Source organism: Mesocricetus auratus, unplaced genomic scaffold (assembly GCF_017639785.1).
Source record: "Mesocricetus auratus isolate SY011 unplaced genomic scaffold, BCM_Maur_2.0 Super-Scaffold_100043, whole genome shotgun sequence".
NCBI lineage: Eukaryota > Metazoa > Chordata > Mammalia > Rodentia > Cricetidae > Mesocricetus > Mesocricetus auratus.
The window spans coordinates 3517669-3589757 of record NW_024429220.1 but is presented as its reverse complement, the minus strand read 5'-3'; the positions used below and the strand labels follow the sequence as shown (position 1 = coordinate 3589757).

Sequence of the window (72089 nt, the reverse complement as noted above, 5' to 3'; positions counted from 1 at the left end):
CATGTTATGAATATCAAGTGCTCTTTTTCTTCTTTCCTTTGTTTATTCTTCTCATACAATACCTCCAAACCCTGGTTTCTCCTCCCAGTCACTCCCCCATTTCCCTTCTCCCCAATATCTACTCTTCCTGCTTTTTCCTTCAGAAAAGAATAGGCCTCCCAGGTATATCAGCTAAATGCTGCATAGCAAGATTCAAAAGAGTAGGAACAAACCCTCAAATCAAGTCTAGACTAAGTAACCCAATAGGAGGAAAAGGGTCCCAAGAGCAGATAAGAGATTATAAAAATCTCTATTGCCACGGCTAGGATTCTCCCCCAGAACAAGCTAAACAATCATAAAATATATTTAGTGGACATAGCACAAATGATGCAGGCCCCATAGCTGCCACTTCAGAATCTAAGCCCCTATGAGCACTGCATAGTTTATTCTGTGATCTGTGTTCTCCTAGTGTCTTTGACATCTATAGCTCCTCTAATCCTTCCTCCCCTCCTATTTTGGGTACTGTGAGCTCTGCCTAATGTTTGGCTGTGGGTATGTGTATCTGCTCTCATCAGCTACTGGAGAAAGCTTCTCTGATGTAGACTGGCCTAGGCACCAATCTATGAGTATAGCAGAGTATTATTAGGAGTCACTTATCCTTTTTTTTTCAGTTGTGTTTAGTTCTATCCTAAGTCTCTGTGATATCCATACTTTGCTTACTGGGCACTAATGGATATGGACTTGCTCTAATGGCATAGGCTTCTAGTTAGATCAGTCATTGGTTGGCCATTGCCCCAAGTTGTGTGCCACTATTGCTCCAGCATATCTTTCTTTTTTTTTAATTAAATAGTTTATTTTTAAAAAGGGTGGTTATTTTTGCAGTGCCATGGTTGTAGGATAAAGAGGCAGCACTATCTCCTTTCCTTAACCATGTTTGCTTTTTCTTCTGCACACAGGTAGCTAATGATACAAAATCAAGTCAGAAGACTCTCTCCAAATACTAGTAAATACTAAGTTTTATAGGCCACATATGGTCTCAGTCATGAATGTCTTTCTTTTAAAAATGTAAAAAAAACATTTTAGTTTGCCCCATACAAAAAAATACTGGGCCAAACTTGGCCTGTGAGTGGTAGTCTTCTAACCCCTGGTATAAAATATCTACTGTATTTTGTTAGAGAAATTGCTCTCTTGAGGCTTTTGATAGCTGTTGCCCAAAGTCAAGCAAAGAAGGACTTTATTTACAGCTGCATGTGGCTGTGACAGAAGTAGGAATGGAGTCTCTGCTCATCCTTGACTCTCCCAGTTTGTCTACTCTCTCATTTAAGTTTGTTAACCACCAACTGTTTATCTTGTGTTAGCAAAATTTCAGGTGTTTCTCTAAAAGTAATTCCTTTGGTTTCTCCAAACCAGGAATTATTAGGTCTTAATACTCAGGTTGCAGGTGTGTCCAACATGTGGCTGAGGATAGCTGTAAATTCAGCCTACACAAAATCATTAACTTACTTTTAAAACATGATTTTTTTGCAAGTTTTAAAAAAAGTTGTCACAATATCAAAAGGTTGGACATACCTGCAGAATAAATCACGATTAAAGAGGGGAATCAAGGGAACTCATGAGTTATTTAGCTAATAATGATGACCTTATACCCCAAATTGACGTATACTTCCTAATGAGTTATCTGTTTTAAAAGATACTTGATTCTCCCATAGGTTAAGTTTTTCTTCAGTACTGGGTATCAATCCCAGGGCCTCGTGTGCTAAGCAGGCACTCAACACAGCTACAGTTTGAGCCCAGATCTATCTCACCCCAAATATCATCTTCCACTTTCCTAATCTGATGTCACATCAAATCTGGATCTAGGTAGGGCTCTTCATTAGCTATTTCTGCCATAAAATACTGCTACTACAAGCCATAATGCTAAAGCTGAGGAACTGAGTTCAAGGCCAGCCTAGACTACAGAATGAGGCCCTGTTTCAAAACAAAACAAAAACCTCTACATTTTGAGGCAAATGTTGCCACAGGAGCAATTTGCACTTTTTCCTTTTTTTTTTTTTTTAATCTCAGAAGGAATGATCATGTTTTTCTGAATCTGGCTAGTTATGCAAAGTGAGGGAAGAGCTTTTTTAAAAAAGCCAGAAAAGCACAGGATTTCAGTACTAAAATAGAAAGGTTACCCTAATTCCAGGTCTTTGGTAAAGATACTAACTAGAATTGATTGCCCACACCACCAAACATGGCACATTTTGTAGTTACAAGTGACTGTGATTTTCCTTTTGCACATGTAAACGGAAGGGGAAAGCCTTAGGAAATTTTGAGAAATGCATTAGACACAGTTCTCTTAAATACAGACGCACAATCAATTCACGGGTGGAAGGAACAGAGTGACCGAGGTTATCGCTTGCGTTCCCCTCTCTGTGTCCTTTTCTTTTCCTTCTCCTTGCGCTCCTGCTTGGCTAGTTTGTCCTTCTCCCTCTGAAGTTTGTCCTGTTCCTTCTTCCTTTGGGACTCATCCCGAAGAGAGTCTCGCTCCAATTTCCGAGCATTTAGAACATCTTCTACGTTGGTGTTTTGGAACAGAGATTTATCAGAACCAATGTTTGTTGTGGAGGCACCCGGATCATCTTTCTCATCTGCTTCGTCTTCTTCGTCGGTCACGTCGGCATACTGGGCCAGCAGGGCTGCTTTCCTCTGCCTCTCCTTTTCAGACACCATCCTGGGCTTCACCACGATCTGTGCCTGCTTCTCAATCAAGGTGGCGATGGCCTGGACCTCATCTTCTTTTTCTACTTTGGTGGTGACATTTTGCGTTTCTGACCATCGTTCCACAATTTCCTTACAGTTATCAAGGAGGGAATCTTCTTCCAGGAAAGCAGAGAGGATACTCTGCAGGGCGTCCAGCTTCTCTTCCTCCTCCTCCTCCTGAAGGACACCCAGAATGTAAGTGCCGTACACGGCTCGGTCCACTCCCAGAGCCTCCAACCGTCCGTCCAGCCAGGATCCAAAACCCCTGCCATCGCCTTCACCGAGGACTGCCGCGGCCACTTCACTGGGCGCCGCCATGCGCCTACCGGACCCAGCATATCTTTCTTGCAGGACAGGTTGCATGTCAAAATTTTGGTGGCTAGGTAGATGCTCCATTCCTACTACTGGGATCTCTACCTGGTTACAGAAGATGCCCAGTTCAGGCTCTGTATCCTCCATTAGTAGGAGTCATCACTAGTGTCACCTTCATAGATTCCTGGAAGTTTCCACTTAACTAAGTTGATGCATCACCCCCCAAATCCATGCAATTCCAGTCACCTCTGTCCATACATTCTCGCTCCATCTTACATTCCACACTTAATTCCTTCTGTTCCCATACCCATTTACCCCCAATCAACCATCAAAATATATTCTATTTTTCCTTTCCATGGAGAACCATTCTCCCCCTTCTCCCACCAAGCGATACTTGTTACTTAGCCTGTCTGGGTCTGTGGATTATAGCATGATTATTCTTTACTTAACATCTAATATACACTTATGAGTGGCATACCTTGGCTTTCTTTCTAGATCTGTATTGCCTTACTCAGAATATATATACTTCCATCAATTTGCCTTCAAATTCCATGATGTAATTATATTTAACAGCTGAGTAATACTTCATTGTATAAACTGCCACATATTTCTTATTCTGCTCTTTGGGTGAAAGACATCTAATTTGTTTGTGGTTTCTGGATAATTGAAATAAAGCTGCTATGAATGCAGTTGAGCATGGGCTCTTGTGGTGTGATGGTATGTCTTTTGGATATATGCCCAAGAGTTGTACAGATGAGTCTTGAGATAGATTGATTTCCAATTTTTTAAGGAAATGCCATATTGATTTCCAGAGTGTCTGTACAAATTTCCCATCCCACAGCAAAGAAGGTGTGTTTCCCCTATTCTTCATCCTCTTGAGCATGAGCTGTCATTTGTGTCATTGATCTTATCCATTCTGACAGGTGTAAGGTGGAATCTGAATTGTACTGATTTGAATTTTCCAGACAGCAAAGTATGTTGAACAGTTCTTTAAATGTTTCTCCAGTCAGGTACTTAAGATTTCTCTACTGAGAATTCTGTTTTAATCTGTACCCAATTTTAACTTGGATTATTTGTGGTGGATTTTTTTCTGATGTCTAATTTCTTCAGTTCTTCACATATTTTTGATATTAGCCCACTACTAGATGTGGAATTTGTGGAAAATCTTTTCCCATTCTGTAGGATGCCATTTTCTCTTGTTGAGGGTGTCCTTTGCATTTCAGAAGCCTTACAGATTCTTAAGTTCCCACTAGTTAATTGTCAATATTAGTGCCTGTGCCATCAGTGTTCTGCTCAGGAAGTTGCCTCCTGTGCCAATGTGTTCAAGGATGTCCCCCACTTTCTCTTCTGTCAGATTCATTATATCTTGTTTTATGCTGAAGTGTCTGATCCACATGGACTTAAATTATGTGCAGCGTCGTAGATTTGGGTTTACTTGCATCCTTCTACATGCCAACATCCGATTATGCACCATTTATTGAAGATGCTTTCTTTCTTTCTTTTTTTTTGCCTTGTGTAATTTTGGCTTTTTGTGAAAAATCAGTAGTTCATAGGTGTGAGGAATTATGTCAGGGTCTTTGATCAATTCTATTGACCCACCTGCCTATTTTTATGTCAATACCATGTATTTTTTATTGCTACTGCTCTGGTGTATAGCATGAAATCAGGGATTGTGATGCCTCTGGAAGTTCTTTTTATTGTATAGGACTATTTTAACTATCCTGTACAATATGAAGTCGAGAATTGCCCTTTCAAGATCTGGGAAGAATATTGCTGAAATTTTAATGGGGATTGTATTGAATCTGTATATTTCATTTGGGATGGTGGCTATTTTTACCATGTTAATCCTCCCTTCCAGAAGCATGGGAGATCTTTACACTTTCTGATATCTTCTCCAGTTTCCTTCTTCAAAGAGCAAGTACATGTTATTGTCCATTTAAAATAATGACTCAAGAAATCTAAAGAATAAATGTGTATTTCACCAATGCTGATTTTCTGATTTTAATGTTATGCTAAAGTGATGATAGATGTCCACATCAAATAAAATATGTAATATGTTCTTGCAACTCCAAGTAAGACTGTAACTATTTTAAAATCAAAGATAGGAAGAACAATGTATGCCAAAAAATTTCAGTTTAAGTTTAAAAATGAAATGAATTAAGTTAAGAGCAGACTGGTTTAACCCACAGAAACAGCTGACCTGAACAAGGGGGCGCTCTTGGACTCCAGATTTATGGCTGTGTGGAAAGCATGGGACTGACCCAGGCACCCTGAATTTGGGTGTCAGTGAGGAGGCCTAGATAATCTATGGGGCCTTGGGTAGTATTTATCCCTGGAGTAAAAATAGACTTTGAGTGCTCATGCCACAATATGGGAGGCTCTCTCAGCCAGGACTCTTAGGGGAGGGCCTAGGCCCTGCCCTGGATGAAATGACAGTCACTGGAGGTCCACCATGGAGTGTCTCACCCTCCTTGGGGATCTGACTGGAGATTGGGTGGGGGCCTGGGGAACCTGGTGGGGAGTGAGGGGGAGGAGGGGAGGGAGAGGGAGCTAGGATTGACATGGGAAACAAGATTGTTTCTAACCTAAATAAAAAAAAATAGAAAATAAAAAATAAAATCTGGAAAACAAACAAACAAAAAATTGAAATGAATTGAACTATAAATAAGGGTAGAAAATTTTAATGAAAGAAAAAATATAAAATGAAAGGTGGAAATTTTCTACATAGCAGACCCCTATGCACAATGCCAGTTATACCTCACGGCATCCAATCCCAGTTCCCTCTTCTTCTTATCCTGCTGCCTCACAGCGTTCTTATAAGGAGAACTCCTTCAACTGCAGGCGGTATTAAGTATAACATTAAGTAAACATATATAGAGGTAAAAAAATTGAAAACTAAAAATGAGATAAAATATTTACAAAGCTATTGCATAGTCAGTCTTTCTGAAATATAACCTTTATAATGAATAAATTATGCTTATAATATTCTGGAAAACCTTTCAACCAAGTTTTTACCAAGACAAGTACTAATGCCACTCAGTTCTAGATCTCCTGATCTTACTTTCAGATTCTGTGACTTACTGCCCAGATGTTGTGATAAGGATATAGCTCTGGCTCAAGAAGCATCATACAGTGAAAGTTAGATTCCCACATAATGGACTACGAGAGTCTTCATCAGTAGAGTTACCCACTTATGGATTTGGAGGTGGTTCCAAATAGGAGGAAGTAGGACACTGTGGGTACACTTCCAGGTCTCTCCCCTCCCTCCCTCCCTCCCTCCCTCCCTCCCTCCCTCCCTCCCTCCCTCCCTCCCTCCCTCCTTTCTCTCCTCTAACTTTCTCCTCGTTTCTTTCTCTGTATCCTCTTAATATTGCCTTTCCCCTTTCCCTACCAGGATTCAGGGAGCAGTTTAACTCTCCTCTGTCCACCTACCATATTGTACTTACTGTCTCTCCATGAGCACAGAAATACAGTCAAGTGACAACAGGCCTGAAGCCATGAGCTCAAATGAGTATTGTTTCTTTGTGTTCCTTTGCTTAAATATTTCATCAGAGATGAAGATTGATTTATACATCATTGCAGTTGATCAATTTCTGAATGAAAATATGTGTAAAAGTCATTCAGGAAGACGGGCGGTGGTGGTGCACGCCTTTAATCCCAGCACTCAGGAGGCAGAGGCAGGCGGATCTCTGTGAGTTCGAGGCCGGGCTGGAACGACAGCTTCCAAAACAATACAGAGAAGCACTGTCTCGTAAAACCAAAAAAAAAAAAAAGTAATTCAGAAAATAATTTAATTACGTAATTTTTATTTTAGATTACAATATAATTACGTTTTCCCTACCCTTCCATACTTTCAGATGTTCCCATAACGCCCCCTCATTTATATCCTAAGTATATGAATACAGCCTGCTAAGTTTGTATACTGTTGCCTGTATGTAGGTCTTTTCTCTTTTACTTTGCTTTTGTGTGTGTGTGTTTTCAACACAGGGTTTCTTTCTGTAAGCCCTGGCTCTCCTGGAACTAGCTCAAGAGACAAGGCTGACCTCAAACTCAGATCTCCTTCTGCCTCTGCTTTGAGTACTAGGACTAAAAGGGTGCACTGCCACACACAGATTTATGTATATATTGGTAAAAGCAAAGTGTCAGGCAACAAATCTTTGTATTAAAATTTGTGAGTCCTAGATATCTGATTTTTGGTACATATATTTAAATGGTTTTTAGTTTCACAACAAAAAAAATCCTGTAGATACTTAGGGAAGTTGAAAGAGAGGCAGCCAAAAGAAATAAGTTAAAATAAATTAAACTACAGGCAGAGGCTCCTGGGCTTCTTATAGCAAAGAATGCATCAACAAAAACTCCACTCTGAGTAAGGAGGGGTGCAGGAAGCTGCAGTTTGTAAGAGAATGGTCGCCCTTCCTGTTTCCTAGTAAGCTGAGTGGAGACCCTGAAGGAAAAGTCAAAAGCACAATAGTTTAGTAGCAACCATTGGATACCTCCTGCTTGGTTGGCACTGCTACAACATGCTACGGACCTTGGTGAGTAAGGTACTTGCCAGATCAGGAGCTGTCAATCCCCATTGTTGGTAGGAATTGACTCATGTCACAAGATAAGAAATAAGAGGCATCAGTGAGACTGATGAATGGCATACTAAAATCTGCTACTTCAAATATTCTGGCAGGTAAACAGATTAGAGGCAAGTCTTTAAAGGCAACTGAGTTTAGGGTTTGCCAAATTAATCTTACAACCTCAAGACATGGGTAAAGTGGGGCTAGTGAGGCCTATCTTGAGAGACTGGGAGAATTGAAGAGGAACGGCTGGCATTACTTAGAATAGAGCCTGAACCCAAACATGTGCAAACAGTCTTTTCTCCCCTTGCTTCATTTATTTGACCTGAGCAAAGTTTGAATATCCAGATTTTTCTTCCTCTTAAACATTTGCTTACTGTCTGAGATTATAATCACCTCATTTCTCCTTTCCTTTCCTCCCTCCAACTCCTCCACATAGCTCTCCTTGCTCTCCTTTTTTTTAAAACTTGGTACATGGAACAGTTCTATTAAGTTTAAGATAGAATCTCATATTGCACAGATGGACCTTAAACTTGCTGTGTGGCTGAGGGTGACTTTTAACAGAACTGTCATTATCCTTGTCTTCCTGTCTCCACTTCCCAAATGCTTGAGTGATAGAGGTGCACCACCATACCTAGCTCATGGCTAGGTTGTCTGTTAAGGATACTGTTCTTATAAAATTAGTAGATTTTCTGCTTTTATACAGATGGAGCAGAGAACATTGTCACCTTTTGAAGAAAAATGCTGCTTTTTTTTCTTTTTCTTCCCCTCTTCTCTACTGAGGATTAGCCGAGAATACCAGGGCACTATTTAGAAATGAAGTTCTTAATTTGCTAAAATGGTGCCCAAAAGGTGGAAAAGCATATGCTTTCTTTGTAGCAATGATGTTCACATTAAACCTAAGGCTTCCTGCAGATGAAGCAGATGTTCTCCCACTCAGTCCTGAGAAAATCATTGAGGTAGGTATTTGGGTTACGTAAAAGTGTGGCCAGACCTTAGTCTAAACTGTTGAGCCAGATTTAGGCATATACAAATCTATTGGTTGCTTTCATACTCCACTGGGATTATTTCCACTTCTGGACTGTTCAGTTAAGATGAAGGTCAAGACAACTCTTTGTTTTGGGAGATGTCAGAGGTGTGGACTTGTGGTAGATAAACCTTAAGAATGTGGTGAAGACTCTACCTCCTGTGAGCAGGTGAAATGTGGAATCTGAGCACTTAAGTGTTTTTTAGTAGGATAGAAGATTTAAAAACACTACTGAGAGTAAGGCATCTTAGAACAGGTAACAACAATGAAGCCAGAACCAGTGTGGCTGGTTATATTTTTACTAGAAATGATGCATGACAAGAATACCAAAGGAGGATAGTGAAAGGAAACTCAGAACTGGAAGAGGAAAGCCAGTAAGGTCACATTTGAAAAGAAGTAGATGTGCAGGGAGAATGTTTCCTGTCCTTTTAAACTAAAGAAATCTAGAGGGATAGTTGTGTGATTCACTGGTAGAGCACTTGAAAAGAGTGGGTTGGACCATTGCTCAGAAGTAGAACACTTGTCTAGAATTACCCAGTGAGGGGCTGGATGTGTATCTCAGGAGTAGAGCACCTGCCTAGAATTCCCCAGTTATAGACTCATATTATGGCTCAGTAGTAGAACCCTTGCCTAGCATGTACAAGGCCTTAAATTGATCCCTAGCTCCCCAAACTATCCCCGAAAATCAATACTTTCATTGTATATGCCAGAGTCTACAGTTAGTCTTGCTGCTGCCTAAAGAAGTTGTGCCTGACTCCTTTCTGTCTGGGTGTGCTTCCTTATGGTTTCATTGCTCTCTCCTGCATCTGAGTGTTAGTATATTAAGCTGTACTTGTCCTCCCAGACCCTTTTTAATTGCCACTTCCTTCAAGAATTCCTCTCTGGTAACATAAACCAGAATTGGTGTTTTGGTGACTTGCTTCTTGAATTCTTTGTAAATTTTGGAGATCAGCCCTCTGTCAGATGTGGGTTGGTGAGAACAAGACAAGGCTGTCCACTCTCTCCATATCTTTTCAATATTGTACTTGAAGTTCTTGCTAGAGCATTAAGATAACAAAAGGAGATCAAGGGAATTCAAATTATAAAGGAAGAAGTCAAACTTTCACTATGTTTTGATGATATGACAGTTTACATAAGTGAGCCAAAAACTCTACCAGAGAACTCCTATAGCTGATAAATACCTTCAGAAAGTGGCAGGATATAAAATTAACTCAAAAAATCAGTAGCTCTATAATATATAAACAATAAATGTACTGAGAAAGAAATCAGAGAAGCATCACCCTTTACAATAGATACAAACAAATATTTTGGGGTAACTCTAACCAAAAAGATGAAAGACCTGTATGCCAAGAACTTTGAATCTTTAAAGAAAGAAACCAGAAAATGGAAAGATCTCTCATGCTCTTGGGTAGGTAGGATCAACATAGTAAAAATGGCAATCATACCAAAAGTAATCTACAGATTCAATGCAATACCTATCTAAATCCCAACACAATTCTTCACAGACCTTGGAAGGACAATTCTCAACTTTATATGGAAAAACAAAAGACCCAGAATAGCTAAAACAACCTTGTAAAATAAAGGAACTTGAGGAGCCATCACCATCCCTGACTTCAAGCTCTACTATAGATCTATATTCCTGAAATCAGCTTGGTATTGGCACAAAAGTGGACAGGCTAACCAATGGAATTGAACTGAAGACCCTGATATTAACTCTTTGCTTTCTTTCAAACATTTTTTCTTTAACTGTTCTATATACTCCTAAGTACATAAACATAATCAGCTCAGTCCATATAATGCTAATTTCAGGGCTGACCATTTGATATTGTATAAACAATTGGTGTGCTCTTCTCTGAGGGAGACTATTTCTATCACTGTAATCTAGTACTTTAGACACAAGGCCTAGAAGCCCCTGGACTGGCACTGAGAAGAATGCTACATCCCTGAGGTTGGTACCTGAAGGAAATGTGCAAGCTATTCCATAGGAGGAAAGAAACCAAAAGTTCTACCTAGCCTATGAGACACCACAACAAACAGCATGGCACAGTATCTGCATGTATGCATTGATGGTAAGCAACAACTCTGTAATTGGACATAAGACATGTTCCACAAAAAGTAAATCAAGCTTGACACCAGAAACCCACTACCGAGAGCTAATGAAGTCATTGATCTTGGAGAACCTATAACCACTGCTAAATAAGGATAATCACTAGCTACATTTTAAATGTTTGTCCTTACGCCCGCATGCAAGAGTAGTCCTCACATTTCAAGCATACATCTCTTTCCATCAGATGGAGACCACTACAGAATACTGCAACCAATAAAAATTCAGAGTGGCAGAACCTAGTCTCAGCATATGTCTACAAAACAATTCTCACACCTAAGTGTAAAGGACTCTTACAGAATATGGGGTGGGCAGAAAAGCTGTTGAAGTCAGAGGAATAAGGAATTTGCTGAAAGATTGTGTCTCTTGGTAATGTCAGAAACTGTGTCCATAAAGTCTTACCAACAGGACTGCCCAAACAGCTGAACAAGGAAAACACCAGCGGGCATGCCAGTGTGCCTGCAACAAAGCTCAGGAGGCTTCAGTCCTGCACAATGAGCTGCAAACAATTAAGAAATGCTGAGAGGGGGCAAAGCTCCTTTCTTAATTTTACCTAGTGTTTTATCTTTATTCAAAACAGAAATCACTATCATACAGTGTCAAGTAGTGACCAGAATATAAAAGAATCTGTAACTGTATCCTCTTAATAGAAGAAAGTAGTTCTGATGTTTATTTGCTTCCGTTTACAGTATTTATGTTCCCTATGGCCACCTACAATAAATATTGAATATTGAATTGGACAGAAAGGATTCACATAAGATACTAATATGCATGTATAATAACAAACTATATTGGGAGCATGGAACTACCTTCTTTCAAGTTTTGTTCTGTTTTTGACATAGCATCTGTCCACGTGCCTCAGACTCTGTGGATCAAGGGCTACTCTAACTGTAGTCCCAGAGTATCTGAGTTTATTTAACACCTGTTCCTGTATTTGCTGGTCGGTCCAGTCATAAGACAGTTCAGCAAAGTCCTCCAGTGTGGATGCCCTCCCTGCCCAAGCAGAGCTGAACCAACATTTACATACAAACTAGCCTCACCTGTGTGAATGAAGCCAGGAGAGGGAACATAGTGGCTGCTTTCAGTGTGACAAGAGGAATTAACAGTGCAGAAACAAAGAGGCCTGCTGTGTCCCTTCCTGTATCTCTAAAGGCCCATCATTAATGGGGCCATCTACCATTTCAGGTATGGGGTAGAGAATTAAGTCCAAGTCTTAGGAAAGTTCTCAAAGGAAGGACCTCTGCTTGCTTGAGAAACCCCTATGACCACAGTCATCAGACACTGATGCTTTCCACGGCCCCTCTAGAATCTGAAGCAGAGTGGGGACCTTTGCAATCCACTTGGGAACAGATGTGAATGTTAGCACAGGGCAGTTTCTTAGTGTCACAGAAATTGAAGTTCCCATGAGCAGGCAGACCTCAGAGTCTGAGCCTCTAGACTAGCCTTGAGATCAGGCAGGAACTTTGGAGCAGTGGAACTCTTGAATTTCAACTTTTGGCTTGAACAGTTCCACTTTGAAGTGAGCTCAGGAAACATTAAACCTTATCCTGTTACTGTTCAGTGTATATGAGAGTGACCTTGAGTAAAACCCACCCTAATGCCAGGCTTTGCGGCTAAGGATCACGAGTCCATTTCAGCAGTAAACATCCATAACCCTAAGGACCCTCAACAATAGAGCAAAGAATCATCACATAATAGCAGATCTTTTCCTCATCCATTAAAAGACATTTAGATACTTCAAAGTATCTTCAAAATTACCTCTTGCATTTAAGTATCCAAATAAAAATGCTTAGTAAAGGCAGCTGAAACATGTTTTGGAATGTCCCTTAATTTTTTCATAGAATAGTTCTTTATTGAATATTTGGGAGTTGCACATCATGCACCCCAAGCCTGCTTGCCTCCCACTCCCTCTATTTCTGCCTCTCACTCCTGTGGCTTCTATCCAAAAGAAACCCCCCAAAAGAAACCCCCCAAAAGAAACACATAATTCAAAACATGTCAAACAAAAATCCACCTCTGATAGGGGATGTAATTCTGTAAATCTGTCTCTTATTGGTTGTTGAATAAAGCACTGTTGGCCAATAGGGAAGCAAGATAAGTGGGACTAGGAGTCAAGGAGGACTCTGGGAAAGAGAGGCAGAAAGAGAAATGATGTAGATGCCATAGGAGCAAGAGGTCTGGACCCTTTTCTCTGGAAAGAGAAATACTTAGATTAACAATTATGGGTTAAATACTTAAGTCAGAGATAGCCAGTAAGAAACCAAGCAAACAACCAACAGCTTTATAATTAATATAGTGTTCTGTGTCTTCATTTGGGACTGATGTGGCTCTGGAATCAGGCTGGCAGGAAGACTACACTCTACGCACCTCTTTCCTCAGTCTGTCCAACACATTTTCATTCATCTTTGTAGCACTGGGAGCTGTGGTATGTCACTCAGTTATTCATCCAACCCCACCCATAAAATGTTCACTGCAATGAGTCATGGGTCTGGTTCAAGGCCCCTAGCACACCATCATCACTGGACAGTCTCTGAAAAGACTCTTGGATATACTGCTGTTGTTCCAACTTATGGAGATCCGGTGGCTATCATTCCATAGGACCAGTCCCTTGGTGGGCTCCATAAGACGATAAGTGGTATAGATGTTAGGGGGGCAACCCAAGGCCCAGGATGTGTGTCTAGGTGGTAGCTGAGATGGTTGGTCTGGACCACTGGAACTACCCCCCACCCCCACAGATGAAGAAGGGAGCCAGTCTCCTAGGCCATGCTCTCTCATGACCACGGTGAGGTGGTGGGACCACATCTCCCATAGTGGGGTCAGCTTTCCCATGAGCAACAAGGCAAACCGTCCAGCTGCAATGTCCAAAGAAGGGGATGGTCTGCTATCTCTGGGCCAACAATGGGCTGGCCCAGCTCATCAAGGCCCTTGATTTCAACACACATGGTTCTTATGTCCCTCTGTTGAAAGACAGGCCATGGACATCACCATGGACTTCAGGTACATCAGGAATGTAGATCTCTGTCGCACCCGCCTCGACCAGCAAGGAAGACGCAATGCCCAGACTCTTCTTTAAGCAGTTTATTCAGGAACCTTGAACAATCTTCTTCTCCCAGGGAGCACCGGGGAGTGCCAACCCACAGCTTAAAAGCCCTTGGTCAGCCAACCCCAGTATGCCATGTGGATCATGCAGATAGGCCCACTTACACAGAAGCAGGCCTGATATCCAGCCTTAACCAAATACAGGTGGTCCAGCCTTAACCAAATACAGGTGGGGCTCTTAAGGAGTTGTTTATCACAGAGAGCACTTGCTACCAGGCTAGCAGAAGGCAGAAGCCAGCACCATCTTAAGGGTGCGGCACTTCGCAGCTCTCTATAGACCCCAATATGGCCCTCAACAGTGCCTGACCTTAGACATCACCATGGCCCTGGTGGCAGCATAGGCCACTCAAAATAGCATGCCCCTGTGGCAGCAAGGCACTGCTTCACCAACATGATCTCAGGAAGTGGACCCCTGGCATCATCACAGCCCTCAGTGGTAAAAGGATCCACGGACATCAACCCAGACTTTGGCTGCTATAGGACCACAGACCCAAACATGGCTCTAGTCAACAGGCTGTGTATGGATGACAGCATGGCCCTGTGTGGCAGTGGAGGCCAACCAGATCAGCATAGCATCAGTGGTAACATGACCCTCAGACACCAAATGACCACATATATGATGGATTCAGGTGGCTTTTGGTGGTACCATGGGCCATGGACATTAACCCAGACACAGAATGTCATAGGACCACAGACCCTAATATAGGAAACTTTCTTGTCATAGTTTCTTGGACTGCCAGACCCCAAATAATGACACAGAGACTTGTTATTAATTAAGAAAGTTTGACCCAACTAGTCTTATAACTCAAATTAACTTGTTTGTGTTAATCTATGTTCTGACACGTGACTTTTATCTCTCTCCTATTCTGCATGTCTTACTTGTTCCCAATTGTGCTGGCATCTCCCTGTTCCTCTTTTTCCTAGTAACTCTCTCTTCCCTGGAAATACTGCCTATTCTCTCCTGTTTAAGTATTGGTCATTCCACTCTTTATTAAACCAGTCATAAGGTGCCTAAGACAGAGAGACATCTTTCTAGTGTACAAAGAGATTATCTCACAACACCTAGACATAGTCCTTGGAAGCAGCCCAGGCTTGGTTGCTATCATGGCTGCAGGTGGCAGGGCAGGCTACTCAGATCATCAAGGACCCATAGCAGTATGGCCCACAGACACCACCATGGCCCAGGTTATGGACCCTGGCATCCTCATAGCCTTCAATGGTAGTAGGAGTCATAGACATCAACTCAGACTGTGACTGCTGTAGGGCCACACTCCAGATAATCCCTGACCCAGTCAACATCATGGTCCTAGGTGAAAATGCAGGCCACACAGATCAGCATGACCCCAGTGGTGACACAGTCCTTAGACACCAACATGGCCCTGGCATCAATGTGGCCTTCAATGTTATCAGAAGCCATGCATACTGACACATACCCTGACTGTGGTAGGACCATGGTCCTCGGCAGCAGTCTGGGCTTATATGTCACCATGACCATAGGTGGTAGTGCAGGCTGCTCAGATCAGTGTGCCCCATGGCTGCACAATGACCCTTCCTCAGACTCATACCTCACCTCAAGTGTAGGCCAGACCCTGACTGAGTATTTGGACAGACTTTGATGGTAACAGGAGCACTGGATGTCAGCACCCACATTGGCTCAGTAGTTCCATGAAACCAAACATGGCCCTATGCTGCAATCCAGGCTCAAACATCATCATGGTGTAATGGCCTTCGATCTTATTATCATAATATACAGAATCATATAAGCACTGTGAGTGAACTAATGAAATTTCATTGCAGAGGGGAGAAATGCAAATTTAAATATTAAGAACTGCTCAAAATCCTTAGCCAACAGAGAAACACAAATCAAAACAAATCTGAGATACCATCTTACACCTGTCAGAATCAAAATCAAGTCACCAATGACAGTTTGTGCTCGGGAGGATACCTCTAGATACCTCTCAACAGAGGAATGGATAAAGAAGATGTGGTACATTTGAACAATGGAGTACTACTTAGCAGAAAAAAAACCAGTAAAATCTTGAAGTTCCCGGGCAAATGGAAAGAACTGGAAGAAACCATCCCATGTGAGGTAACCCAGACATAGGAAAAAAAACATGGATGTACTCACTTACAAATGGATATTAGACACAGAGGAAAGGATAACCAGCCTACCATCCACAACGCCAGAGAAACTAGGAAACAAGGAGTACCCTAAGACAGACAGACATGGACCCCTAAGAAGGGGAAATGGACAAGATGTCCTGAGCAAATTGGGAGCATGGGAGGAGGGAGGTAGAGTAAGAGGAGGGAAGAAGGAGGGGGAGGAGAACATGAGGGATCAGGAAGGTCAAGTTGGGGGGAGAACTGTGAAGCAGAACAAGAAAAGAGATATCTTAATAGAGGCAGCCATTATGGATTTAATAAGAAATCTGGCACCAGGTAAATCTCCAGGGATCCACATGGATAACTCCTACTAAGAATCCAATCAATGGTGGAGAGGCTACCTTAAAAGCCCTTCCCATATAATGAGATCAGTGACTACCTCATATGCCATCATAGAGCCTTTGTCTGGTAGCTGATGGAAACAGAAACAGAGCACTGAATAAAACTTCTGGAAACCAGTTGTAGAGAGGGGCGAGTGATGAGCAAAGGGGAAACCCACAGAAACAGCTGACCTGAGCAAATGGGAGCTCACAAGACGCCAGTGTGACAGCTGGGGAACCTGTGTAAGAGCAAACCAGGCCCCATGAACATGGGTGTCAGCTGGAAGACCTAGGCAGTCTGAGGTGCTCTGGAAACGAAACTGGTATTTATCCCTAATGCACGAATGAGTTTTGGGAACCCATTTCCCATGGAGGGATACTGTCTCAGCCTAGATACACGGAAGAGGCCTAGGTCCTGCTCCAAATGATGTGACAGACTTTGATGATCACCCATGGGAGGCCTCACCCTCCCTGGTGACTGGATTGTGGGTGGGATGGGGCATTGGTGGGGGGAAAGGGAGGATGGGAGGAAGAGGGAACTAGAATTGGTATGTAAAATAAGATTGTTTTTAATTTAAATAAAAATTAATTTAAAAAGTGTAAAGCCATAGAACATTCCTTTGTAAATCTCTAATTTTCACAACTACAAAATACAAATTTTGTATTATAGCTAGTATAGATAGTGAAAGATAAACTGTATTATCACATAAGAGTTTATTTTCCCAATAAAGCAGCAATAACATGACATAAGGAGAGAACTATAATGCTGGATATGCTTGGTGCTACAAAAACTGCCCGTGAATAGCGCAGACTCTTGGTGAGCAATAACAATTTTCAGTTCTCCTGAATCTGGGACCCATTGCTGCTCAGTGTCCCTCTATCATTTGTAGACAGTTTATTCACAACCCTTCTGCTTCCACATTTAGTTCTCTAAAGCTGGCTAATGTTTATGAAGAAGACAAAGAAATTGCAGAAAGATGAGCATTAACAGACCACTGACCATTGGCTTCCTTTCTTGCCATTCCCAGCACACAGCGGCCTGGCATGACCATTGACTGTGCATCTGAAACTGTGCCTGCTGCTATGAATTCCCAGGGTACTCCATGGCTCTGTTGTGACTATTGGCTCTCACTGCCACCCTGAGCAACTCTGCCATGTTGGCAGGGACGTCAGATACACCTGAGCTCTACTTGTGCCAATGTACCTGGTGTGTTTAGAGTCAGCTTCTGGCTGGGAATCTGCCTTTCAGATTACTGGCTTTTGTACTCATTGGGAAATTAAAAAATGTTTAGCAACACTGCTGCCTTTTTACAGGTAAAATATGAAAAAATAACTTAAAAAGTAAGTGTGGAATTTCAACAAACTCAAGTGGGTACAAGTTAGTGTCTCCTGAATTTCTACTTCAAAGAAAAACTAAATTTTTAATAAAGTAAGAATGTATTGCTGCATTTGTATTACCTATAAATCCTATCACCAAGTGTATTACACTAAGAGTGAAGATCAGTAATTTTAAACACATGAGAAACTACGCATTTTTTCTTTCAATTTCTGTTTTCATTTTCTACAGTGTCTGAACTCAGCTGGCACTATGTACAAAGTGTTCAGACTCTGTACATTCATGAGTTGTGCAGATAAGAAAATAAACAGGGGAACAAAAATGGCAGGCAAGTAGAATAGTGTCTTCTGAAGGTATCTCTCCATACTATTCAGCAGAAAAAAAAAACAATGGAATCTTGAAATTTGCAGGCAAATGGATGGCACTAGAAGAAACCATCCTAAGTGAGATAACCCGGTCACAAAAAGACAAACATGGTATGTACTCACTCAAATATGAATTTTAGACATGGATCAGGGGAGTGCCAGCATACAATCCCACTGCTAGGGAGTCTGGGAAACAGAACCTTCATCCAGTGACTGACGGAAGAAGAGGCAGACACCCACAGCTAAACACTGAACTGAACTCCTGGAATCCAGTGACAGGAAGGGAGGACTGATGAACAAAGGGGTCAAGACTGGGCTGGTTTAACCCACCAAAACAGCTGACATGAACAAGGGGGAACTCTTGGACCCCAGACTGATGGCTGAGAACCCAGCATGGGACTGATCCAGACTCCATGAACATGGGTGTCAGTGAGGAGACCTAGGCAATCTATTGGGTCTTGAGTAGTAGATCAGTATTTATCTCTGGCATACAAATGGACTTTGGGTGCCCATCCCACAATGAGAGATGCACTCTCACCCTGAGCTCTTGTGGGAGGGCCTAGGTCCTGACCTGGATGAAATGACAGACTCTGGAGATGTGCCCCCATGGAAGGCCCCACCCTCTGGGCTCCACTCTCCCTGGGAAATGAAATGGGGTTTGGGTGGGGGGCTGGAGGGCCTGGTGGGGTTGTGGGGGAGGAGGGGAGGAAGATGGCCCTGGGATTGACATGTGAAACAAGCTTGTTTCTAATTAAATTTAAAAAAATGACTCAGTTTAAAACAAAGTATCTCTCCATTAAACCTTTTCTTCTATACCAGAGTCCCCATTCCTACCACATCTCTTAATCTGGAAATTGTTCCTTTAACGCCACTGCGGTGACAGTGTGAAATTCAGTGCTGTAGGTCAAGCTTTCAAATGTTCAACTCCAGCTCATTTTCTTTTTTTTTCTTTTTTTTTTGGTTTTTCGAGACAGGGTTTCTCTGTATTGTTCTGGAGGCTGTCCTGGAACTCGCGCTTTAGACCAGTCTGGCCTCGAACTCACAGAAATCCGCCTGCCTCTGCCTCCCAAGTGCTGGGATTAAAGGCGTGTGCCACCAATGCTGGGCTTTCCAGATCATTTTCTAACCATGCTTACAGGGTTATAGGGTTATAATTGTCTATACTTTTGTCTAATTTTTCTAATTTATTCATAATAATGAATATACTGATGAAAATATGAACTACGGTAACTTCAAATATTCAAATCCAGTAGAGCAAAAGCCACACACAATTTAAAGGTGGTATAGCTGTGCTGGGGAGTGGCTTCAAAGTAACAGCTTCCCTGTGACTAGTCACATCGGTTCTTAGAAGAAATGAAAAAGCAATGAAATGGAGATATCCTAAAATAGTACTGTGATTGAGCTTTGATATACACAAGCTAATCAAATTGTAAATAACATAGAAATCCAGTTCTTATTCCCAATATAAAACCCATTTCTTCTTTTTTCTCTTTGTTCTGCATTTTGTCCCCTAAATCTGTTTGCATGGGACAAAGAGTGACTCTTATGAACATCTGTAATACCCAGCTGCACACTGGCATTTGGATAAGATTTGATGGATGGTGTACTTGAAAGTGATTTACAAATGTGGCCCAAGGCCAGTTTCCCCCTTATTTTAACAATGGACACTGAAAGTCTGAGTATTAAGTGTTTACTGGGGTGGAGAGTCAGTAAAAAATTTATAGCAAGATACAAAGAATGAGACAGGATGTCTTAAACAGGGTCACTTCCCCCTCATGTATCCCACCAGAGATATTCAACCAGCAAAATGGTAAATACTTAGTAGTGAACAAAATTTTGCTTAACATAGACTGCCCGTGCTATTACCTCACCTGTCATAATGTTCTCCATATCCTTTTTTCCATTAATCTCATGTGTTTTGCCTCTTGAAGGTTTTGTCTCTCCTTTTGGTAGCTTTGAAAGCACTTGTTAAGATGGGAGAGAGTGAAATTATTGATTAGAAGTTCTACAGCAATACTCCAAAGCCTTGCAGCTTAGAGCAGGCTGTAAAATAGAACACTCTGCACAGTGCTATGTAGGTGACTTTTGTCATTGCCCAAATCTGAATATTTGTCTAACATTTAATTAATTATTTTAAAAGTTATTTGAAATTAGCTATAGTGATACAAGCTCCTATCTTGATATTTTTCACAAAAATTGAAGGAATATCTAGAATATATCATTGGGTGCATGACAACCAGAATTGTCATTGAGACATGCAAAGGTTAACTTCTTAGAATGACTGAGTTTTGTGAATTTGCCTTCATTTTGTATATGGAAAGACTTTATTTTTAAGCGAAATTTCCATGGCATAATGTTGTAAAGAGCAACTTACTGTTAATTGTTGAACAAAAGAAAAAATTTTATTATTCTAAATAAAAATGAGCATTCCCTGTAGAAATATATTTAATTTGACTCTTCTACTTCTTTTAGATTTAATGTGTCCTGCTTAATTTTAAGGTAAGCAGAATACAAACTATAATAATACTATAATGGCTTATTTGCACAATTCTTTTTATCAAAATCCATTTCAACATTATTTAAAAATCACAATAAAGGCAATCATACTACATATATAGAGAATATGTTAGCAGATTGTGTTTAAGCAACCAAATTTATCTGCTTTATAGTGAGAAATAGCAGAGATATAAAAGGGACTCTGGAAACTTTTCCTTGATAAATTTTATTATTGCTATCTTCCAAGGCTTGGGTCACATTCTTTTTCCTCTCAGTTATAATGTGTCGTATAATGATACTATAATTTACGTCATTCAATCTGATTAGACAATGAAAACAGTGATGACATTACATTTGAATTATTGCTTAGTAGCCCAAATAAATGTGAACATCTATAGTATTGAACAAAATCTCATGGATTGTTTAGAAAGAATGAAAACAATCTCCAGTAACTCAAGTCTCTTAAATTCTAATGATGGTAGAGATAACTTTAGATGTCTCAGAGAAAGGAACAAAACTCAAGTAAATGCTTACATAAAAAAACAGCTGAAATGAAAAGGTCTCATGATGTCCTAGAAGACAAATAAAAAACGCATGCACTTACAGAAACAGGTGGGCATGCAACAAGATTTGATTTGAAACTATTTCCCAAACATAACAAAGCTCAGATAAATAACTAATATTTAATTTTTAATTTAATATTTTAATTTAATAGCATTAATAACCATTGTTTGTTCTTTGGATCCAATAAAGCATTAACCTTTAATGGTAACACCAGTCAGGGGGTGAATGTGTACATAAATTTCTTGTTATATAAGCATGATAAGTTGAATTCAGTGTCCAACAATCCACATAAAAGCACTGTGGAATCAGAGATGGGATTTCCAAACAAAATGGCTAGTGATACTAACACTGACCTGAGCTCCAGATTTAGCTAGAATCCCTGTCAAATGGACAAAGAAAAGAACAGTAACTTTAAGAACATGCATGCACACAAGCCCAAACACAAGGACACAGACTCACATATGTATCACACACATGCACACATAGACACGCATATACATACGCATAAACATATGAGATACCATTCAAATATATGTCAAAAAGTAGCAGTAGTCAAGTAGAGTTAATAGTCAGCTCTTTGTTGAATTTATTTATTTACTTGAGTGATCATACTGATTCTTGTAGAGAAAGAAAGAGAAAAATGTATCTTGAAAAACATAATTATGTTAGTCTTGAATACAGTAAAGAAATTTGTTTAGTAGTACAAACAAACGTAAGTAAAGTTTAAGGAAAAGATAAGATGCTCAGATAACATATTTTCTATGTACATGTTTGAGAAATGCCAGGGTTATTTTATTGCAATTACTGTATAGACCCATTGCTTCCACATTTCAGTTGTCATGATAATGTTAATTGTACAGCATCCATCACGAATTTAAAAGGGCAAACAGCATGGTCCATTTGAAACAGAGTTAGATAATTTACAAGAAATAACAAAAAAAAGTAAAATTTGTACTGGCTTGAGAATTCTTAACCTCTTGATGCATAAAACCATCTTGCTTATGAAATTTCAATTTATTTTATTGCCTAGATCTTCAAAAGTCCTGTGCTTAATTTTTAAGACATTACAAAGTGTTATAAATGAGTGAGATGTATACATACACAATTTTAACAGCTTGTTAGATTTAGATAACTTGTAGGTAGTTTCCTCCATCATAAACAAAATATTGTATCTTGGCCCAAAATATTTCTACAAAATGGTATTTGAATTATAAACTTCAGAGGGGTCAAGAAAATATGTAATTAATTATATAATTTTATAATAACATTTGTAGTAGTTTGAAGAAGAATGCTTGATCCTAAGTTAGGGGAACTGTTTGGGGAGGATTAAGAGGTGTGACCTTATTGGAGATAGTGTGGTGTGTCACTGGGGGTGGGCTTTGAGGTTTCAAAAGTCGAGGGCAGGTCCAGTCTCTCTCTCTCTCTCTCTCTCTCTCTCTCTCTCTCTCTCTCTCTCTCTCTCTCTCTCTCTCTCTCTCTCTCTCTCTCTCTCTCTCTCTGTCTCTCTGTGTGTGGGTGTGTGTGTACATGCATGCGTGGGTGAATATGTGTGTGTGTGTGTGTTTCTGGCTGCTGCTTTTGGATCAGCACATAAGACTGGCAGCTACTGTTCCAGTGTCATGCTTGTCTACTTCCTTCCCTGATATGTATGGGATAACCCCTAAAACTATAACTAAGCACCCAGTTAAATCCTTTCTCTAAGAGTTGCCTTGGTTATGGTATGTCTTCATAGGAATAGAACAGTAACTAAGACAGAGCTAGAAGTATATTATCTTCTTTTACTGCATTACTCAGTGAATTTACTAAGAGCCACTATTCATTAAAACAATAAGTGACTAATATATGAAGCTACATATTTTAAATAGATGCTCATTTTACTATTAATACTAATAACAATAATAATGCTGCTGCTGCTGCTGCTCCTCCTCCTCCTCCTCCCCCTACTAACATTGAATAGAAATAATAGGAAGCAAAGCAGAAGAAAGGAGGGGAAGAAGACATAGGAGAAAAGAGGAAATGAGGACCAAAATGATAATTAGAGCACACCTACTTTTGCTTCACTTTCAATCTTTGCTAATGCCCCAATAGCTGAGCAATTCAGAGGCAAAAGGTACAACTCTGCCATTCCCTTCCTTTTTCTTGACTGATAGTTGTTAGGGCCAGTGTTGTGCAGACCCAGGGCCATTAACTGCAGTTGCTTAAGATTGCAATGGTTGTAGCATTCTCTAGAAAGAATTTTCTCTGCCTTTCACTCTATCTTCAGGCTCTTAAATTCATCCCACCTCCCTTTCAGGAATGGCCCCTGAACCTGGTACAAATGACTCCTTTAAAATTAGCTGCTATCACTTATAATCCTCTGCATCAAAAATCGAGTTAACAAAAAAGCCATGGACTAATATAAAAGACAGAATTCACAATAATAAACATCTACAGTAGTGAATTCAAAACATAATTTCATTTAACTAGTACCATAGCTACCCATAAGCTGCTGCTTTTATATTAGCTATTGGAGTAACAAATAGCTAAATGTAGACTTCATTCGTGCTATAGAATACTACTATAGCCTGGCGGTGGTGGTGCACACCTTTAATTCCAGCACTCAGGAGGCAGAGGCAGGCAGATCTCTGTGAGTTCAAGGCCAGCTTGGTCTTCAAAGAGAGTTCCAGGACAGTATCCAAACCTTCAGAGAAACCCTGTCTGGAACAAAAAGAAAAACAAAGCAAAGCAAAACAAAACAAAAAAAAAAGCACCAAAAAAAGAATACTGCTGTATAACAAATAGTAAAAGAAATACATTGAAACTGAGTGAATTCCTGTGGCATTGACTGTCCGTTAGCCTGGATGGAATAGTGTATCCACTGGAGATGGAGAATGGTTTCCTCTTCTGTTTAACGCACTAACTTTATCCACAATGAATAAGTGATGCCCAGAAATAGCTCTCAGAAGTAAGACTACTGAGAATTCTTTACATAATAAAATATTGTATGCATTTGGGTCATGTTATACACCTAGATTGGAATTTTTCTGTTAAACTGTTTTTAATTAATATGTGAGATGTGTTACAATTCACATTTTAAAAAGATTTTGTCTGTATGTTATGCGTGCAGGCCAAAGATAGCAGCAGATCATTATAGATGGTTGTAAACCGCCATGCAAATGCTAGGAATTGAACTCAGGACTTCTGGAGGAGCAGCCACTGCTCCTAATTACTGAACCATCTCTCCATCCTGCAATTTACATTTTGGATCACATTCTGCTGTCAGGGACTTCCGTCACACTCCAGCTCTAGCATCATCACGCCCTCATAGAGAAGACATGACTCCAGACAAGAAGCAAATTCCAAGAAACAGGCCTGTGCCTTATCTGTCAGTTAAAGATTAGCTTAAAGAAAAACTACCAAGTCCGTAGGATAGGCTTGTGCAATAGACTATAGATTGTAAAAGACAGGATTGGACCCTGCGGTTAGGCCACCGGGCAACACAGGACGTTCTACTCCTCCCACTGACCTCTTACCCTGTTGGCTTCCTTGCAACTGCAACACACTCCCATTCCCTTCCCCCCTCACTTCCCTATAAATCCCTTTGGGATGAGGAAAGGTTGTCACCTTGATCAGAATACTGTCTTGGTGTCTGTTTCTCATCTCTCTTGTCCCCTCTCTCTCTCCTAGATGCCCCCAGGCCCATGTTGATTGTCCCGCTGGACAGGGTAATCCACTATCATTGGAGTTCTCTGGATGGAATTTTCGACCCCAGTTCCCACACAAGAAGCAAAACTTGCAACTCCCACAATTTAGCTGGTACCATATTAGGAGAACATTTTCCTGGGTTAGAGAAATGTTGTTCAGGATTATAACTCGTTTCTTTCTTGTATTTCACAATATGTTAACAGGACAGTGAATTTTTTCTTCCAGTTAAATATTTTATCAAAACATTATTTTCTTCTTTTCTTTCCCTTTTCACATTCTCAACAGATAATCAATATAACTCTGTCTAAAGACAGCAGGACATATCTAAATAGGAGTGACACTGCAAAATGCCAATAAGTATACACATTTTGTATTAATTTGTTTAAATATAATTGTCTTTAAAATGTTTCAGTGTTACAAAAAGTGGAAGAAAAACTATTTTTCAACAAAAACCCTCTCTCCTTTATTTTCATTGGACTCTGTATTTAAGGAATACATTCAAGACAAGTGTCTCAAGTTTAAATGTTGCAACATAGTCTCGTAGATGGTGTATGATGAAGTAAAGGAAGATGGAAGAAATTTTTTGATATTTCCATTGTCCCTTGCATCTGTGGTTTTCCTTCAACAATTCTAATTAAACTATCTGTCTTAGCATCAAGTTTAATTGCTTTCTGAAATCTTTCCTTAAAAGAAACAGTGTTTCTAGTTTTCACCCTATGAAGTTACTTCACTCTGTGAATACTGTGATTTGCCCCTAAGTAGAAGAATACTTAATATGACTGTAATTCATAAACAGAATTCTGGATAAATATCATAGCTTACATAATAGTGGCTGGCATGATTTGATTCTAGTCAAATTTACTGTCTTTGATTTTATAGTCATTATTCAGTAAGAAAACAAGTCACTGAACAAGAAACATGGTTCGTGGGTGTTTGTGCATTGAAAACAAACTGACTACAAGATGTTCAGAAGCCTTATGACCACAAGTTAATGCTTTCTCAAAATCTACAGTCAGCTCCAGTATGCAGAATTATGCCAAAACAACTTATTCCAGGGATTGCTCCTTGACAGTTCACAAATGTTTCTGTTTTGTTCAGTCTTAAATAAACAAGGAATTATAATCAACACAGTGTGCACAAAACAGACATCTTAGACATTGGTTCCAGCTCTGCCGGTAATTAGTTACACAACAAAAAACATGTAGCTTAAAGTTCTTGGCCCTCAAATTCAGTATTTTCAAAACGAGATAGATTTTTCATAATAAAAGATAGGCTAGTACAATTTGAGAAATGGGGCATCATTTATTTCTCCATGGCTGAACGTGCAGGAAGCTGAGACTGAGGGAAAGTTCTACTCACATGAGTAACTCTACTGTTATCTACCTGCCATTAATTTTCCCATCCTGCAGCCTCCAGTATAGCTGCTGCAAAACCTGGTTTGCATGTTGGAGCCCCATGTTAAATCTTTTGATTAAATTAATTTATATTGAACAGGTCATAGCAGCATGTGCAAGTGACAAACTCCACTTTGCCTTATGGGTTTGAATCAACTGATTTGGAGCTACTGATAATTACATGAGTACTCAGAAAATATTCTGGGCAGCAATGTCACTGGTATCACCTAGGAGCTTCTTTTTCACACTGTCAATAGCAACACCAGCCTCACAAGACATCCTTTCATAGTGCTACTCAGTAAGGAAAAAAATATAGACTAGCATTTATAGCATGGTTTCCTTCCAGTACTACAAGCATGGGCATGCAATCTTCTAAACTTCATCTTCATGATCAAGATATATGAGTTAAAAAAGAATTCCAATTTTATTACTCCTAAATTTTAAATTAAATGTGCCTAGCTGAGGGAAGACATCAAATAAATTCTATTCAAGTTTTGCTAACAAGCATCTTTTTACTTGTCATTCCTGGTACACTTTTAAAAGTGAACCATGTTTTCATGGATGACTGATGAAGAGGCCTGACAGCCAATGCTGAATTTTTCACTTCAGAAAAGGAGCACCATATACAAGATAACATGAGAAACAGAGTAAGCGTGAAGTGTGTTAGATTCAAATGAGAAAAGATGTATCAGTTTGGACTAGATACAATTACTATAGGTAGGAAAGAGTAGAAACTGCAGCAGGCAAGGCCAGGGGTCTGCCTGCAGAAGACTAACCCTTTCAGGATTCTTCTTTTTCCTTGTTTTCTTATTGTTGCTGCTTTCTGTTCTCTCAGAGAGGGTCCTGCTGTGTATCCAAGGCTAGCTTTTCACAAACAATGGCAATCATTTTGTCTCAGCCTTTCAAGTACAGGGGTTACAAGGGGCTTCTCTTTAGTCTACCCAATCAACATATGATCCTACGAGTGAAAACTCATATTCAAACCATAGCATTCAACCTGGACATAATTAACACAAAATGAATTTTAACAAATCTCCAAGGTCTTTCATTGTCTTAACAGTTCCAATGTTGTTCAAAAGTTCACATCCAAGTCTTTTCTGAGATTCACAGTAAACTCTTCACTTTGAATGTCTCTATAATCAAAATAAGTCATAAACTTACACTACATTGTGAACAGAGTGAGAAATACTGACCCAGAGGAAAGGATGGAGTAACAAAATTGGACATAATAAAGACTGAATGAAGCAAGGAGAACACTAACTGTTGTAGTTTTCTGTATCAGATATCCATGGAGCATGGCAATATGATGATGGTCATTTTATTTAAACTCCTTTTGCAGATGCTGCACAGTTTTGGCATCTCCACATCTTGGGTTTCCAGCAGCAACTTAGGTCTTGCCCTCACAGGTTGACACATTGTCCTTATTATGGGCCACCTACAGATTTTCTGTCTCAAGTGGTGAGAAAACCTGTCTTACATAGGTTCAGATGTCAGGGAGTTGTAATGAAACAGTGCTGCCTACAATGTGGTGGAGGGAGGAAACAGAGTGAGCCATAATGTAAGTAACCAAGTCAAGATACAGATCCCCATAACCTACTCTCCAATAATCTACATCCTTACACAAGCCTCTCCTAGAATTTTCCTCAACTCCAGTACTAGTGCTACTATCGAGGAACCAAGTGTTTAACACAAAATTCTGTGGGATAAGCTTTATTTTAGATTTAAAGTATAATATATACCCCTGGTACATTTATTTAGTCTTGAAATCATTATCCTTCTAGACTTCTATGTTCCTCCGAAACTTCCATCATGATCCAGATTTACACATATGATACTAATTCTTGAAGTTCATTCATTCTGTCTCCTTGCTTTGTCTCTCAGTTTTGGAAAAGGTAGGGGTCTCCATTTTTTTTTTTTTTTGTTTTACGAAACAGGGTTTCTCTGTATTGTTTTGGAGGCTGTCGGTCCAGCCTGGCCTCGAACTCACAGAGATCCGCCTGCCTCTGCTTCCTGAGTGCTGGGATTAATGGCATGCGCCACCACCACCCGGCGTGGGGTCTCCATTTCTTAACTTCATGTTCAGACTTCCGCTTGGGATCTCAGCTCTTTTATTGTCTCCTTTTCTAATCATTTGCTATTAAATCCCTGTTGTTTATACTTTCAGATTTTTTCTGGTGAGCTTGTCACAGGATGAAAGTCCTATAGAAGATAGTATTCAGTATCCATATGCTTTCTTAATTGCTACTTTTTCTCTAAAATGACTGTGTTTGGAGGAAATAGTCTGACAATTGCCAGGAAACTGGACCTGAAAAATACTCATTTCCTATAATGTCTATCTTGGATAGATATGTAATTAAATGTAATTAAACACCTTCATAAGAATGGTGATATTTGTGGGCTTGTTACCCATACCCTTTGTGCTCATGTAGTTTTCTATTGCTATAATAAAATGCCCTGATCAAGGTAATTTATAGAAGGAAAGGTTGCCCTTGGACTGTGATGTTAGAGGGATAAGAATCTATCACCATCATGGCAGTTAAATATGCCAGTAAGCAGGTATGAGCAAGCTCAGAGCTCACATCTTAAACCCCCAGAACAACCAAAGAAACAAAAAACAAAAAACAGGGAGAACAAACTGGGAATGGCAGAAATCTTTAAAATCTCAAAACCCACACCCAATGACGTATTTCCTCTGGGAAGGCCACACCTCAAACTTTACCGAAACAGCTCCACCAAATGGGATGAAGTATTCAAATGTGTCACTATGGGGGCATCACACTGAAGCCACTAAACCACGCTTTTGTAATTAATTAATATCAAACAAGTTAAAAGAAATAAACGGTTAATGGAATAATTGTGTGATCAGATATTGATATCAGTTTTCCACAGTATTTATTTTACATTATTAATTTAATATACATTATCAAAAATGAGCTGAGTAATGTCTAAATGTTAAAAATTAATAAGAAAGGCATAAACCCTGCCTATAGATGTTTAAGTAGGTAGGTGTAAGATTCATAAATATACATTAAAGGGAAAATATGCATGATATGAATATAGATCAGAGATGGAGTGCTGATTTTATAAATGCATGGAAATTATAGGTGAAACAATAAATGATTTTGGAAGAGTTCAGCCGTGTTAATGAATAAATGAGTTTAGAGAGTGATGAGACCATAATCATGAAACAGATGGTGAATCTTGGTTTCAATGCACTTCAAAGGGTCAGGCAAATGTAGTAAGTATGGGATTAACACAAAACACCTGTTTTTCAGTAACATTATGAAATAAAGATGAAGAAAGATTATCTGGTTATAATTTGTATAATCTAACACACAATCCTAATAATGAGAACATAAACAGGTAAAATTACAATAGAAATTGGGAGAGAATGTATCTAATAAATTTGAAGATGGTGGAGATGACATGGCATTTGAACTGTTTTAGTGGGTTGTCACAAAAAATGGAGAAAACACTTTAATTAATTTATTCAGGCATGTCACTGTCTAACACAAGTTATTGGCTGAAAAATTGAAATCAAATATGAATTAAATGTCTATAATGGGTTTAGCATCAATGAGATTGTTTCTAGCTAAACTGAACTGAAGCACCAAAGCCAGCTGGTTAATAGGAATAATTCTAATTTACCAAATACATTAATGCCTATTTTTATAACAAAGGAATGTATATATTAATAAGTGCCTAATAAATTTGAAATATATAATAAATTATAGGAAAGATGACTTCTTAGGACCATGTGAGCATCATATATGATGGTCACTATTTCAATCTATGAAATGAGCAAATGGATAGGACTTTACAGAATTTGCAATTTCCTTAGAATCTCCAGGCTGGCATTATAAAATGCCAAGATTGAATGATGTGTAAGAGACATTTATTGTCTTATATCTCTGAGGTCTAGCAAGTCCAAGATCCATGGTTAGGCATAGCTCAATTTCTGACGATGGCTGTCTGCCAGACTTAGGGAAGTTTGCATCCTCCATAGCTTATCCTCCAAGCATACAGAGGGAAGGGTAGAAGGGAAGGGAAAGGGGAAGAATGGAAGAATGAGTAGAGGAGAGGTAGAGGAGGAACTGGAGAGAAACGGGGAAGCAGAAGTAGAGAGACACAGGGAGCAGACATTAGGCACAACTAATTTAGCTGGATGAGTTCCCTACACCAGTTATTTAACTTCAATTACTTATTCTAAATATAGCCACACTGGAGGTTAGAATTTCAACAAAGGAATATATGACAGACACAAAGACTCAGTCCCCAGCTACAATTTGTTTCAATAGTTTAAAATGTGACCTGGACAGATGGTTCACTGAGTAAAGGCATTTGTCCCTAAGCTTAATGATATGAATCTATCCCCAGGACCCACATAGGAGAGAAGCTACTCTCGGGAGTTGTACACTCATCTCCACATACACAATGATGGATTATACCAATGCCCACCCACTCACCCCATATATATGTTAACAATTTAAAGTAAACCAACAAATATTTTAAAATAATTTAGGACAGACTCCATCCAATATGCTATTATCAACACTATTATACCCAGGATGTTTTTGTCATAGCACATCTATGAGAATATTTTTTACAAGAAAATCTATATGTCTGACTTTTTTCTACAACATAATCTGAAGTACACGAATTAGCAGGTGCTCACTAGAAATGAAATGAATGCATGAAAAAAACGCTTCAAAATGCACATATAATTCTAACATATTCCCTCAACAACCAAAGAATTCTTTGATAGCATTATTCTGTGGCTCAGATCGTTCAGTCCCTGTACTAACTTCATGAGAGAGACTCTGTCCTGTATGTAGTTGATACTGAAGAAAAGGGGACAGCACTGTTCCTCAAAGGACACCCAGGAAGTGGCAAAATTGATGTCTGAGCCCAGCTTCTGAGGCTCTAGACTGTCATTCGGCTATTTATAATGCTCAGTGCAGCTGCATCTAGGAGGCACAGGGTGGGTTTCACTTGCCGTTTGGCTATCTTATGTAGACAGACTCCCCCTGGTGTCTGCTAGTGGACTGAGTAAACTCTGAGGACAGGTAGCAAAACTTTAATATCTTCCCAACTGAATATGTTTTGTAACATGACAACTGGCTGTTGTGGTTACAGTGAGGATAGAGGCAGAAAGTGTTTCAGCATCTGGCTTTGTCAGTTTTATGAAGACCTGTTGGCCTTAATGCAGCATAAAACCTCTAAACAACATCCCTGTTTCCCATTTTTATTTACACTACTTTTTTTTCTATTTTCCTATCCCTGCACGTTACTCATATTTTTGCAATAAATCTTAGTTAGTTATTCCTATGTGCTTTTTTCCCTCCTAGCTTGTGAATTGAACTGTGTTCTCTTGCTTTTGTATTTCAGTTTTTCTGCTTTTTTATTTTTATTTACCTTCTGTTCATTCAATTTTTTCCATTTTTGTTCCATAATCACATTTTATTATAGTGTTAGATTTTGTGTACTTGATTCTTTGTTTCCATGTCCTTTGTTTGTTTTCTGAAACATTGTCCCACTGTCCAGTCAAATCTGGTCTCAATCTCCTCATATCCCTGCTTGCCCTTGCTTGTGATAGGATGATAACACTCCCTGCACTTGGCCAAATTCCATTCCTTACTGCGAATAGTAACACTTTGTGGCATCTTGCAGTTGTTTATTTTATGAGATGATGTGGGACAATGCTCTTGTCCACTGTAAAGTTTGTCATTCCTATTGGTTTAATACAATGCTGATTGCCCAGTAGTCAGGTGGGAGATGTAGTTGGGGCTACTAGACTAAGATAATTCTCAGTTGCCAGTCAGATACAGAAGAATCAAGATGAGAATGCCTTACTGAGAAAATGTATCAAGCAACATACCTAAACATAGTTAAGAACTATGAGTTATTTTAAGTTGTAAGAGTTTGTTTGTAATAAGTCTCAGCAATAGTCCAAAGAGTTTAGAATTAAAATAAGCCTCTATGTGATTTCTGGCACTGAGTAACTGCAGGACTTGACAGAACAGAAACTTCCATATACAGTGAGATTCTTTTTTTTTAAATTTCATCTTAACTTGTGATAGGCAGAGATTATCAATCCTTGGTAGTATCTTAGTGTTACCAAAGATTAGAAAAGTGCTAATTTTAATGACTTGTGGGATTCTGAATGGTCTTTTAAGAAATTCTTTTGCTCCAGTAAAACAAATATCAGTGACCTTTAACCACAGTTAACATGAAGCACACAGTTCAAGTTCTTCAATTTCATGTCTTAAATGTGATAAAAAAATATGTCATTCCTGTGCTACTATAGTCAGGTCTGAAATCTTATCAATAAGTTTGGTTAATCAGATGTTTTACTAAAGAAAGGCATTTAAAATTACACGTTTTCATTATGGATATGCATAAAGAGTTCTCTAACCCTCTCCTACTGGCATGATGCCATGGTCTAATTATCAGTTAACTGTAACATTTTCTACTGGTGAATCAGAGAACTTTGCTCTGAGAAGATAGTTCTATTTCCTTAAGCAACTTTACCACATTTAACTAATAATAGGAATTCAAATTTGAATTTATAATATGTGGTATCTACAAATATATGTATAAAATATATGTATACCCTTAAATCCATGTGTGTGTATGTGTGGGGGGGCACATTAGCTATGATACAAAGTACATGACATGTTGTAATTAGAATATGTTATAAATATAATTTATCATGTAGCTATATATTTTTAAACCCCACATATTAAAACATTATCATCCACATTTAGTAATTGTGGCGGTTTGAATAGGAATGACCCCCATAAAATCAAGTGTTTGAATGCTTGGTCCACAGAGAATAGCACTCTAGGAGGAAGTGTGTTACTAAGGGAGTAAACTTTGAGGTCTCAAATGCACAAGCCGGGCTCAGTGTCCTTCTCTGCCTGCTGTCTTTGGATCTGAATGCTTCCTTTTCTAGGGCCATTTCTGACTACATGCTGCCAATTTTTCCCACAATGATGATGGAATACATGGACTAAACCCCTGAACAGTAAGCCAGCCCTAATTAAATAATTTCCTTTATATGAGTTGCTGTGGTCATGTTGTCTCTTGACAGCAATAGATACCCTAAGGCACTAATATATTTTGAATTTCTACATGTAATAAATGGAAAATAAAAAATTACTATTGGGCCATGTTCTTGTCAAAGTGCCTATAAATGGAATTTTCATCTGATCATCATTATCCTACAATGAGAACAGTAAAATATATAAAAGCCCCACGTATATGGAAGGTTTTATGTGTTCCCAAAGTAGAAAACACAGGAGAAAGAACACAACTCATATCTTATCCATTATGACCAACCACCCATGCTAATGACATTCATTAAGTTAAATGAGCAGGAGAATGAGAAATCAGATCCCTAATTAAAGCAGATTTATTTTTAGGATGAAATTATCTCAAAATACATTTTCTTTTTACAATACCAAATATCAATTTAAAACATAATTTAAACAACTGATTACAGATGAGATATTACATAGTTCTCTGAAAGAATGAAATTATACAACCACTAAAATCATCAATATCACTTTTAAAGTATTATTGTGACTATTATTTATTACAGGAGTAGAGAAAATGTGAAAAGGAGACAGAAAAAATATTCATTAAATTTAATGACTCATCCTAGAAATTTCATTATTAAGTTGACCGCTCAAGACATTTTCTCTCCTAACTCTCCAAGTTAGATCATCCATCATGTCTAATTATGGCATATTCACAAGAAATAAAAGCATTTTAGAAACACACACATATAAGTAAAAAGATTTCACAATAAGCATGAAGAATAACAACTCAGCCAAATAGTACAGGTTTTAATGTATTCCATACGCAGATTCTGTATATTGAAAATAGCTTTATGATCATACCTTTATGATATATATCTATAAGATTTGGGTATAGCCAGAAAACCAAGGGGGCTCATTCATAGAGATCTGAATTTACAGTTCAGCTGGTACTAGCGCTGTCTCATGAGAGAATCTGTAAAACAGAATTAGTAAACACAAGCTCAAATAATGATTTCCAAACTTTGACTCCAACAGTGTGGGTCAAATCTCTTCAACTGCAGAATTATAAAAGCTAAGCATAATAAATAAAAAGTTTTCAAAATAATGCAGGTATGATTTAGAGCTATAGTGTTTGAGAAGAAAGCAGGTATACAAAGTTAATTTAGTATTATGGCCAGGCTAAAAGAAAGGGAAAATGTACTCATAAAACAAAATCTTCAAAACTAGAAAACAATGATGAAGAAAAGTAAACAAAAGACTCTATAGTCAAATCCTCCTTGGACTGGTTGTTTATACCTTCTGAAATGGACTGTGAACCTCCATGAATGTAAGATAGAAATGAAGACGAGTTAGGCAAAGAAGAAGGGAAAAATGTAAAACAAAGAGGAGAAATAAAATGGGAGTGAAGAAAAGGAAAGAGAAACTGAAGAAAAGTAATGGATATCAGTTGATAGTAATGAGACACTGAACAAATGAGAAGCATTATCCACACGGAACATCACAGACAAACTGAAGTCTAAGCACCAGAGCACTGGGAGAGTCCAAGCCTATTAGGCAAGCAGACACATGAGTCCATGCTACAGCCTGAGGGCTATCAACTATAATTGGCAACAGAATAGGTCTCCAGAGATTTAAAGCATCAAGAATAAATACAAAGAAAGAGTTTATTTATTGGCCGCTGTTAATCATCAATAGGAATTATAATTTCTTATCCCTTCATCCAATACCCATGCAAAGTTTTCCATAAGAGATCAGAGAGAAATAAGAGGAAACAAAGAACAGACACCAGGCAGATTTTGTTTCAGAACTATTAAATACTAAAAACTATATTTTCAGTAATGTAGTTAAGAAAGTAGAAACACTTGTTTATAATTTCAACCAAAACTTGAATTTACATGCAAACACACACATATTTAAGTGCTAGATATCTTTAATATACTTTGGAATCACTTACATAAGTAAAGTTTGTAACTCACAAGACAGCAAATCTCACAAAAAGATTGTAAAACCTTAAAGTTATCAAAGTGATTTCTTGAAATGCAATGTAACTGAAAGAAAAAATTAAATTCAGGGAGGTAAAAATTTACAAGTGTGTTATAGCCAAATTCCCAGTATTTGCCATTGTATCCTATTTTCATACATTCTTCTGTTTGAAATTTTCTTCTGCCCAATCTGAAATAAGTTTGTCTAAGTCATGAGTTGGTGCCTATCAAGAAGTTCACATTATTTTTTCCTTTTATTGAAAATAGATTTTTCCATATAATATATACTGATTTTGGCCCCTTCCTCTCGTCCCAGTTGCTCTCCATTTCTCATCCAATCCAGAATCCATACTTTTCTGTCTCTACTTAGAAATCAAACAGGCTTGCAGGGTAGGATACTCATACATTTGCACAGTCCCTGGAAAAACAATCAAGTAGAATGTATAATATATATGGAAAGGGTGTGTAGGAAAAAAAAGAGAGAAGAAATAAAAAATAAAAATTTAAATAACGTGATTTTTTAATGAAAATCCCTGACAGGAAATTGTGAGACAAGGAATCTACAAAGATGTCAAAGAGTCCATTTACAGTGGGCATCTACTGATGGGCGTGCAGCCTGCCCTTAAGAGTAGTTTGTTTCCCTAGAGAGATTCCTTTGGAGGAAACTAAATTTTCAAGTGGTTTTCTTTTGAAATCACTTTGGGGTTAGGGATGTAAGCAGGTTTCCTCTTGTCATTTCAGCTCTAGGCCCCTACCAGGTACAGATCTATGCAGACTCTGTTCTTACTGACTATAGAAGAAAGTTTCTGTCCCACCTGCTCCTGCAACCATTTAGTCCCAAAGAAACACACAGAGGCTTCTATCAATTATAAACTGATTGGCCAATTGCTCAGACTTCTTATTGGCTCTCTCTCTTTTAATTATAAACCCATGTCTATTAATCTGTGTATCTTCACAAAGTTTTGGCTTACTGCTGATGCCCTAGCCTCTTTTTTCCTTGGCAGTTACATGGTGTCTCTCTCATGACCTCATTCTCTGAGCCTTGTCCCAGTATTCTCCTAGTCTGGAAGCCCCACCTGCCTGGCTACATCCTGCCTGCCCATTGGCCAAAACAACTTTATTCATCAACCAATAACAGAAACATATTCATATCAAACAGAAGGACATCCTCCATCAGCTGCCACATTCTCTGTGAGTTTATATGTGTATTTACCTATTGATTTGTAAGGTCTTTGTTTTCTTGGTGTCATGCAACGACTCTCTCTGGTTCTTACACTCCTTCTTCCTCCTCTCCTGTAGGTTACCTCCTCTCCTGTAGGTTACCTAATCCAGAAATTTTAGGTATACTCTTAAGTTACTATCATGAGATCTTTCCATTTTTTGTAGGCACTTTATGTTATGAAATTGCCATTTTGATTACCTTCATTGTGTCTCATAAGTCTCATTTTCACTAAATTCTAGAAAATCTTCAGTTTCTTTCTTAGTTTTTGTGTTCATGCATTTTTTTCATTCAGAAGTCAGTTGTTCTTCTTCCATGAATTTGTAATCTTTCTTTGGTTTCTGTTGCTATTGATATCCAGTTTATTGCCATTTTTTATTGAGCTATACATTTTTACCCACTCACCTGCCTTTTCCTCCCTCCCCTTCCACATTCCATTCTGTCCAACAAACTCCCAATTTACTCAGGAGATATTGTCTTTTATCCCTTCCTATGTGGATCCATGTGTGACTCTTTTAGGGCCCACCTATGTCTCTGGAGTTGTGACTTGTCACCTAGTTGTCCTTTACTTTATGTCTAATATCCACTTATGAGTGAGTAGAAATTACATTTAACATCCAGGGTCTGGATTACCTCACAACATGGCTTTTTCTAGTCCCATCCATTTGTCTGCAAATTTCAAGATGTCATGTTTTTTAACCTCTGAGTAGTACTCCATTGTGTAAATGTACTGCATTTTCTTTATCCATTCTTTGGTTGAGGGACATCTAGTTTCATTCCAGGTTCTGGCTACTGTAACTAATGCTGCTATGAATATAGTTGAGCAAATTTTTTTTGTGATGTGAGTGTGCACCCTTTGAGTATGTGCCTAAATATGGTATTGGTTTTCCTGGGTCTTGAGGTAGGTTGTTCCCTAATTTTCTGAAAAATCTCCATACTGGTTTCCAAAGTTGCTGTACAATTTGTACTTCCACCAGCAGTGGAGGAGTGCTTACCTTACTCCACATCCTATCCAGCATAAGCTCTCATCAGAGTTTTGATTCTTGGCCATTCTGTCAGGTGTAAGGTGGAATCTGAGTTGTTTTGATTGCATTTCTCTGAGGATTTCCTTAAGTGTCTTTGGGACATTTGAAATTCCTCTGTTCAGAGTTCTCTTTTTAGATCTGTACCCCATTTTTATTGGATTATTTGGACTTTTGATGTCTAGTTTCTTGAGTTCTTTGTATATACTTGAGATCAATATTCTATCAGATGTCGGGTTGATAAAGATCTTTTCCCATTCTCTAAACTGCCATTTTGTCTTGCTTACTGAATCCTTTACTTTACAGAAGCTTCTCAGTTTTAGGAGGTCACATTTATTCATTGTTGATTTCAGTGTCTATGTTACTGGTGTTATATTTAGGAAGTGGTCTCCTGTGCCAATACATTTAAGGCTACTTCCCACTTTGTCTTCTATGAGATTCAGTGTGGTTGGTTTTATGTTGAGGTCTTTAATCCATTTGGAATTGAGTTTTGTTCATGATGATGGATATGGATCTTTTTGCATTCTTCTACATGTCAATATTCAGTTACACTAGTTAAAGATGGTTTCTTTTTTCCATTTTATAATTTTAGGTTCTTTGTCAAAAATGAAGTGTTCATAGGTATGTGGATTTATATCAGGATTTTTGATTCAATTCCATTGAATCTGTCATTCTGTTATTATACAAACACAATGCAATTTCTATTGTTGCAGCTCTATAACAAAGTTTGAAGTAAGACATGATGATGCCTCCAGAAGTTGTTTTATGGTACAGGATTATTTTAGATATTCTGGTTTGTTTGTTTGTTTGTTTGTCTTTTGTATATGAAGCTGGGTGTTATCCTTTTGAGGTCTGTGAAAAGTTTTGTTGAGATTCTGACCAGTTTGCATTGAATCTGGAGAGTATTTTGGTCACATTGCCATTTTTACTATGTGAATTCTACCTATCCAAGAGTATGGGAGGTCTTGTCATACAGGCCTTTCACTTCTTTAGTTAGAGTTACCACAATATATTTATGTTATTTATGGCTATTGTAAAGGATGTTGTTTCTCTGATTTCATTCTCAGTACATTTATCATCTGTATATTGGGGACTACTGATTTTTTTTTAGGTTTTTTTTTTTTTACAATTTTTTTTATTTTAAATAGCTTGTTTTACATGTCAATCCCAGTTCCCTCTCCCTCCCCTCCTCCCGCACTCCCATTCCCCCCCACCCTCACACCCTATTGCCAAATCCATCCACATAGGGGATATCAGAGTCTGTCATTTTACTCTGGGTAGGGTCCAGGCACTCCCCTAAGAGTCCAGGCTGAGAGAGCATCCCTCTTTGTGCTATAGGCACACGAAGACTGTTTGTATATCGGGGATAGACACTGATCCACAGCTCAGGGCCCCATAGGTTGCCCAGGCCTTCTCGCTGACACTCACATTTGGGAGGTCCAGATCAGTCCCATGCTGGCCGCCCCACTGTCAGCCTGGGGTCCAAGAGCTCTCCCCTGTTCAGATCAGCTGTCTCTGCTGGTTTTGCCAGCCCATTCTTTGCCAATTTGCTCATCATGCCTCTCTATCTGTCACTGGGTTCCTTGGGTTCAGTTCAGTGATTAATTGTGTGTTTGCCTCTGCTTCCATCAGTCACAGGATGAAGGCTCCCGGATGGTTATAGACATCAAGTTCATTATCAGGACTGGGCATTCGAGGTGGTCTCTCCACTATTGCTTAGCTTGCCAATTGGTGTTATCCCTTTAGATCACTCGAGGTCGCTCTGGTGCCTGATCTGTATTCGATCCTATGATTCTCTCTTCCCCTTATTCTACCCCCACCTCCTCAACTTCCTTTTCCCCCATGACCAACTCTCTTCCACTTCACCCCCTCACTTCTTCCCAGGTCCCACTCCCCCCACCCCTCACCGTGTTCCCCATCCATTCAGGGGATCTTGTCTCCATCCTCTTCTCTTGGGTACTATGTATAGAGGTATATCTTTTAGGTTCTTTCCTGTTTCCCAGCCTCTCTATCAGTGGAAGTGCAAACTGGCACTATCCTGATCCATGTCTAAAATCCATATATGAGTGAGAACATACCATGTTTGTCTTTTTGCGACTGGGTTACCTCACTCAGGATGGTTTCTTCCAGTGCTATCCATTTCCCTGTGAATTTCAAGATTCCATTGTTTTTTTCTGCTGAGTAATACACCATTGTGTAAATGTACCACATTTTCTCTATCCACTCTTCAGTTGAGGGGCATCTAGGTTGCTTCCAGGTTCTGGCTATTACAAATAATGCTGCTATGAACATAGTGGAACAGATGCCCTTGTTGTATGAACTTGCCTCATTTGGATATATGCCTAAGAGTGGAATTGCTGGGTCTTGTGGTAGATTAATTCCCATTTTCCTGAGGAATCTCCATACTGATTTCCAAAGAGGCTGTATGAGTCGGCACTCCCACCAGCAGTGGAGGAGTGTTACTCTCTCTCCACATCCTCTCCAGCATAAATTATCTTCGGTGTTTTTGATTTTAGCCATTCTGACAGGAGTAAGATGGTATCTCAGAGTTGTTTTGATTTGCATTTCCCTGATGGCTAAGGATGTTGAGCACTTTCTTAAGTGTCTCTTGACAATTTTAGCCTCCTCTACTGAGAATTCTCTATTTAGCTCTGTACCCCACCTTTTAATTGGATCCTTTGGTGTTTTGGAGACTTGTTTCTTGAGTTCTTTGTAAATTTTGGAGATTAGCCCTCTGTCAGATGTAGGGTTAGTGAATATCTTTTCCCATTCTGTGGCCTGCCTTTTTGTCTTTTTGACTGTGTCTTTTGCCTTACAGAAGCTTTTTAGTTTCAGAAGGTCCCATTTGTTAATTGTTGATCTCAGTGCCTGTGCCACTGGTGTTATGTTTAGGAAGTGGTCTCCTGTACCAACTCGTTGAAGAGTATCTCCCAATTTCTCTTCTAAAATTTTCAGTGTGGCTGGATGTATGTTGAGATCTTTGATCCATTTGGACTTAAGTTTTGTACAAGGCGATAAACATGGATCTGTCTGCAGTCTTCTGCCTACCAGTATCCAGTTATGCCAGCACCATTTGTTGAAGATGCTTTCTTTTTTCCATTGTACAGTTTTAGCTTCTTTGTCAAAAATCAAGTGTTCATAGGTGTGTGGGTTAAAATTAGAGCTTTCAATTCGGTTCCATTGGTCTACCTGCCTATTTTTGTGCCAATACCAAGTTGTTTTCAGGACTATAGCTCTATAATAGAGCTTGAAGTCAGGTATGGTGATGCCTCCTGAAGTTCCTTTATTGTATACGGATGTTTTGGCTATCCTGGGCCTTTTGTTTTTCCATATAAAGTTGATTAATGTTCTTTCCAGGTCCTTGAAGAATTGTGATGGAATTTTGATAGGGATTTCATTGAATCTGTAGACTGCTTTTGGCAAGATTGCCATTTTTATTATGTTGATCCTACCAATCCAAGAGCATAGGAGATCTTTCCATTTTCTGGTATCTTCTTTGATTTCTTTCTTTAAAGACACAAAGTTCTTGATATACAGGTCTTTAATTTCCTTGGTTAACATTATCCCCAGATATTTGATGCTGATTTTGGCTATTGTAAAGGGTGATGTTTCTCTGATTTCTTTCTGAGTCGTTTCATCATCTGTATACAATAGGGCCACTGATTTTTTTGAGTTTACCTTGTATCCTGCCACATTGCTGAAGGTGTTTATCAGCTTTAGGAGTATCCTTGCGGAGTTTTTTGGGTCACTTATGTAAACTATCATATCATCTGCAAATAGTGTAATTTTGACTTCTTCTTTTCCTATTTGTATCCCCTTTATCTCCTTTTGTTGTCTTATTGCTGTAGCTAGAACTTCAAGTACAATATTGAAGAGATATGGAGAGAGTGGACAGCCTTGTCTTGTTCCTGATTTTAGAGGAATTGCTTTGAGTTTCTCTCCATTTAGTTTGATGTTAGCTGTTGGTTTACTGTATATTGCTTTTATTATATTCAGGTACATTCCTGTTATCCCTGATCTCTCAAGGACCTTTATCATGAAGGGGTGCTGGATTTTGTCAAAGGCTTTTTCAGCATCTAGTGAGACGATCATGTGGTTTTTCTTTCGCAGATTGTTAATATGGTGGATTACATTGATAGATTTTCTAATGTTGAACCATCCCTGCATTCCTGGGATGAAGCCTACTTGATGATGGTGGATGATTTTTCTGATGTGTTCTTGAATCCGGTTTGCGAGTATTTTATTGAGTATTTTTGCATCAATGTTCATGAGGGAAATTGGTCCATAGTTCTCTTTCTTAGTTGTGTCTTTGTGTGGCTTGGGTATTAAGGTAATTGTAGCCTCGTAGAAAGAGTTTGGCAGTGAGCCTCCTGCTTCTATTGTGTGGAATACTTTGAGGAGTATTGGAATTAGCTCTTCTTTGAATTTCTGGTAGAATTCTGCACTGAAGCCATCTGGGCCTGGGCTTTTTTTATTTGGGAGACTTTTGATGATTGCTTCTATTTCATTAGGGGTTATAGGTCTGTTAAATTGTTTATCTGTTCTTGATTTAGTGTTGGCACGTGATATCTATCCAGGAAATTGTCCATTTCCTTTAAATTTTCAAATTTTGTGGAGTACAGATTTTCAAAGTATGCCCTGATGATTCTCTTGATTTCCTCAGAGTCCGTTGTTATGTCCCCCTTTTCATCCCTGATTTTGTTAATTAGCATGCTCTCTCTCTGTCTTTTGGTTAGTTTGGACAGAGGTTTGTCTATTTTGTTGATTGTCTCAAAGAACCAACTCTTTGTTTCATTGATTCTTCTCAGTGTTTTCCTGGTTTCTACTTGATTGATTTCAGCCCTCAATTTGATTATTTCCTGGCGTCTGCTCCTCCTGGGGGAGTTTGCTTCTTTTTGTTCTAGAACATTCAGCTGTGCTATTAATTCTCTGGTATGAGTGTTCTCCAGTTTTTTCATGTGAGCACTTAGTGCTATAAACTTTCTTCTCAGCACTGCTTTCAAAGTGTCCCATAAGTTTGTGTATGTTGTGTCTTCATTCTCATTGAAATCGAGGAAGTCTTTAATTTCTTTTTTTATTTGTTCCTTTACCCAGGGATGGTGCAATTGTGCATTGTTCAATCTCCATGAGTTTGTAGGGTTTCTGCGATTTGTGTTATTGTTGAATTCTAATGTTAATGCATGGTGGTCTGATAAGATGCAGGGGGTTATTCCAATTTTTTTGTATCTGTGGAGATTTGCTATGTTTCCTATTATGTGGTCAATTTTAGAGAAGGTTCCATGTGGTGCCGAGAAGAAGGTATATCCCTTTGTATTTGGGTGGAATGTTCTATAGATGTCTGTTAAACCCAGTTGTGTCATAACTTCTATTAGTTCTTTTGTTTCTTTGTTAAGTTTCTGTCTGGAGGTCCTGTCTAGTGGTGAGAGCGGAGTGTTGAAGTCTCCTACTATTAGTGTGTGAGATTTTATGTGCATTTTGAGCTTTAGTAATGTTTCTTTCACGAATGTAGGTGCCTTTGTATTTGGGGCGTAGATGTTTAAAATTGAGACTTCGTCTTGATGTATTTTTCCCTTGATGAATATGAAGTGTCCTTCTGCATCTCTATTGATTGATTTTAATTTGAAGTCTAATTTGTTAGATATTAGGATTGCTACCCCCGCTTGTTTCTTGGGACCGTTTGATTGGAAGATCTTTTCCCAACCCTTTACTCTGAGATAACGTCTGTCTTTGATGTTGAGATGTGTTTCTTGTATGCAGCAGAAGGAAGGGTTCTGTCTTCGTATCCATTCTGCTAGTCTGTGTCTTTTTATAGGCCAATTGAGGCCGTTGACATTGAGGGATATTAATGACCATTGATTGGTGATCCTTGCTTGTGCTTGATTTATTGTTAGTGAAGTTATTTTGTGTAGTTTCTCCTCCCTTTTTCTTTTGTTGTTTTGTAAAGTGTGATTATATATTGCCTGTGTCTTTGTGAATGTAGTTATCTTCCTTGGCTCTAGGTTTTCCTTCTAGCATTTTCTGTAGAGCTGGATTCATGGATACGTATTGTTTAAATCTGGCTTTGTCATGGAATATTTTGTTTTCTCCATCTATGGTAATTGAGAGCTTTGCTGGATATAGTAGTCTGGGCTGGCATCCTTGTTCCCTTAGCGTTTGTAGGACATCTGTCCAGGATCTTCTGGCTTTCATCGTTTCCATTGAGAAGTCAGGTGTAATTCGGATAGGTCTGCCTTTGTATGTTACTTGGCCTTTTTCTTTAGCTGCTCTTAATATTTTCTCTTTACTCTGTAGGTTTGATGTTTTGATTATTATATGGCGAGGTGACTTCTTTTTCTGGTCGAGCCTATTTGGTGTTCTGTAAGATTCTTGTACTTTCATAGGCATATCTTTCTTTAGGTTAGGGAAGTTTTCTTCTATGATTTTGTTGAATATGTTTTCTGTACCTTTAAGTTGAATTTCTTCACCTTCTTCTATACCTATTATTCTCAGGTTTGGCTTCTTCACGGTGTCCCATATTTCCTGGATATTTTGTGTTAAGGATTTGTTGGTTTTGAGATTTTCTTTGGCTGACGACTCTATATCCTCTAATGAGTCTTCAACACCTGAGATTCTCTCTTCTATCTCTTGTATTCTATTGGTGATACTTGCATCTGTAGTTCCTGATCGTTTACCCAGCTTTTCGATTTCCAGCATCCCTTCATTCTGTGTTTTCTTTATCGTTTCTATTTCAGCTTTCAATCCTTCAGCTGTTTGAGTTGTTTCCTTCATTTTTTTTTTGGTTGTTCTTTCTTGGTGCTCTTTAGATTCTTTGAGAGATTTGTTTGTTGCTTGAATTTTTCCCCCATTTCATGGATTTTTTTGTTTGTTTTTTTCTTCTATTTCTTTAAGGGATTTCCTTGTTTCTTCTTTGAGGGTCTCCATCATCTTCATGAAATAATTTTTAAGGTCTGCCTCCTCTTCTTCATCTATGTAGTGCTTTTCAGGTCTTGCTGGTGTTGGATCCCTGGATTCTGGTGGGGTCATGTTGGTGTTTCTATTGCTGAGTGATCTCTTATTCTGTCTTCTTCCCATCTCTTCTTTCAGTGGGTGCTGGTGGGGTCTTTCCGTCTCCACTGGTCTCCTTCCTTCCTGCAGCTGAAGCTGGGGATGCTGACACGGAGTTTGGGTCCTGGTAGGGCTGATGTCTTTCCTGAAGCTGGTCTCACTGGGGTTGGGGTCTTGGAGTTGTTGATTTCTTTGCTGTGTGGGCAGGTCTCCTGTAGCTGTACTCGCTGGGGTTGGGGTCTTGGAAGGGCTGATGTCTTTCCTGAAGCTGGTCTCACTGGGGTTGGGGTCTTGGAGTTGTTGACTTCTTTGCTGTGTGGGCAGGTCTCCTGTAGCTGTACTCGCTGGGGTTGGGGTCTTGGAAGGGCTGATGTCTTTCCTGAAGCTGGACTCACTGGGGTTGGGGTCTTGGAAGGGCTGATGTCTTTCTTGAAGCTGGATTCGCTGGGGTTGGCGTCTTGGAAGGGCTGATGTCTTTCCTGTGTGGGCGGTCTTCTGGATGCCAGGAGCAGCCCCGAAGATCAAGGGGGATGGGGGATGGGCAGGCGGTCTCTGCCAGAGACCCAGTCTCACCTGAAGCTGGACTCGCTGGGGTTGGGATCTTGGAGGGGCTCGGGACTACTGATTTTTTTAGTTAATTTTGTATCCTGCTACATTACTAAAAGTGTTTATCAGTTTCCTGATATCATGTTTTCAGTCACTTATATATACTATCATATCATCAGTAAAATGTAAATGTTTGACTTCTTCCCTTCCAAATTGTATCCCCTTGATTTCCTTTTACTGTCTTATTGCTCTAACTAGAACTTCAACTTCTATATTGAGCAGATAAGGAGATAGTGGACAGTCTTGTCTTGTTTCTGATTTCAGTGGAATCACTTGGAGTTTCCCTCCATTTAGTTTGATGTTGGCTGTTGGCTTGCTGTATATTGTCATTATTATATTTAGGTATATTCCTTGTATCCATGCTTTCTCCAATATTTTTATGATAAAACAGTATTGAATATTGTTGAAGGCTTTTTAAGTATATAATGAGATGAACATGTGTATTTTTCTTTCAGTTTGTTTATATGTTTGTATTGTATTTTACATTGACAGATTTCCATAGGCTCACCCATCCCTGAATCCCTGGAATGAAGCCTACTTGATCATGGTCAATGTTTTTCTGTGATGTGTTCTTAGATTTGATTTTTCAGTATTTTATAGAGATTTTTTGCATTAATTATTATGAGGGCAATTGGTCTGTGCTTCTCTTTTTTATTTGCATCTTTGTGTGTTTGGGTATCAGAACAACTGTGGCCTCATGAAAAAAGTTTGGCAATGTTCCTTCTGTTTCTATTGCATGGGACATTTTGAGGAATATTGGTATTTACTCTTCTTTGAAGTTCTGGTAGAATTCTGTGCTGAAACCATCTGGCCCTGGATTATATTCTTGGGAGGGTGTTGGGAGAACTTTGATGACTTTTGCAATTTCCATAGAGTTTATAGGTCTACTTATTTTTTTATCTGTTTTGATTTGTGGTGCTTATCCAGAAAATTGTTCCTTCTTTAAATTTTCTCTTCTGACTCTTGTATTCTGTTGTTGAGACATTCCTCTAAGGTTTCTGTTCAATTACTGAAATATTGTATTTCCAGAGTTCCCTCCGTTTGGATATTCTTTTTTATTTAAATTAAAAACAATTTTACTTTACATAATAATCCCAGTTCCCTCTCCCTCCCATCCTCCCACCCTCCTGCAGCAACACCCCACCCCAACCCCATCCACTCTGAAGAGAAGGTATGGCCCCCCATGGGGTATTATCAAACTTTGTCATATCATTTGGGGCAGGACCTGGGCCCTGCCCCCTATATCAAGGCTGAGGGAGTATCCCTCCACAGGGAATGGGTTCCCAAAGTCCATTGATGCACTAGGGATAAATACTAGTTTCATTGCCATAGGTCCCATAGACTACTCTGGCCTCCCAACTGACACCCACATTCAGAGGACCTGGTTCAGTTCTGTTCTGGTTCCCCAGCTGTCAAACCGGGTTCTGTGAGTTCCTACCTGCTCAGGTCAACTGTTTCTGTGGGTTTCCCCAGCATGGTGTTGATCCCTTTGCTCATCACTCCTCCCTCTCTACTACTGGATTCCAATTTGGCTCAGTGTGTAGCTGTGGCTCTCTGTCTCTGCTTGATCAGCTACTGGATGAAGGCTCTATTATGACATTTAAGGTAGTCATCAATCTCATTATAGTGGAAGGGCATTTAGGGTAAACTCTCTTCTATTGCTTAGATTCTTAATTAGGGTCATTCTTGAGGATCCCTGGACATTTCCCTAGTGACAAATTTCTCTTCAAACCTATCATGGCTCCTTCTACTAAGGTATCCCTTTTCTTTCTCTCTTTCTTTATTCTTCCCTGACCTTGATCTTCCTGATCCCTTATGTTTTCCCCCACCATCCCTTTCCTGATAACTCCCTCCTCCCTCCCACCATGCTCTCAATTTGCTCTGCAGATCTTGTCCCTTTCTTCTGCAGGTTTTGATGTGTGTCTCTCTTAGGATCCTCCTTGTTTCCTAGCTTCCCTGGCACTGTGAACTTAGGCTGGTAATCCTTTGCTCTATTTCTAATATCTACTTATGATTGAGTACATACCATGTTTTTCTTTCTGGGTCTGGGTTACCTCACTCAGTATGGCTTCTTCTAGTTCCATCCATGTGCCTGGGAATTTCAAGATTTCCACTTTCAGGTTTTGAATGGCTTTATTCATTTCTTCTACTGTTTGCTGTTTTCACATATTTCTTTAAGGGATTTATTCATTTACTTCTTAAAAGGACCTCTATCAGATTCATAAAGTCTATTTTAAGGTCTTTATTGTGTGTTTCAGCTATTTTAGAATAATCAGGACACTCTCTGGTAGGGTTGCTTGGTTCCTGGAGAGACATTTTGTATTTTTATGCTGTTCACTAGACTAGTACTTCGAATCAATGTAAACATTTCAATTTATTCAATTGCCCAGAAATGTGCTTTTCTGACTATTACTTCCCAATATAATATCATATTCAGAATAATACATGCCTTTACTTGCCTTATGGTAAGAAGTCAAATTCTACTTTTAAATTGATTTGTAATAATTTACATATGTGTGGCTAGAGCGTAATGCTTGAATATATTGATACAAATATTTTATTAAGCCAGGAATATTTATTTCTTTCAAAATAATGCTTTTTGCAAACTTTAGTTAGGTATTTTAATTGATTTCCTCCCTGTGATTTCTATAGGGTCACCATGTGTACATGTTGATTTCCAGACCACAGGGACTGAAAACCTCTCTAAACACTAGAAGTCCTTCAGAATAAAATAGCCAGACACACATGACATTTCTGTTCTTAGTAATGACATTTTGGCCACTTGAGTGTTAATGTCCATTTAATAATTAGTGTCAGGATTCAAATTGAAATTACAACCTGTATAAATATTCTATCTATTCAAACTTCTAAGCATTGCAATTATGTTTTCTTACTTGCATCATTCTTTATTAAGAGCAAAGAAGAACAATTTTCCTGCTTTAGCACCCATTCTATTTATACATGAAAATTCCACTATATAAGTTTTTCTATTTGCCTTTACTTATTCATCTACCTATGAATAGTCATAAAACTGCTCATTAGAAATTCTTATCTTATGGTTATAACTCAGTTGTGTTCTTATCTACTAAGGATACTTGAAGCATTAAGTCTAACCCAGACTAGTATGAAGAGAGTCTACATACATCATTTTTTGCTTAAAATTATTGTCAATACTCAGAGAAAAACAAGATTTATCTATGATTGTGCTATAAAAACTTAAATACATAAAATGTAACACTTTTCTCAACTTGTATAACTTTGGAAAGGAATGTTTGGTATGTTAATATATTTTTACCACTTGTTAATTTTATTCGCAAAGTGAGTTCATCTCAATCTCTATCTCAGCATGAGAATTCATCATCCCAGAGAAGACATTTATATTGTTGAGTTACCCTTTTCTTTTCATGGAAGGAAAACAGTAGTGGACTGGGAAAACTCTAAATTCTTGTAATGCCCTCTATAACTTTGAAACTGGGAATTTTTACATTGTTTAATTAATTAATTGTGTATAAATAGCATGTTGTATGTTTTGGTTCATGATTTTAAAAACCTCTTAAATATGGAATAAATTACTATTTATCAAATCATCAGACATGACTCCACACCAATTTTGGTTTTGTTTCTGAGGTTTGTAAATTGTATCTGTATGTGAGCAATTATGTAGGTTTTTGATATGGCTGAGCCATCACCAAGAGATATAGTCTGAGATTTTCCTGAACTAAACAGGGAGATTCCATCTCAAAAGAAAATGAGTGAGTGGCTGTTTAACAATGAATCTATAACACACACACACACACACACACACACACACACACACACACACACACGCATGCACGCACACATGTAGAATGTAGTAACAATAGCACATGTTTACAGTGGACTTCTTTGTTTTTCTTATTTCTTATAATGGATTTATCTATTTATTTATTTATTTATTTAGTTATTTTATATTCTGACAGCAGTTTTGCTCACTCCTCTACTTCTGCTCAGTCCTCTATGATCTCTCTGCCTCTCCATCTACTTCTCCTCCATTTCTGTTCAGCAAGGGGCAAGTCTCCATGGATATTAAAACATGGCATATCATGTAGAAGCAAGACTAAACACCTCTCTTTGTATTAAGGATGGGGAATGTGGCCACGTATTAGGAATAGATTCCCCAAGGCCAATCAAAGCATTGGAGACAATTCCTGCTCCCACTGCTAGAGTCTCCCAAGTAGACCAAGCTACACAACTATCACACATATGTGGAGGGAATAAGTCAGTCCCATGCAGGCCCTCCATTTGCCAGTTCAGTCTCTGTGAGTGCCTATGAACCCAGGTTAGTTAACTCTGTTGATTTTCTTGTGGTGTTATTGACCCCTTGACTCCTACAATACTTCCTCCCTCTCTTCAGCAGGATTCCCTTAACTTGGCCTAATGTTTTGATATGGGTTTCTCCATCTGTCTCCAGCAGGTGCTAGATGAAACCTCTGTGGTGACAGTTGTGCTAGGCACCAATTTATGAATATGGAAGAATGATGTTAGGTATCAATTTGACATTTTTGTCCAAGCATGCTTGGTTCAATTCTAAGTCTCTGAATCATCCAGTCTCTGGGTCTTAGCACTCCAGACAGTTTCAGGAGTAGGCTGACTCTCCTGGCATGAGTCTCAGAGTGGAGCATTCATTGTTTGACCACTCCAACAATCTCTGCACCATCCTTTTCCCTGCCTACACCATAAGCAGGATATATTGTAGGTCGAGGCTTAGTTGACTGTGTTGGCATCCCAATCTTTCCACTGATAATCTTGCCTGGTCACAGAAGATCATCAGTTCAGGGTACATATCTGCTGTTGTTACGAGTCTTAATTGGGATCTTCTTGTAGATACCTGAGAGTTTCTCTTGGACCAGGTTTCTACTTGCACCAGAAATGCCCCTCCTTTTCAGTCATCTCTGTTAGTACTTTCCCCCTCCAATCACACTTCAACCTGGTCCCTCATGTTCCCATCCCTACTTGCGCCCAATCCACCTATGTGATCTCCTCTATTTCTCCTTCCCAAAGAGATCAATGCATCCCTCCTTGAGTCATCCCTGTTAACTAGCTTCTGTGGGTCTGTGAATTGCAGCCTGGTTTTTCTTTACAGCTAATATCACTTATGAGTTAATACATACCATGATTGTCTTTCTGAATCTGAGTTACCACACCTAGGATTTTTTTTCTAGTTCTATCCATTTGCCTTCAAACATCATGATGTTATTGCTTTTAACAGCTGCATAATACTCCACTGTGTAAGTGTACCACATTTTCTTTGTCTGCTGTTCAGTTGAGGGACATCTAGGTTGTTTCCAGTTCTAGCTATTAAAAAAATGCTATGAATATAGTTCAGCAAGTATCCTTATGGTGTGATTGAGCATCCTTTGGGTATATTGGTTATATGCCCAAGAATAGTATAGCTTGTTATTGAGGTAGATGGATTCCCAATTTTCTGAGAAAATGCCATTTTGATTTCCAAAGTGACTATACAAGTTTGCATCCCAACAAGAAATCAAGGAGTGTCTCCCTTGCTCTTCATCCTCTCCAAAATAAGCTGTCACTTGTGTTTTTGATCTTAGTAATTCTGATAGATGGAAGATGGAATCTAACAGTTCTTTTTTCATTTATATTTCTCAGGTATCTAAGGATGCTGAATTTTTCTTTAAGTGTTTCTAGGACATTTGATATTCTTCTGCTCAGTTTTCTCTGTTTTGATCTGTATCCCATTTTAATTGAATTATTTAATTTTTGTGTCTAGATTCTTGAGTTCTTTATTTATTTTGGAAATCAGCTCTCTGTCAGATGTGGGATTGGTGAAGATCATTTCTCAGTCTGTAGGCTGCAGTTTTGTTCCATTGACAGTGTCCTTTGTCTTACAGAAACTTTTCACTTTCTTGAGGTCTCATTTATTAATTGTCAATCTTGGTGTCTATGCTACTGCTATTCTATTCAGGAAGTTATCTTTTATGTCAATGAATTCAAGGCTATTTACCACTTTGTTTTCTATCATTATTAGCACATCTGTATTTATATTGAGGTCTTTGATACACTTGTACTTGAGTTTTGTGCAGGGTGATAGATATATATTTATTTCCAATCTTCTACATGCCAACATCCTGTTATGCCAGCACCATTTTTCCATTGTATAATTTTGTCTTCTTTGTCAAAAAGCAGGTACTGTGGATTTATATCTGAGTCTTCAATTTGATTCCATTGATTCAACTGTGATGTTTTGTCATCCAGGGAAACAGAGACCCTCATTTTACTTGTTTTGATTTTTATTATTACAAGTGAATTTGCAGATTTTAACAAAGGATGGTCTATAAAATTCAAAACAATGTTTTACCAATGTGTTTCTTAAATGAAATATATTTATGACATGAAATAGAGGCAATAAATTCTTGTTTAGATTATTTTTCTAATTTTCATACAAAGATACAGGTTTCCTGATATGATTTTCATGTATAGTTTTTTGTTGATCTCTCTTAACCCCAACACCTTCCTCTCTCCTATCTCCCTAGTACCCATTACTCTTGTGTTCTACAATGTCCACACCCCTCCTTAAAGCTTCTAGTTTTGTAACCATGATTATTTTGTAATTGCCTGGCTGTAATCACTCATACTCCCACACAATTATGCAAATGACAATTAGAAACTAAAATCTGCATATAAGAACAAACTAAATATAGTTTTATCATTTTTTACTTGCTACCTTAATATTTTCCAGTTCCATCGATACTTCACAATTTCATTGTCTATGCATTGGAATTAAATTTTACTATACACTATATTTAGTATTTTCAATGTCTATTCATCTTTTTGAAAGACATTAGACTGATTTTCCCATGAGTTTCAGGGCCCTCTGCCTGCCTTCCTTCCTCTATAAAGGAAAGTTACTCTGGCTTTTGTGGCACCTAGGAGGGTCTAATTGAAATCCCTATATTTAATAAATGTTCCCACTTTGAAAGAGAAAAAAGTAGATATAAATATCTCTGTGACAAAATAAAGAGTCCTTTGGTTATATGCCCATGAGCAGTATGAGAGGTATTATAAGATAATTCTGGTTTAATTTTTGGAGAAGCCTCCATTTTGGTTTCCACAATGGCAATGTCACATCAATAGTGACTAAGGCTGCTCTTTCCCAATAACCTTCCCAGAATTTCTTGTTCTTTGTTTCTATGGTGGTAGCCTTGTTGGCTAGCGTTGTGGGGAGTCGCCCCCACATTCTCCGTTACAAGATGGCGCTGACACCCGTTGTCAGTTGGAGTAAACAACCTTCGTGTGCACGTGCCTGCTACTTTTCCATCCCTTACTCTCTGCCTCTCCCGTGGCGTCATATGGGCTGACGAGCAGGAGCCAGTCAGGAGATGACAGGTTCGAGGCAGGGACTGCTGAGCTATATAAGGGTTGGGCTTTTCACTCCCCGGGTCTCTGCTCTGTAAGCTTATGCTCTCCCTCTCAAGACACATTAAAGCTGTTCTGCAGAAGGATCCTAAGTGTGCCGCGTCGTTCTTGCTGGCGAGACAGTAGCGCGGGACATAGCGTGATACAGAATCTCAAAATATGTGCCCAAGAGTGGAATTTCTGGATCTTTAGGTAGACTAATTTCCATTTTCCTAAGAAACTGCCATATGTGTGTCAGTATTACAATGCTTTTGTGACTACGGATTTCTAACATAATCTGAGGTATGGAAGTGTGATACCTTTGGCCGTGTTCTTTCTACTTAATATTGCTTGGATGGTAACTTAATTTAGGATTGGGTTTTCTGATTGTGTTGGAATTTTAATGGACATTTCAAGAAATCTAGAATCCTGTGGGAACTGTAGCCATCTTCACAGTACAAATTCTGCCAATTGAGAACATGGAGGATCTTTCACTTGTCTAATATCTTCTTTACTTTTTAAAGCATTTTAATTTATAGAAAACTATGTGTTATATAAAGACTTTCTAATACTGCTTTAAAAAGTGTTTATCAACTATAAATTTTGTTACATGGTATTAATTTGTATATCGTGCTCCTTTCCAAATCTGTAGTTCTATAACCTGCATCTGTACATTTTGTTCACTTCAGTAGTCCCTGAATATATATTGCATTTACATCATTTTCTTATAGGTACCTAGGCTCTCAAGGAGTATGAGATGTGAGTGAAATTATGTAAAGGACTAAAGAACTAATTACAAGTGTCTATTAAAATTTTATCAAGAAATTGTACTATTCTTTAATACGAGATTTGTATTTTATAATCCTAATTGATATAGGTAAGTAATGAATGAAAAAGGCATATAACCTGTGTTAATATTACAAAATCCTATGTTAATTGTATTAATATTTTGTTATAAAGAATCAGTCACACTAAGTGTAGGACCATCCTGAAACTAGTTTTCTTTACATTTACTTGTTCTTTTGATGGACTTTTGTACATTATCATTCTTTAAATGCGTCTTACAGAGAAAGGTATTTATATAAGCACCCTAGATTAGTAGTGAAATCTCAGCTGCTGGTATTTCATTTTTGTGAGACAAATTTTTCATATTATTAATATCATTTATATTGTAGCTGTGACTATGATATAAGATATAGTATTTCATGTAGTTTATGTGTTCAGATAATCAGAATATTGTCAAAGCATCTCTAACAACTGAAGAAACTGTTATAGAAAAGAAGGAAAATGCTATTCCTAAATTATGATAACATGGATTTTATCTTATGTACAAATGACTATATGTCATGAAAATATTGATGATCAATGAAAAATTGTATGTATGATAACTGGAAATACTGATCTTATTGTTAAAACATAATGAAACTGAAATACAACATAGTATGTCTCATATAAGACAACAGCTAATGATGAAGTGGATCACATACATTCATTAACAAATAAAAAATAAAAGCAAAAGCTCACACAATAGATGGAGATTATTTCAGGTTACATCCAAGAGGAGTATTAGTCAAGATCATACTACCTTTCCAGTTATAATAGCAGTAAATATTAGTGTTTAAAATATTGCTGAGTATCACCATCTATATATACTTAGCTTATCCCACTTTCTGTTGCTGTGATAAGCACCAAGACCAAAAGCAACTTGAAAAAGAAAGGGTGGCTTATGCATACAAGTCATGATATATAACTGAGGGAAATCAAGGCAAAAACTAAAGGAAGGAACCTGAAGACAGGAGTCATGAAAGATTGCTACTTACTGGCACACTTGTTGGTTTAGAGTGTGTTAACCTTGTTATATGAGTCAGTCTCAGTTACCTTAATATGCTGTACCCCAAAGTGGGCTGGGGTTTACTGCATCAAGCATCAGTTGAGACAGTACCTCGAAGACAAGACTAAAGGTCACTCTGATAGACAAAATTCTTCAGTTGAGGTTCTCTCTCCCAAAATGAGTCTTGGTTGTCCCAACATGGCAATAAAATCAGAATGTACAATACTGTAAGCATATGACAAACTAATACAATGAAGACTTGAAAACAACTTAACATTATGATGCACATTATGCCTATGTATATAAATAATTCTTTTTCTTCAGAGTAACAGTTTATTATGTGAAAAATATTTACAAACTCAGATCAAATCAGATGCAAAATTCTGGATTAATTACATATAATATACATATTAACAAAGGTTACCTCACTCTCATAAGTTTGGCATTTCAGTGTTACTCAACTCTTTCTAGGTTGACAATAATTTTTTAGTTGATATTAGCTTCCTTTGTTAAATCAAATTTATATAATTTTCACAGTAATAACCTAAAGCTCTCTGGTAAAAGTACATGCAATTCCTGTGTGTGTTTTCATTAATTATAAGATCTAGCATTGTGATTAGATAACTTTCCAGCAGCCAAATAAGGAAGCTAAAGATAAGTATTTGTAAAATAGTTAAAATTATTTAGGGATATATTGTTACTAACTGCATATATATTTTGTTTGAAGAGGTAGTTAAAATAGCAAATAAATCATTTAAAGAATAAATAATAACTAAGGTGTCATAAAGATTATTAATAGTAATATGTCTACACATAAACATTTATCCCATTGCTTTCTGTGCTGGAGATTGAACTAGAGATTTAAATTCATATTGCCTTTATGTTTAAACACATCTCTCTGAATACCATGATGTTTAGGAAGTTGGATCAAATCTGATCTTTTCAGTAAGAATGATGCACCTATGTGTAGTTTGATTGTCTCCCTTTAAATGTTCTCATTTCATGATTTTTTTCTTGTGTTCCCCCTAGTATGTTGAATAGCCACAGGATGGAAAGTCATTTTCAGCTGGATATGTCTGTGCTGAGGCTCAGAATGTCTCACAGTGTTACTCTTTTGGAAACCTTATGGATCTATACAGAATGAAAATTATGAGTGATTACAAAATAACAATTTCTATTAATTCCCCAAAGAAATTTGAGTAGGGTTGATTTAAAATATTTATTTGTCACAGGAAAGTTTCATTGTCAATGCTTCCTTGCTGATTTTTGCTTGACAGAGAAATGTTTTAACTTCCCACAGCTGTCATATTTAAGCCTAATTGAAAAGCACTCAGAGGAATCAAAGGGCAACTCATTAACTGTACTCCAAGTGAGTGCTAAGACTTCCTGTCAGCACAGTGTGCTATACAGTTTCCTTTGTACCTACTATGGGCCACTTGCCTTTAGCATGAGATTTTTGGCCCAGCTAGGTCCTTCTGACCTTCTCTGCCCCAAGGAAACACACAGATGCTATATTAGTTATTAAGGTGTTGGCCGTTGGCCATGGTTTCTTATTGGCTAGCTCTGACTTAATTATTGACCTATAACTACTAATTCAAATATTTTCATGTGGTCTTTTCTTATGAGACCTGCAACTCCTTTGCCTGCTACATGATAATTGCTGGCTCAGCATTTCCACAGAGGAGGAGAGAGGAGAAAAGAGAGATTTCCTGTTTGTCCCTGCATATATTCTGATTCCACCCAGATACATCAATTCCTGCCTGGCCAATCAGTGTTTTATTCATTAACAGATAAGAGAAACACATACACAGAAGGACTTCCGCAATACTCTCTTCATTTCTGCCTAAATAAAAAGCAGAGTTTTAATATTAACATAGTAAAATTAGATATAACAAAACAGTTTTCAATTAAGAACTATAGTTACAAAATTTCGTCCATAAACATTTGGCAAAAGCTATAGAAAATATTCTATAATATATGCTACCTTTGTGAGTCTAAAGTCTTAAATGCAACTTATCTTTAATACTTAATAGGATTTGTTGGAATTTAGATTTTCTTTGGTTGATGAATCTATTTCTCCTAGTGAACCTTCAATGCCTGAGTTTCTGTCTTCCAACACTTGTATTCTGTTGGGCAAGCATGCATCTGTAGTTCCTGATCATTTATTCACCTTTTCTAATTCAAGCATTCCTTCAGACTGTGTTTCTTTTATTGTCTCTATTTCAGCTTTCGAACCTTGCACTGTTTGAATTGTTTTTCTTCCATTACTTTAAAATATTTTTTCACTTCCTCTTTTAGGGTCTCTATCATCTTCATGAAGTTGTTTTTAAGGTTGTTCTCTTCTGCTTCATCTGTGTTGGGATGTTCAGATCTTGGTGGTGTACAGACTCTAGACTCTGGTGGCATCATATTGGTTTTTCTGTTGTTGAATGTGTTCTTATATTATCATCTTCCCATCCCTTCTTCCAGTGAATACATGTGGATTCTTTTCCTCTCCTGGTGGGTACAAGCAGATCCAACACTCTGAGGGGTCACAGAGAGGGTGCAGGCATGTCTGAAACACTCCCTCTTATGGTGGGTTGGAGCTGGATTAGCACAGTGCTATCAGCAGACTCCATGTTCCTTGGTGAGCCAGAGGCTAGTCAACCTATCTGCAGTTCCCAGGACAGGAGATCCCAGAGAGGGCAAGGGGAAGGAAGTTTGGACCAGAGAGCTGGAGCTCACCTCTGCCCTGAGTGGGGGCTGGAGTACACTGGTGCTCTCAGCAGGCTCCTGGTTGCTTGGTCCTCTGGGGGTGAGTTGATCTGGTCAAGAGATCCAATTGTGGGCGAGAGGAACATGATGCAAAAATACTCAATAAAATACTGACAAACCCAATCCAAGGACACATCAGAAAAGTCATCCACCATAATTAAGTAGGCTTCATCCCAGGAATGCAGGGATGGTTCAACATACAAAATGTAATCTAGAATATAAAAAAAACTGCAAAAGAAAAACCACATGATCATCTCACTTGATGTTGAAAAAGCCTTTGAAAATAGTCAAACATCCCTTCATGATAAAGGTCCTGGAGAGATTAGGGAAAGCAGTATGATACCTGAACATAATAAAAGCAATATACAATAAGCCAGCAGCCAACATCAAACTAAATGGAGAGAAACTCAATAAAATTCCTGTAAAGTAAGGAACAAGGCTGTCCACTCTCTCCATATATCTTCAATATTATAGATGAAGTTCTAGCTAGAGCAATAAAACAACAAAAGTAGATCAAGGGAATAAAAATTGGAAAAGTAGAAGTCAAATTTTCACTATTTGTGTATAATAAGATAGCTTACATAAGTGACATGAAAAATTCTACACGGAAATTCCTACTGCTGATGAACACTTTCAGCAAAGTGGCAGGATATGAGATTAATTAAAAAATATCAGTAGCCCTATTATATACAGATGAAAAATGGGCTGAGAAATAAATCAAAGAAACATCACCCTTTACAATAGCTACAAACAACATAAGATACCTTGGGATAAAGCTAACATAACAAGTGAATGACCTGTATCACAAGAACTTTGAGTCTTTAAAGAAAGAAATTAAGAAGATACCAGAAAATGGAAAGATCTCCCAGGCTCTTGGATAGGTAGGATCACCACAGTAAAATGGTAATATTGCTAAAGGCAATCTACTGATTCAATGTTATCCTCATCAGAATACTGGCACAATTCTTCACCGACCTGGCAAGAAAACTTCTCAATTTTATGTGGAAAAACAAAAGACCAAGGATAGCTAAAAAAACCCTGTATGATAAAGGAACTTCCAGAGACATCACCATCCCTGACTTCAAGCTCCATTATGGAGCCCCAGTCCTGAAAACATTTTGGTATTGACACAAAAATAGACAGGTAGACCAATGGAATCCAATTGAAAATCCTGGTATTAACCCACACATGTAGGAACATCTGATCTTTGACAAGAAGCTAAAAATATACAATGGAAAAAAGAAAGCATCTTCAACAAATGGTCCTGGCATAAATGGATGCTGCCATGTAGAAGACTGCAGATAAACCCATGTCTATTGCTATGCACAAAACTTAATTTCAAATGGATCAAAGAACTCATCATAAACCCAGGCACACTGAACCTTTCAGAAGAGTAAGTGAAGGTTCCCTTGAATGAATTGGTACAGGAGACTGCTTTCTGAACATAACACCAGTAGAACAGACAATGAGATCCACAGCAAATAAATGGTACCTCATGAACCTAGGATGCTTCTATAAATCTAAGGACACAGACAACAAGACAAAAAGGCAGCCCACAGAATGAGAAAAGATATTCACTACCCCCGTATCTGACAGAGCACAGATCTCCAAAATTTTCAAAGAACTCAAGAAGCATGTCTCCAAAACACCAAATGATCCAATTAAAAAGTGGGCTACAGAACTAAATAGAGAATTCTCAATAGAGGAGTCTAAAATGGCTGAGAGGCACTTGATAAAGTGCTCAACATCCTTAGTTATTAGGGAAATGCAAAACAACACAACTCTGAGATGCTATCACACCCAGTCAGAATGACTAAAATAAAAGAACCCAATGACAACTAATTCTTGAGAGGATGTGGATAAAGGGGAACACTCCTCCACTGCTGGTGGGAGTGCCAACACGTACACCCACTTTGGAAATCAGTTTGGGAATCAGTCATTCACAAGATCCAGCAATTCCACTCTTAGGCATATACTCAAAAGATGTGCATTCATATAACAAGGAAATCTGTTCCACTATGTTCATAGTAGCATTATTTGTAATAGACAGAACCTGGAAGCAACCTAGATGCCCCTCATCTGAAGAGTGGATAGAGAAAATGTGGTACATTTACACAATGGAGTACTATTCAGCAGAAAAAAATAATAGAATCCTGAAATTTCCAGGCAAATGGATGGCACTAAAAGAAACCATCCTGAGTGAGGTAACCCAGTAACAAAAAGATAAACATGGTATATACTCATTCATATATAGATTTTAGACATAGATTTGGGGAGTGCCAGTCTACAAGCCCACTGCCAAAGAGTCTGGGAAACAGGGAGTACCCTAAGAGAGATATGCATGGAATCTCAGGGAAGGGGAATTGGACAGTATATCCTGGGAGCATGAAGAGAGTAAGAGGGATCTGGGGAAAAGTGACTGGAAGAAGACAAAGGGAGAGAAGGACATGAAGTAAGGTTGAGTTGTGGGAAGAATAGAGGAGAGCAGGATGAGAGCTACCATAATACAGCATAGTCATTATAGGTTTGAGGAGAGATCTGGCAATCGTGATACTTCCAAAGATTTACAAGGATGACACCAACTGGCTAGCTAAGCATTAGTGGAGAGTCTACCTTAAATGCCCTCCCCCAATAATCAGATTGAGGACTACCATGTATGTCATCCTAGAGCCTACATCTGTGGCTGATGAAAGCAGAGACAAGACACCCACAGCTAAACACTGAACTGAACTCCTGGAAACCATTTGCAGAGAGTGACGAGTGATGAGCAATAGTGGTCTACAAGACTGCTTTGTCCAAGATGTTTTAAATGTTTGATCAGCTGGGCCATTGCTTCAGAGGGTCTTGTTTTATCAATCCATATTAGTCCGGAAGGAATCCACAACTTTTCGTTTTCTGTGAAAACACAAATAACATATCTTTGCCAAAGTAACATATCCTTATACTTAAATTATGAAGTCAAGACATTTGTAAAATATATAAATTGGATTAATCCATCAGCATTTCTTTTAGAATTTGTTGTTATTTATTCAGCAGTCAAACAATTCAAAGACAACACAATAACCTACAGTATCAAGAATCTGTGTATTTTCCATCTTTATATGGCTCATTTATTATTATTACTCTATTTCTTTTAATTTTAATTTTTTTGTTTTTTGATATAGGGTTTCTGGACAAGGACTAAAGAAAATTTGATGATAATTAGATGTGAATTCTGTCTTTAGAGTTCATGAACTATGGGATCATTAGCAAAATTCTCCATGCACTTCCATTTACTTTCCATTATCATTTTGTATTGTGTAGACTTTTATAGTAAACTCATGTCAGATTACTTATCATGCTATTTTATTAATTTACTGAAGGCATGCCTGTAGTTGTAATTTCTTTTGGAACTGCCAGTTCCCAAATAATGACACGAGACTTTTTATCAATTACAAAAATTGCTCATAGTTTAGGCTTATTCACATCTTGTTCTTATAATTAAAATTAACCTATTCATATTAATCTGTGTTCCAGTATGTGGATCATTACCTTTTTTTCATAATGAATACCTGCTTCCCTCTGTATTTCACTGGCAAAATACCCTACAACAGATCCTAACCCAGAGTTCTTATTTCTGCACAGTAGTCCCGCCTAACCTGTCCTGTCTAGCGCTGTTCAGAATTTTATTAAACTAATCTCAGTGACATGGCACATTCTTACACAGTGTACAAATATTCCACAACATTTCCCCTATCTCTTTGAGTTTCTACCTAAACCATTTCCATTTTGTTGTTTTTGTTGTTGTTTTGTTTTATTTTGTTTTGAGACAGGGCTTCCCTATGTAGCTTTGGAGCTTATCCTGGAACTAACTCTTGTAGACCAGGCTGGTCTCACACTCACAGAGATGTGTCTGCCTCTGCCTCCCAAGTGCTGGGATTAAAAGTGTGCGCCACCAACACCTTTCACTAAACCACTTTCTATCATAATTTTTATACCATCCTAAAAATATGTTTTTAGATCTTAAAACATTTTCTTAGGTAAACAATTTAAGCTTTTATGTCTCTCAAGCTTATAATATTCACATTGTTTTTTAAGTGTCTTCTGAATTTGATAACAAAAAAATCATTACAATTTTGTGGCCTTCAACGCCATTAGAGACCTAAGAAAGATAAAATACTGAGTAAAAAAGACATACACTGACCAAATAACTTCCAAAACTATAGAAGTGACAGAAACATCTGACAGCTTCAACAGCCACCCCATTGTTCTTCTGCAACATTGGGGTATCCATTTTTGACCTACAGGCTGAGACTATCTGACAGACTTTTCTCTGAAGCAGGAATTTTGAAAAAATGTGCTACCTTGTCTTGGCAAAGTTTGGAAGTTGCCATCTTTTGTGTCCTGTTTATCCAATTTGGGCAGTATAATGTCAGCAATTGAAGTAAGGGCATTTTTTTGCCCAGTGTTTAACTTTGCTATGATGAAAATAAACTCCATATGGAGGTTCTTTGATGCCTATCATCTTCTCTAAAATAGAATGGTGCTGTGAGGAGCAGATATATCTCATTGTCATGAAAACCTAATGCTATTAAAATATCTTAAATGCCATATAAGGTAGATCTCTCATGTGTTTGAAGACCAACTATCTATCCAAAATATATATCTGTTTGACTTGGAAAACATGCCAAACATGACTACAAGTTTGATCGCCATAGATGAGTAACTAGTAACCTGCATATGTTTAATATCCTAAATAACTTATAATAATAGTTTTCAAGGACTAGAGCCTTGCATCACATTTTTAAATAAACTGTATAGGTACAATACCTTAAACAAGAGTAGAAACATATATACAGTATGTTATAGCAAAAAAGAACCTAAAATTTGTAGCAATATATAAAAATACATGTAAAATATTTGAAATTAATAGTTGCTTTTTTGTTTAAGAGTAGATTCACTAATCTACACTTTTATCCTACCACTCCTGTATCCCTTTTTTTTTCTTTTCAGAAAGAGATCTCTGAATCTAACTTCTTTGCTTAGTTTTTTCTCTGTCCACGACCAGTAACAACTTGCCACCAATCCAACTAAACATTTACAAGCATCCACAATCCAACTCACAACCAAAGCCACACACTCCACCAAGTGTGCAACATTGTCCCTGACCCCACATCCAGTCCCATCAGGCTAATAGTGAGGTGCCCTATAGTGAGAAACCACACCAAGTTCAGAGCTGGCAGGCAGGGGCTTCAGGCTGGAAGAACTCAGTGTGACTGGTATCCATAAGAAAGTGGCTCACACCATTGCGCCATTGCGTCTCTGTGGACCCAAGGAGGCGAAACAAATCCACGGAATCACTACAGGCCGATGTGCATGGCCTGAAGGAGTACTGCTCCAAGCTCATACATTCTACCCCCCACCCCTGAAGCCTTCCGCTCCAAAGAAAGGAGAGAGTTATGCTCAAGAGCTTGAATAGGGCCTGTGATGTTCATCTTGGATGTCTACAAAAAGTTATCGCAGAAGAAGAGAAGAACTTCAAGACTTTTGCCAGTTTTCACACGGCCCAATGCACGGGTCTTTGGCATCCGGGCAAAAAAGGGCAATGGAAGTTGCAGAGCAAGATGTTGAAAAGAAAAAGTGATGTGCTGTTGGAGTGTTGCAGTAAATTTTCCATAAAGCAAAAAAGAAAAGAAGAAAAAAGAAAAGAAAAGAAAAAAGTCATTGTGTTTTTAAAATTACTTCCTTCTGCCTGGTGGTGATGGCATCTTTAGACGATCCAGAAAATTGGGATAATGATCAAGTCCTGGGAGAGAGCTAGCTGTATCATTTTTGTCTAGTCTGTATGTGATGGGAAAGCGCAGAGCTTCTCTGGGGTCCTGACTGAAGCACTCTATGGGGATGAAACATCTAAGCTAGAAGCTTTGAAGTTATTTTGGCACAGATTGTTTAGGAAACTGCAACTGACGCATTCTGAGAAGCTGTATCACCCAGGATAATTGTCTTCTCTGATATCTGGTCCTTTATTTTTTTCTGAAAACACAGACTTTTAAAGGTAGCATGAGCATTTTCATTAATACAAGTATGAACTATGTGGCATGCACAAATTAGCTAAAGACGATTCTCTGCTTTATGTTTGATCAGGTAAAAGGCATCTGTCAACTTTATAAGTCTGCTTGGACTATATCCATGACATCTGAAAGGATGTCATGTATAATAAATAAGTCATGAAGACTCTGTAGCCAACAAAATTTATCATGTCTCCTCTAGTCTCAGAGTTGTTCCCTTGTAGAGGAATCACTTTTTATGTCACCTGTCTTGTAGTTTTTCTTAGTTTCTTCCTTCATGTCTGCAGCCAAGATATCCGGGAGGTCTCCCCAGATTAAATCTGGTCTTTGTTAATTTAGCAGGAATCTTTTTGTTTCCTGTGGAAACAAAGACATAGCCTTTCACACAGCACAACACATTTCTTGACTTCCATTCTGAAGTAAAGCCATCCTTAAAATGTATAAACTAGTTTAATCTAGCAGTTTCTTCTACAACCCAATGTTTCTCATCAGTTAATGCTTTTTTGTTCATTAGTACTTAAAAACTTCAAAGTCAGCAAAACATCATACAAGATCCAGATACAGATGCCCTGTGTATTTCCCATCCTTATGCGGTTTATTCTTTTTGTGTTACTTTACTCTTTCTTTAAAGACTTTATTATTTTTAAACTATGTATTTTTTTCTATGATAATCAATGCCCAATTTTTTTCTTTTTCAGCACATAGGCACATTCTCAAGTGTATAGTTCAAAAGTTTTCTTTGCCTGGATCTGGCTTTTTAATTTTTTTATTCATTGTTTGTTTGTTTGTTTTGCATCTGCAGTGTTTCTTTGACCACTTGAGCCAAACCATAAACTGCTAGGCTACCTGCCATCTGGCTCTGCTTAGCACACAGCACTGGAAGCTGGGCCCATGCCCTTTGGGTTCATGAGAGCCCAGTCTTATGCCAGGAATTACAATTACCCATTACAGCTCTGGGAAGTGGTTGGGTTTACACTGCTGGAGAATTTTCTGTCTACTTTCCCATTTTACCTAGGAAGGCACCATGCAAGTGCTCAGCTGCACAGCAGGGTCTCTTAAAGGAGCCATGCCTATGCATACTGCAAGCAAGGGGCCAAATCTAGTCAGACTTTCATTGGAGACTGCTAGCCCCTAAACAATGACGTGGAGACTTTTTATTAATTTCAAAAGCTTGGCTTTGGCTTAGGCTTGGTCATAAGTGCTCTTATAACTTAAATTAATTCATTCATGAATTTATGCTCTGCCAGGCACACATAAATTCCTTCACAATGTGTGTCTGCCTCTTTGCATCTCTCTGGTGAAAAACCCTGTACCACATTCTAAACTGAGTTCCTATCTCTAACTGAGTCTCTTCTGACCTCTCCTGCCTAGCTATCAGCTGTTCCGCTTTGTTCTTTTTGGAGGATGTTTCTTTTATATTTTTTTCTTATTTGTTATTTTTAAATTTAAATTAGAAACAAGGATGCTTCACTTGTCAATCCCAGGTCCCTCTCTTTCTCTCCCTCCCCTCCTCCACACCCTCCCACCCATCCCGCATCCCCAGCTTTTTATTAAACCAATCTCAGTGAGAGTGACACATTTTTTCACTGTGTACAAGTATTCCACAACAAATACATTCTTGCATATATATGTTTACTCCAGTGAAATATACACAATGTTTTTAGCTATCATTAGTTTTGGTCATCTAGAGTCAGCTTTACGTTCCTTCTAAAGCTGAAGGCTGCCCTACCTGCTTTGAAATTTTCATCATAATGATTCACAGATATATTCATAGCTGCTTGTGTTATATTGAAGACTAACCAAATCTTATTTCATTTATGAAATTTCTGTATTTGTGTAAAATATTTCTAAAACTATGAATTCATAGCTTTATACTTAAATTTTAATTTAGTCCTGGTGCTTTTAACCTAGTAATATAAATTTTACTGCTGCTGCCTTTTAAGAACGGTTTTCTGTTTATTCTACATTTCTTTATCTAATGAATATTTAGTATTCAAACTTCTATAATTCTTTATGCTCTGTGGCAAAGAGAAAAGACTCAAAGGAGAGAAGTAATAGATAATTTAGGCTTTGTAGGCCATACCATCTCTATTTGCATAGGCAAAGCAGCAACCAAGTACTTAGGAGAATTGTTGTGGTGACTTAAATCGGAATGGCCCACATAGACTCATGTACCTGAATGCGTGACTCATACGGAGTGGGAGTGACACAATTAGGAGGTATGGCCTTGTTTGAATAGGTGTGACCTTGTTAGAGGAAGTGTGTCTCTGTGAGGGTAGGCTTTGAGGTCTCAGATGCTCAAGTAACACCCAGTTTGGCTCACAGTATCCTCCTGTGGCCTGCAGATCAAGATGTAGGAATCTAAGATCCATCTCCATCACCATAACTGCCTGCATTCTGCCATGCTCCCTGCCCTTATAATGGACTAAACCTCTGAACGGTAAGCCAACTAAAAATGTTTTCCTTTATAAGAGTTGTTATGGAAACAGTGTTTCTTTAAGGCAATAAAATCCCCAATGAAGACAGAAGTTTTAAACACATGAATGGAAAACAACAAAGGGAATTTAAAATCATTTCTAAGGAGAAAGAAAATTTGAAGCCATACATAAGATTTCAAACACACACACACACACACACACACGTGTGTACCCACAAATGCAGACACATCCTTGCTCATATGTTCCTAGAAACAGAATGGAGAAAGCATTTCTGCTAGTCTTTAGACTCTTTTCCTCAGTTATACCTTAGTTTAGTACAGCAAAAATAATAGTTAACTGGATCCTATGCACATCTAGTGATATTAATGTTTATAGTCTCTAATCTAGATATTAAAAGCCACCAAAGTACATTCACTTTCATCAGAATTTTCAAAAGTGAATATTGGGAAATGTGTCAATTATATTTACCTATTATGAACATTAAGAGCAATCCTGAGTTTCTTCATAAGCATTAAAAAGTATGTGAGGTTACTTGACAAAAAATATTTTATATGGCAGTAGATTTTACCTCTAATCTCTATGAATTGTTTAGGAATTTTATTAGAATTGTAGAAAGTATAAGTTTGGATATTGTATTTCTCCCAAAACATATTTCTGGGTTTTCATTACTTCTTGAGATTTATTAAAGCAATGTAACAATAATTTATTTCTTCTATATCAATCCTATTTCTTAAGTATTATTTATTTCTTTACATTTCATTGCCCAGTTGTGATCCAGTTTCCACTCCTCTTTAAATGACATTCACATTTTATGCAATGAGAACTATAAATGTCATTTCACGTGACAGATAAAGCAAAGGAACCTTTACAGTTGTGACTAACTACACTGAGAATATGGAGGTTGTACCAGGTCATGGACCCAAACACAGGCACTGGACAAATGCATCTTTGCTAGGATAAGACACTGGGAGAGGTTACAATCTATGAATCACAATAAAACTACCAAAGAAAAGATGCCAACATGGAAGCAAAGATTAAAATCTCTGATATGGTTAAATGAGGCTGGCAGCTTGGAGACAGGAGAGGACTGATGTATTCCTTGGAGGGTACAGAAAAACAGAGAACCAAAAAAAAAAGATTTTTGTCCCAGTGTCAATGATTTTGGAATTCTGGCCTCCAAACATATTAGAAAATACTACCAAAATCATTGCAATTCATTATAACAACCATAATAAACTCACTACAATCATCACAATAAAGAAAATAATACAAAGAATTATCACTGGGTTTTCAATAATTCAATATTGTGTTAGTGGCATGAAGAAAATCTAAAGGCTTGTCTTTTTTTAGAAACTGAAATTGTGAAGGTAAACAGTGATGATATTACTATCATGGTATTGTCCATAAGCCCTGAAAATTTGTGAGCTATTTCTTAGTGTTCTAACAAAAGTTCCCACCTGATTTTTTTTTACCCAAGAATTTTCAGTGCTGTGTTTGCAGCAGATAATCCTGAAAGATGAGGTAATGTCTTGTTCCATGACCAAGGGCGGAAATATGAAACAGGTGAAATCTTCAAGTTCAATGTTCTTCAGATGAGCACTAATCCACTGTGTGTACATCTACCTGAGACCCTTGGTGTCATCCCTGTGAACCTAAAGGTCAAAAGTAACTGAACCCAGCTTGAACACACAGCTACGATTGCTCATGTTGGTAGCAAAAGCCTTTGCTCTGACCAAGGTGCCTTGAATCTTCTGACAGTACTGATAAAGTATAAACTAATACAGTATAACAGATTTAATATCTTAAAAGATGGGTCATTGATATTTAGAAAACCTTGAAGTATTTCTTAGTTTTATCCGTGGCTGAAACTCTATAGATTATTATACAAGAAGAGCAATGGAAAGAGATCCAGGCAGAATGGTGAACAATTCATGTCTATGCTTCATTAGGATTACTTCTACCTGGAAGAGAAACAGTAAACCATGAGCCTTTGTCCAGCAATCAAAGTGAGAAAACCAACTGAACCAATTTCACCATAAATATTTGGAACCTAAGGCTTTTAGCAGGAAACCTCTGCCTGGTTGTTTCAAAATTCCAATCTATCCGAAGGAAAAGCATTCATTGTAAAGCCCAGTGTCAGTACAGTTTCAGCACAGTGAGTTTCCTCATCGGTTACCAGATAGGACAATTGCCTGATTGCCACATGTGTGTCAAAAGCCAATGGTACAAGCATACTTCCTTAAAGGAGGAGTCTACATTTCCACACAAATCTCAGACCATCAGTGGTTCACTCAGGAAATAATAAGATGTAATGTAACTTATGTTAAAGCATAAGTTAAACTTCTAATCTGTGAATGAATTATTACTGCCACACGCATGCGCACAAAAAGTTACAAATATGATAGTTTACAAATTTCATTAAAGATGTAGAATTTCAAATGTCCTTGAAAGATGAAAAAGAAGGTAAGGAGTATACAATCTGTTGTTGCTGCTGTTATTATTATTATTAAGTGCACAAGCAAAAGTAAAGTATTAAGAGAAACAGTGTTACTTCTATGATGAAAATTAGGTCAGGGGAGGGGTAGCATTCTCATTAGAAGAAAGGATACATTCCATCGAAGGCACAAATGACAGGTAACCTAAATCAGAGTGCCTTAGAATAGCAACATTCTTCCGAATTGAGGAAAATGCATATAAGAAGCAAGATCTCTTATTTCTATATCTCTATAAGAATGAGTGACTAAAATAAATATATCATACTTTTCACTTAATATATGAAGTACATTATTGACTATAAACAGAAAAAATAACTTTGAGAAAGTAAAATACCTAATTATGTTCTAGATTGTATACAAGGACACTAAAGTCAGAAACAATGTGAGCATATTTCAACTTTCATATGATTAGAGGGTCCTAGAACCACTCCATGTGAACCACTTAAAATTTTCACAGAAGCTATTGTGAGAGGAGAGACTAGAGAGAGATGCAGAGAAATGAAGTGGGTAGATGAAGTCCTTATAGTTCATAACTTTCTCCTCTTCATTTCATCTGAAAGAATGTTTTTCTCTGTTTTGTAGAACTGTGACTTTTTTAATTTTTTATTTTCAAATTTAAATTTAAATTAGAAACAAGGCTGCTTCGCATGTCAATCTCAGATCCCTCTCTTTTTCCTCTCCTCCTCCCATGCTCTCCCACCAGGCCCCCAAGTACAGGCTCATTTCCCAGAGAGGGTGAGGCCCTCCATAGGGTAACCATAGTCTGTCATTTCATCCAGGTCAAGGCCTAGACCCTCCCCCAAGAGTCCAGTGTGAGAGTGCATCTCTCATTGTGGGATGGCAATCCAAAGTCCATTTGTATGTGAGGGATAAATACTGATCTATTACCCAAGGCCCAATAAATTGCCTAGGCCTCCTCAATGATGTCCAACTCAAGGGGTCTTGATCAGTCCCATTCTGGATTCCCAACCATCAGTCTGGGATTCGAGAGCTAAACCTTGTCAGGTCAGCTGTTTCTGGGGGTTAAACTAGCCCAGTCTTTACCCCTTTGCTCATCAGTTCTCCTCTCTATCATGGGGTCCTTGAGTTCAGCTCATTGTTTAGCTATAGGAGTCAGCCTCTGCTTCAATCAGCCAATGAATGAAGGTTTTGTTTCCCAGACTCTCTGGCAGTAGGATTGTAGTCTGGCACTCCCCAGAACTATGCATAAAACCCATAAGTGAAAGAGTACATACCATGTTTGTCTTTTTGTGATTGGGTTACCTCACTCAGGATGGTTTCTTCTAGTGCCATCCATTTGCCTGCAGATTTCAGGATTCCATTGTTTTTTTTTTTCTGCTGAATAGTACTCCATTGTGTAAATGAATGACATTTTCTCTATCCACTCTTCAGTTGAGGGCATCTAGGTTGCTTCCAAGTTCTGGCTATTACAAATAATGCTTCTATGAACATAATGGAACAGATGTCCTTCTGTATGGATGTTGACCTTTTGGATATATGCCTAAGAGTGGAATTTCTGGGTCTTGTGGTAGGTTTATTCCTATTTTTCTAAAATCTCCATACTGATTTCCAAAGTGCTTGTATGAGTTGCCATTCACACCAGCAGTGGAGGAGTGTTCCCCTTTCTCTACAACCTCTCCAGCATAAACTGTCATTGGTGTTTTTTATTTTAGCAATTCTCACATTGATGCAAAAATACTCAATAAATACTGGCAAATCAGATCTGCAAACACATCAAAGCAGTCATTCACCAGGATCAAGTAGGTTTCATCCTAGGGATGAAGGAATGGTTCCACATATGAAAATCTATCAATGTAATCCACCATATAAACAAGCTGAGAATCAAAAATCATATGATCATCTCACTAGATGCAAAAATAAAAACCTTTGACAAAACCCAATACCCCTTCATGATAAAGGTCTTGGAGAGATCTGGGATAACAGAAACATACCTAAACATAATAAAAGCTATATACAGCAAACCAACAGCCAACATCAAACTTAAATGGACAGGACTCAAGGCATTTCTGATAAAATCAGGAACAAGACAAGGCTGTCCACTCTCTCCATACCTTTTCAATATTGTACTTGAAGTTCTAACTAGAGCAATAAAACAACAAAAGGAGATCAAGAGGATACAAATGGGAAAGGAAGACGTCAAACTTTCACTATTTGCAAATGATATGATAGTTTACATAAGTGATCTAAAAAACTCTACCAGGGAAATCCTACAGCTGATAAATACTTTCAACAAAGTAGCAGCATACAAAATCAACTCAAGAAAATCAGTAGCCCTACTATATATAGATGATAAAAGGGCTGAGAAAGAAATCAGAGAAACATCACGCTTTACAATTGCCACAAACAACATAAAATACCTTGGGGTAATGTTAGCCAAACAAGTGAAAGAACTGTATCACAAGAACTTTGAGTCTTTAAAGAACAAAATTAAGGAAGATATCAGAAAATGGAAAGATTTCCCATGCTCTTGGATAGGTAGGATCAATGTAGTAAAAATGGCAATCCTGCCAAAAGCAGTCTACAGGTTCAGTACAATCCCTATTAAAATACCAGCAAAATTCTTCACAGACCGTGAAAGAGCAATAATCAATTTTGTATGGAAAAATAAAAGACCCAGGATAGCCAAAACTACCTTACTCAACAAAGCAACATCTGGAGGCATTACCATCCCTGACTTCAAGCTCTGTTATAGAGCTGTAGTCCTGAAAACAGCTTAGTATTGACACAAAAATAGACAGGTAGACCAATGGAATCGAATTGAACACCCTGATATGAACCCATACACGTATGAGCATCTGATCTTTGACAAAGAAACTAAAAATATACAATGAAAAAAAAGAAAGCATCTTCAACAAATGGTGCTGGCATAACTGGATTCTGGCATGTAGAAGAATGAGGATAGATCTATGTCTATCGCCATACACAAAACTTAAGTACAAATGGATCAAACACCTCAACATAAATCCAGCGACACTGAACCTCTTAAAAGAGAAAGTGTGTGGTACCCTTGAACTAATTGGTACAAGAGACTGCTTCCTGAACATAACACCAGTAGAACAGACACCGAGATCAACAATTAATGCATGGGACCTCCTGAAAGTGAGAAGCTTCTATAAGGCAAAGGACACAGTCAGCAAGACAAAAAAGGCAGCCCACATAATGGGTAAAGATATTCACTAACCCCACACCTGACAGAGGGCTAATCTCCAAAATTTACAAAGAACTCAAGAAGCAAGTCTCTAAATCATCAAAGGATCCAATTAAAAAGTGGGCTACAGAACTACATACATAATTCTCAATAGAGGAGTCTAAAATGGCTGAGAGGCACTTGAGAAAGTGCTCAACATCCCTAGCCATCAGGAAAATGCAAATCAAAACAACTCTGAGATACCATCTTACCCCTGTCAGAATGGCTAAAATCTGAAAGAATTTTATATTCATGATATTTAAATTTTTTACACTTTGGTGAATAACCACAGGACAATTTCTCTATCATTTTCAGCATTTATTTTGCAATGCCTCTCTTAAAGAAAACATTTTTTCTCTTGCCTAATCAGTGAGGTCACTTAAATGAGGATGTCCTCCATAGGGCATGTATTTGAACATTTAATTCCATGTTAGGGGTGCAATTTGAAGAGGTTGTGGAACTTTTAGGTGGTGCAGTATGGTTGGAGGAATTCCACCACTGGGTCAGCCCTGGCCCTTCCACCTGAAATTGAAGAATGGGTTTCTCAGCTTCTGCTTGTAGCCTCCTACTGCTATTCCTCCCCTGCCATCTTGGACTCTCCTATTTGAACTATGAGCTAAAAGAACTCTTGGTAAGTCTTTTTAATTGTGGTATTTTCTAAGGCAGCAAAACCGAGTTACAGAAATAGAGAGAAGTTAGAGAAATTTCTCTATTTCATCATGTAAAATACACTTCTGTCTTTGAATCAGCCTTTGTTTTAAAACTGTACATCAATGAGATACTTTGTTTCCCTGAGCTTTTAAACTTTACTTCTAATCTTTTGTCTTGTTACACATGGCAGATAATCTTGGATAA

The 72089-nt window shown here is 38.2% G+C and overlaps 1 protein-coding gene and 1 pseudogene across 1 annotated transcript; one reads left to right on the top strand and one right to left on the bottom strand.

Annotated features, from left to right (window-relative positions):
• Nucleotides 1-2105: 2105 nt before the first annotated feature.
• LOC121135851 (coiled-coil domain-containing protein 43-like) lies at nt 2106-3039 on the bottom strand. Its single transcript, XM_040735199.1, has one exon. It carries the CDS (start codon nt 3037-3039, stop codon nt 2371-2373), a length of 669 nt encoding a protein of 222 aa, XP_040591133.1. The 3' UTR covers nt 2106-2370.
• Nucleotides 3040-14219: 11180 nt separating this feature from the next.
• Nucleotides 14220-62669, top strand: LOC101833955 (annotated as a pseudogene).
• Nucleotides 62670-72089: the final 9420 nt, after the last annotated feature.

Coding starts and splice junctions, on each gene's coding strand:
- LOC121135851 (XM_040735199.1), bottom strand. CDS start 3,039: ATGGCGGCGCCCAGTGAAGTGGCCGCGGCAGTCCTCGGTGAAGGCGAT.